At 37.0% G+C, this 72089-nt stretch overlaps 1 protein-coding gene across 2 annotated transcripts; it reads right to left on the bottom strand.

The window, feature by feature from the left end:
* Positions 1-24034: 24034 nt before the first annotated feature.
* LOC131153231 (cysteine-rich receptor-like protein kinase 44) lies at positions 24035-47077 on the bottom strand. 2 transcript variants are annotated; one of them, XM_058105403.1, is made up of 8 exons: positions 46329-47067; positions 46170-46229; positions 27572-27700; positions 27219-27340; positions 26581-26791; positions 25022-25259; positions 24726-24876; positions 24035-24631 (listed from the first exon to the last, which is right to left on the bottom strand). In XM_058105403.1, exons 1-8 carry the CDS (start codon positions 47002-47004, stop codon positions 24287-24289), a joined length of 1932 nt encoding a protein of 643 aa, XP_057961386.1. In that variant the 5' UTR covers positions 47005-47067; the 3' UTR covers positions 24035-24286. The 2 variants fall into 2 exon arrangements, with proteins under 2 accessions (XP_057961386.1, XP_057961385.1); XM_058105402.1 differs by having other exon boundaries at positions 46170-47077.
* Positions 47078-72089: the final 25012 nt, after the last annotated feature.

Genomic DNA, 72089 nt, shown 5'->3' with positions numbered 1-72089 from the left:
GCACACTTTCAGAATTTCAATAGGCTTTGAGAGAGTATGAGAGCTGAATTGATTTTTTGGTTTCTAAAACAATGACCCTTGAAGGTATTTATAGAGGTAGAAAGACTTCTTGCTTGTTCCCCAAGTTTACTTGGAGTAGTTTCCAAGTTTTAAATTTATTTAAGCTTCAAAAAATTTAAATTTCAAAAAATATATCCGTTGAAAATTTGAAAACTATTGCGAGCCAGACGACTATGAAGTCTTGGCAGTCATCTGTGTATATATTATAACTATAAAATTCATAGGCAGAGAGGTGGCAATCGTCTGTCCCCAGATTGGCATTCGTCTGTCACCAGAATAATTTAGTTTTAAAACAACTCAATAGGGTGGCAGTCGTCTGTCCATATGGTGACAGTTGTCTGTCCATGACCAAATCAGTTTTTCAATATACACAGAAGGTTGGCAGTCGACTGGAAGAACACTCACAGACGGCTCACTGGTCACTAGCAGTCCTCTGTCTATTACTTGACAGTCGTCTGTCGGTCTTCTAATTTGTGATAAAAATGCTTTAAAAGCATGCCAGTCATCTAACACTAGATAGACAGTCGTCTGTCAGCTGACTTTTAGACTTTTTTGATTTTTCTCTCTTTTGTTTATTTAGCTTTGGAATTTTAATCTTGATTTAACTCTTGAAGACCATGGTCCAAGATTTTAAAGACTAAGATTTCTAAGTGTGTTTGCCTAATGAGCTTCAAAATAAAAAATTCATATATGAATACACTTAGAAGTACTTACAAAGACTTTGTCCAAAGCTGATTTGACACTTTCTTTGCTTCAAGTCCTTTCAATGCTGCTCTTTAATCTTTCAGACTTCTATGAGCTTTCATTATGGATTTTTGGTATTCAAATGTGACTTTCTTTGTTCCTTGATCCTTGTAAGCTTTCATGTCAGGGTATGTGTAATTTGAGCAAATCATCTTTGTCTGTAATCATATCACTTGAAAATTCATTAAATAACTTTACTTTGTTATCATCAAAACCAAGAGTTTGTAAGCCTAATTAGGCCAACAAGTTGACTTTCAAAATAGGCCAAGGTTGAGCTAACTGGCCGGCCCAATTTAAATTTTAAAACAAGGCCACTTTTGATTTTTAAAAGAAATGGGCTAGTCCAATTTCAGTTTTAAAATAGGGCCTCTTTTGATTAAAAGAACGGGTCAACCCAATTTCAGTTTTAAAACAAGGCCTTGTGGGTTTTTGAAAATAGAATGGGCCTTGGATCTTTTAAGACCGAGATTGGGCTTTGGTTGGGTTAAATAAGAACTGGGCAGACTCAGGATGGACTACAGGTTCAGGTCTGAGGGGTAAGTGGGTACATGTTTCTACTTCAAAATAGAAACTGGGTCCAGGGGGTTTTAGATTGGGTTCGGGTCTGAACCTGAATTTAGGTCTAGGTTTGGGTGTTCGAGCTTAGATTCAAAATATGAGAGAGAAGGATACCTGTATACAAGCACTCGATCTAGCATCAAAGTGAATTCAAAGAAACAGGAAGGAGACTTAGAAATTTTACCTCCTTCTTCCAACTCCTCCTTTCTTCTTTTCCAGACTCCGGGTGTGTTTTGGCTTGAGGTGCTAGCTTATCTCTCCTGCAACTTCTCTCGGTCTTCTCCTTTTGTTGGACTCCTCTCTGTTCTCTGCACGTTCTAATGTAGAGTTGGTTATGCAATTTGGGAAGAATTTCTTCTTTGTAACTTTCTCCCTCTTCCAATTCTCGTAGGGTTTCTGTATGCTCTTTCTCTCTCTAAATTTCAGGAAAGTAATTCTGTGCTCATTCCCCCTCACTTGCTACAGTGCTGGGACTCCCTATTTATAGGGAGTTTGGGTTGACCTTTGGTTCCAAATTCCTCAGCAATTCCCCACCAACGACCTGTGTTAGGGAATAATTCCCCGCATGTGCGATCCATTTTTCCTGATTTTGTGAATTTTTGGCTAATCAATTCTCATTCTTTTTTTCATGCGCAGGTGAAGTTCCAGGAGGCAATTTGGGACTTGCAAGCTTTTTGGGTGCTCCTTGGTGGTAGCCTGGGAGTGGAGGGTTCAGAATCAGCTTTTGCTTTTTGTATCTTTTATTTATTTGTTTTTATTTTTCCGTATTTTCCTTTCTTCTGCTAACAGGTTTTATTCTTTCCCCTTTGCACAGGTGCACTAGGTAATCCAGATGGTAGCACAAGACTTGCGGGCTTGGCATCTTCTTTGCTTTTTTGTTTTTTGTATTTTTATTTATTTTTTTCATTTTTCTATATTTGCATGCTAATGTATGTACCCCCGAGTGAACTTTCTTGCAACATTCGTTTGTACATTCTTTTGTATTTTAACATTTTATATTATCTTGCATGCTCCCTGCAACTTCCCTTTGGTATGTTTAAATTCTACATGTGCATTTGCATTTGCACACACATGCGCTCTGCGCGGAATAACTGATGTACACATTCCCAAGTCACAAATCTTAGCATTGACCAATTTTGACTAAAGAAATTGACCAAACCAACTGACCAATTTTGACCAAACAAATTGACGAATGTTGACCAAAGCAATTGACCAATTTTGACCAAATTCGACCAAACAAACACGGTCATCAGGATATAATTTTAATGTCTAATACAAGCTGGTTCTAAAATTAAGACCTCATTTCAGACAGTCTGAAGATTTTGAAAGCTACAATTTAAAGTTTGAAAATTCCCGGGCTCGTGAAAATGTCAAGGACTCGATCAACTCAGCAAATTAAAAATTAGACTTAGAGATTAGGACACTGACCTGTTGTGAAGATTCAAAAATTGTAGGACCATACTAACGTTGAACAAAGACTCTTAAAGTTGAAGGACCATAAGGCTTAGCCTGCAATGACTTCAGGAACCAGGAACTCCACTAAGGGAATTAAAAGGACTCGACTTTTCTTTTGAAAATCCTGGGTACTCAGGGTTTTAATTTTAGAATTTCAGGCTTGTTAGATCTCAAAGCTAAGTCCTATTTTGCTAGGTTTGCTTAGGGTAGCCTGGTTAAAATTGGGGTGTCGACAAAAGATATCACTAGATGGGAGAGTTGCAGGTGAATTGTGGGTAGGTTTTGTGGTCGACTACTTAGGTGTGAGTGGATGTCCATAGATGCACTATTCTAGTGATGGAGGATCTAGACTTAGTGTTATGTTTGGACATTATATCTTTCTAGGGTATAAGAAAGGTGGATGTAAGCTGGGTGATCTTGTGGCAAACAAAAAGGTGATCGAGGACATGACTTTTGGTGATAAAATCATGGGGCAGCGTACTCAGGTAAAGGAAGAGAAACAAGTGCCAGAAAATTGCGGCAGCAACGAACATGTAATTCAAATGGATATAGATACTCATGGCAGAAATGCGGAGAGTTCTATCTTGAGTCAATAGTATCACAGTATGAATGGACATGTAATGTGTAATAATCCAAGAAATTCTTCTAGGCCTCGTCGATGAAGACCCGTCTCGTCAATGAGAAGATACCGAAAGGATGTTCTGGGCGATTCTGAATTTTGTCGACGAAGGGGAGAGTTCGTTGACGAATTTCCTCTTGACCTCATTGATGAATTTCCTCTTGACCTCGTCGACGAGGTGATGTGGTTCGTCGACGAATTCCACAGTATAAATAATGTTAAACAAGGATTTTTATGCAGAAATTCAGCGGAATTCTCTCTCTCTTCTCTCTCTACGATTTCTCCTCCCTCTCTCCTCGATTTCAGCTCCGTCGACTGCCAGATCGACGATCTGAGGTCACCACGAGACTCCTAGGGAAGTTCTCTCTAAGTCTGTTAGAGCGGATCGTCGGTGGGACAAAGTTGGATTTCATCCCAGATTCAGGGTAAGGTCTTTTTGTCAAAATTTGGCTTTCCGGCAGTTATAGGAAATGTAGTACGCAAGGAAATAGTGATATTTTGTTATGAGATATATGATTTTCAGGGTGTTGAGTGGGGAACCCTGCGGGTGTAAGACCCGTCACAATAGGGGATTTTAGCAGGAATCAAGTAAGGGAAATATGCTATGCTAGGCAAACCTATTATGATTCAGTATAAATTATATGGTTTCAGCAAATTATTATTCAGATAATTTATGTAGTTTCAGAGCCTGATAATGTTGATATTTAACTGTGTGGCATGAGTTAGTATTAGCTCAGTATAAGGTTTCCATAATTTTCAGAATACCATGATTTTCAACATATAAGCGGAAATTTGTATTTTGCAGTATTTTCAGAATATTATGACATATCTATTTCAAAACCATAACATTCAGTTCATACAGTAAATCAGATATTTCAGTTATTTAGTTATTACAATTTACTCAGCAATTTATATGTTGTTATGGTTATTTTAGATGTTACAGAATCATGATAAAAACAGTATTTTAGAAATATCAATTACGTATATAGTATCCGACCGTGATGGATCATATACAGCAGCAAAACACAGTACCGTAGCTATATTCAGTTAAGAGTGCAACCCCTATTCAGATAATAAGTAGTATTCAGAAGTCAATTGTGCCTATGTTGTGGACAGGCTCCCCATCAGATGTGGTTTGAGGGGGCCGATCTAACTATCGGAGTTCAGTTGACTTACCCTGGTCGGCCAGCCAGGTTAGGTCCCGCCTTTGGGCCGCACAGCCCTGTCATGAGGGGTTAATTCATGACTTCAGTTATCCATCCAGGGAATTTTAACAGTTATTATTTATATATATTATGATCAGATTTATAGACGATGGTTATACTTATAAGTATTATCAGTATTATGAATAGAACATTCTGAATAATCATTTTATGTTAAGCTACATAAGCATGTTTTATATGATAACAAGTATTCAGGCTTTGCTCAGTTTTGTTATATATAGTATCTTGTTTTAGATCAGATTTTTCCAAGTATATGACTCACTTGCTACACCCTAGTAATAACATGTTTCTTCTTACTGAGCGTCGCCTCATCCCATTTAATTGATATTTTTCAGGTGATCCTGCTAAGCGAGCAGATCAAGCTCATAGGTAGAGGCGCTACAGTGCTACCCTGCCAGGTGGGTGAGCGTTTTTGGGAAGAGGGTATTTTTGTGTAGCCCTAGTTCAATTATTTATTTATATTTTTGGAGTATTTAGCACTCTGATATTGTATTGTATATGTATATGGTTGTGGATACTTGACTTCAGCTTCTCGCTGCTTAGGTTGATGTTTTATCCTATCAGGAGTTATCAGTGCAATTTAACTTAATATATATAAATATATAAAAAAAATTATTATTAAAAATTAGCAGGTTGTTACATAATGCAGGTGGAGCAACAAACTCAGGGCAGAGATGACATTGGTCATATTGCAGGGAGTTTCAATTCGGGAGGCCAGCAAGATCACGGTGGGCTTATGTGCATTATCAGACCACCACTCAAGTATGATTTTGGCATTTTGGAGTTTTATACATTCATTATTATCTTCTTAAGGTTCGTACTATATTTCAAGTTGCAATACATGACAAAAGGAAAAATAGGTGGATGAGTGCTATGGTGGAGGAAATGGAAGTATTGCATATGTACCATGTAATAACCCGAACTGAGAAAATAAAAAAAAAATAATAAAAGAAAAGGAAAATAAATAAAGGAAAAGGAAAATAAGAAAAAGGATGGAGATGGTTTGGTTCAGCACCAAACCGTTGACAGTTTCAGGCCCTCTCATAAAACTATCAACGGTTTAAACTACCAAAATTTTTTAAAAAAGGGGACACAGGGCAAATCATTGATGGTTACAGGAAATCGTCAACAGTTTTGCACGGGGACAACTTACCTATAAATAGATGTTAGGTCATTTTTTTAAAATTCACTCCTCACTCTCTTTAAGTTTCGAATCTCTCTCTCTCTCTCTCTCTCTCTCTCTCTCTCTCTCTCATTCCTCACGTGATTCTCTCTCACCTTTAAGCTCACCTGAAGCTGCTCTCGCTTCCCGAGAATCTTTCTCTCCTCTTTTGGGTTGCCAGATTGTTGACCTTATTGATCATGCCTGATTTTGGTAATGACAAATACTCCGGTATTTAATAAATATCTAGTTCATGTACAGGTCCATATTAGCAAATCATTAATGGCACGTGAAAACTCAAAGCTTGAAGACAAATTCATGCTCTCAATTGTAACATTTTTGTAGTGAGATTTGTTTGTAATAGTAATTAGGGTATTCGGTTTGTAATAAGCACACACATCACATGTATGGTTTATTTTGTGAGCTCAAACCAATCATAATGCAAAATGACCTTAGAGTGATCTTAGGGTTTTCCCTTCGGTCGACCGACACTGAAATTTTTTGATGTCTTCAAATTGGACCTCAAGTGACCCTAGGACACACACATTTACACATATATTTGTTAGACACTTTATTATGGTTTGTATGCTTCAAGATTGGACCGAAATGCACACATGGTGCACTTTCGGTCAACCGGCATAGTCAGTTTATTTTGGCCTGGTCGACCGAAACCTCCTTGGGTCAAAAGTTTGACCATTTGATCGACCGAACCAGGTAGTTCAAAAAGCCCTCGTCGACCGAAACCTCCCTAGGTCAAAAGTTTGACCATCTGGTCAACCGACCCTTTTTGTACTCCAATTACCTGATCGACCGAGGGTCCTCGGGAGAAATCCCAGCGGTTTGGAAGACCGAACCAGCCAATTCAAAATGGCCTGATCGACCGAACCTCAGAAAATTGAGAAATCGCCCTCTTCTGGTCGACCGACCACTCAGTTCAAAATTTCCTTGGTTGACCGAACCATATGAGACTTGGTCAACCGAAACATTTTTGGTCGACCGGACCTCTCGGGTTGCCATCATTTTTACCACGGGTTAAATATTTTTAAATAGGGTTAAAATGGTTTAAATATCATTAAACTTTTCTAATAATCCCCAATAGGTCCCCAGCGGTCAAAAATTTCGGTATGTTTATATATACTCCTTCATTTGGGATAATTAAGTATTGATTAGCAAAATGATTAAAAATTTTCTCTCTCAAGAAAAAATACACTCCTTTGATTTCTATTGCTCATATTTTCCTTACAAACACTCCAGCTTTCCTTCTCAAGTTCAAAATCATTTGTAAGTGCTTTGAGTGTGTATTCAAAAAGGTTTTGCTCTCATTGTTTGAAATGTTTTGAATCGATTTTTCTAATGAGAGCATAACCTAAGTATTCTTAGGAGACTTTTCTAATAAGCATATCCTAAGAAGACTTGTTAAACTTCTGAGTGTTGCATTCTCATTGCAATAACTTAGGAAGTTTGTATTTGTTTTTGGTTTACAAAAACATTTTCAAACGTACTAAAATATCTTGTGGTATTCATATTGATATATTTGTGAAAAGATATTTGTGTGTTATATTAATCTTTGTGGCAATATTTATTCAAGTATATATCATTTGTTGAATACAAAGATTATCTATTTTGTAATCCAAGCATATACATATTCATGTGATTGAGATATTCTACTGATTGATATTCTTAAGGCTTGTTTGGTATTCTGTGTGAACACATTTGATTGAAACATTTTGAAATATACAAATTGTTATTAATACTCTCACGTACGTATTACACTGATAGAAAATATATTTGAGAGTTAAACTATCTAGACCACACTGAGTTTACATTATTAAATCATCTGTGATATTTGTGATTGTACGCATTTGTGGTACAAATTTGCTTTACGTGAAAGCACCTCTATTGTACCTTTTGATTGTATATCTGAGAGATTTCAGGCGTGGCCTGAGGGGGCGGTAATCCAGCCTGGTAAGGATTGGTGTAAAGGTTGAGGTTAGCCCTGTGTTAATTTGACCTGGTTTGTATAGGTGTTGCTCCACCCATTTAAGTGAGCAAGTTATTGTGATAATCCTTATGCTGTTTAGTCAAGGCGGGGACGTAGGCAGTTGGCCGAACCTCGATAACATATCTGTGTGTTACCCTGTTCATTACTGCTTTCTGGTGCATGTTTAATTGATTAAACTACTTTAATTAACTTCTGATATTACTTGCACTAGATTGACTATAGGGTTGTGAACATATTGCTGTTAGGAGGAACACCTAGGGGATAGAAATTTAAAAATACCAATTCACCCCCCCTCTCGGGATCACGGTAAAGCTAACACAGATCAGTTTCGACGGCAAGTTCGTAAAGCTAGGGTTTTCATTTTTCCGCTTGTCTTAGGCAGAACTTCGAGGAACATGTAAGGGGAATAAATTATACCAACTTTTTATTAAATTAGAACCTGTTAATTTTGAGTATATAAACCTGTGTATATATGTATGATTTTCTGAATGGGTTAGGTATTTGAAAATAATGGTTTTGATTATAATTCATATTTGGGGAAAAACCAATGTGAGTGAGGTATATTAATTATTTACAGTATATAATAGTATGATTAACACTCAAACCATGTGACATGAGAATAACTCTTCATAATAAACTAGTTGTAATTACTGTGGTGAATGAATTGATATGTTTTGGATGAATTATTTTGTCTGGTTATTCGTATGCATCACAATATAACGTTGGTAGGCCTGAGGAGTTTGTTATATCGTCATTTATATAAATGGGGTAAAACATTGGCAGGCCTAAGGAGTTGGTTTTACTGATATACTATGAATAGGTCATTGGGAAATGAAGCAGTGAAGGTCAATTTGGTGAACTTGTGATTGATCCTGTGTGGATGTAACTGAAATGTGTGGTTTATGTTGAATGTGTGTGGGTATAGGTATGTGAATTTAAATGTATGAATATTTAGGGCGAAGTAAAACTCTCCGCCCGAGGGCTTATTGAGTAAGATGAGTGCCGTGATAAGTGTCAGTTGTAGCCTCACCCAAATTAAAAGGGCAAAGTTACAAACATTATCATAGCGAAGGGGTGTTACATGTATGAGCGTGTAATCTCCCCAATCCTCAAAAACTTTTTCTATAAATATTGGTTATGCATGTGAAAGTATAGTATTTATGTGTATTAGCAATTGTTGTTATTGATTAACAAACAAATATATTTTTGTGTACACAAACTCATCTGCCACACACTATTATAATTTATTCCATCTTTATCGAAAAGTGTTTCACCTTAGCGAATTATTAACTTTTCAGGTCCTTCAGGTGATCGAGGTTAACAAGCTCCAGGCTGGTTTTAGTTTTTGATATTGTTAGTAGTTGTAAGATATGAAATATATATATATATATATATATAGGTTATGTTTAGATTCCTGGTTATGTAATATAAAGTGAATGGATACACTTTTTGGTTGTGTAGAATAGAACTCTGGTATTTTAATGGATAATGTTTAATTACTTCTGTTGCGTGAATGGTATTTTTGGTATAAGAGATAGGTGAATAGATCACATAACACCTTAAGCCCCACTTGGCGGGTTCGGGGCGTTACATACCAGATGTGTGAGTTGGTGAGGCTTCCAGTATGGAAGAGGGTGATATGATGCAGTGGAGTGATGTATCTGTTGTGTGTGAATGACATGTTATTGGTTGGGAAGACTTTGACTGAGGTTTATTAGTTGTGAACTCTGTTGAAAGGTTTTGACATGAATGTGTTGGGTACGACCAAGAAGGGCCTTGGTTTGCTGATTCGCTTCGACAGAGCTACATGGAGATTGGTGTTATCTCATGATGGCTTTGTGGACGGAATCATAGGGAGACTTCGTTCACCGTCTCAAGTGGGTTCTATGGAGAATTGATATGGAATGTCTACTGCTCGGCACCTAAGGACAAGCTGTGATGTCTGGAATATGTCAAAGGTCCCTTATGATTGTGCAATGGGATGTTTCAACAGGCAACAGAGTGAACTGTCAGTTGTGAAATTTGTTGAAGACTATGCAGGGAGTTTTGGTGATATAAGGCTTGTAGCAGCTTTTTTGTTTACTATTGTGGGAAGGCCTTGTTGGAAGCCTAGGGTGAAATTTTTGGGTGTTGTATTTACAACTATATCGGGGTTGATGGTAGAAGCTGAAGTTGCCATCGGCAAGTTCAAGCGGCTTTGCTTGGACTTGGTGTTTATCTCCAGGTTTTAGATGGGAGATAGTCCCAACATAATGTCCCAAGTTCAAGGTGGAGTAGCAGGTTCATGTTTTTATATCTCCTAAGGGGCATATATTTGCTAAGGTGGAGTTTGTTTTGAATTATGTCTCACATTTTAAGGGAAAGCATGAAGGAAATCAGAGTGCAGCAATGCAGGAGAGGCAGGATTTCTATTCAGTCTAAAACCGTCGACGATTTCAAGTAAATCGTTAATTGTTTGGCTCTGAACAGCCTACACAAATTTTGAATTTTGAATATTTGGATGTTATTTTAGTTGGGTTTTGGGGGGAAACTCCGAGGATGCTTATATATACATAGAATACATTGTATATAGAGTGCCAAGGGTGCCAAGTGTGGGTAAGAGGGTTATTGAGAGGGTTTTTGTATTGTTCTTGTAATTTGGACAAAAAGATAGTGAATCCTTGCCGTTTGCTCCTGTGGATGTAGGCATTGCCAAACCACGTAATTTCTTGTATCTTTGTGATTGCTGTTGCTTTAATTTACTTGTTATGATTGTGGAATTGTTATGTATTCATCATTTAGATTGCTGTATTGTATGTTTGATCTTTTATAGAAATATATATATATATATATATATGCATATTTGAGGATTTTTACACAACAATATCTAACTTAATTTTACTTGGGTTATGACAAACGCTTGGCCATGCATACTTGTATATATATAACGCAAGAAGATCATATCCATGTATGTACTAAATCTAAATTTATTTTATGAAAAGTAAGGTAGTAAATTGGATCAATTAAAGAAGATCCATGTATATACATAACTAATTCTACTTCAGTTCAGACACTTAGCCATTATCTATAACTATATATATATATATATATATATATATATATATATATATATAGTTGAAATCTCGAATGATTTGGAAGGGATTTGGAGGAGATTGTGGTACAAGATTAAGGCTCTAATTAGATTCGATATTTAGGTTGATTGTATGAGTTGACTTTTTTATTTCCATATTTTATTCTTTGTGTACATGTTAAAGAGGGACACGAGTATGTAAAGAATACACAATTGAATATACAATTAATTTATTCTCTTTTTCTATCAGAGCTAGGGTTACTCTGAAACCCTAAGCAATCCATGGCTGCCCAAAAAGGAGACAGCCATGAGTCCAACCAGTCGGCAACCTAGGAAGAAGAGTTAGAGATAACCTCCTCCATGGGCTCGACCGACATATTCTAAAATTCCCCACTCCATCTTACTGTTGAAAAATTCAATGGTAAGAATTACAGAGAATGGGCATAGTCAATCAAGCTCATTATCGACGGTAAAGGAAATCTTGGCTTTCTTACTGGCGAGACTCGATGACCACCTCCTACCGATGCAGTGGCATCCCAGAAATAGCGGTTTGCGAACTCCTTGATAACGTCATGCTTAATAAACTTTATGAAGCCAGCCATTGGCAAAACATACCTATTTCTCTTGACGGCAAAGGATGTGTGGGATGCGGTGCGTGAGACATACTCCGATGCTGAAAATGCTTCTCAGATTTTTGAGTTGAAGACGCGACTATGGTAGAAGAAGCAAGGAAATCGGGAAGTCACAGAATACTACGCTGAGATGCTCTGACTTTGGCAAGAACTCGATCTCAGTTGCGAAGAGGAATGGGAAAGCAAGGGTGATAGTGTATGTTTCAAGAAGAAGATGGAGAATGAGAGAGTATTCGAGTTTCTGGCGGGGCCGAATCGAGAGCTTGACGATGTGAGGAGCAGGATTCTAGGTCATCGGCTGCTACCCTCCATCTGAGAAGTCTTCTCTAAGGTTCGACGAGAGGAAAGGAGGAATGTGATGTTGAAGGAGCAAAACCAGTCTAGGCCCGAGGCATCATCTCTTGTAACCCGTGGGCCTCATAATGGATTCGGCCCAAAACAATCTAGAAGGTCCTATTGTGAGCATTGCAAAAAAATTGGCCATACTAAAGACACCTCCTGGACCTTATATGGCAAGCCCATGGATTGGAAGCCTAGACAGCCGAATAACGCCCATGGTCATTAGGCCTCCACCGAAACCCAGGAAAAAAGCATACCTACAGAAGCCCATGGTCTGATGGCTTCTAGTGGGGGATTTAATTCCGACCAACTTGAGAAATTATATGAGCTATTTTCCAATTTTCAAGCCTTGGGTCAGTTCTCTAATACCATGTCATCTGGTTCTTTAGCCTACAAAGGTAAATTTTTGATAGCCCTTAGTTCCACTTCTCATTTTACACCTTGGATTATTGACTCTGGTGCATCTCACCGTATGACCGATGCTCATCATTTATTTTTAACATACTTACCTTGTGCCAATAATTTAAAATTCAAAATTACAGATGTGACTCTATCCTTTGTTGTTGGCAAAGGGAGTATTCGTATTTCTCAATCTATTACTCTTGAATCTGTCCTCCACACTCCTAATTTATCGTGCAATTTGTTGTCTATTAGTTAGTTGACCAAATAGTCTAATTGCTCAGCTAAATTCCCACTCTCTTATTGTGTCTTTTAGGACTTATCATCGGAGAAGACGATTGGCAGTGCTAAGGAATGTGACGGGCTCTACTACTTCGACAAAGCCAATGTGAATGGACCGTGTCCTCCTACTGTTTGTAATTCTGCATCTAGTCCTAGGAAAAGTGAACTTTTGTTATGGCACAAAAGGATGGGACATCCTAGTTTTCAGTATTTGCAGCTTTTTTCCTTCACTATGTTTGAATAAAACTGCCTTGGATTTTCAGTGTGAAGTGTGTGAACTTGCCAAACACCATCGTACTACTTTTCCTCGATCTTAGTATAAACCATCCATGCCATTTAGTCTGATTCATAGCAATCTATAGGGTCCTTCTTGTACTCCTAATAGGACCCATACAAAATGGTTTATTACTTTTATTGATGATCACACTCATCTGTGTTGGGTATATTTATTGACTGATAAAACTAAGGTTCGATCAGTCTTCATGAATTTTCACTCTATGATACAAACTCATATTCACACAAAAATCCAAATCATTCGTACTAGCAATGGTACTGAGTATTTCAATCAATCCTTGGGCACGTATCTTCAAGAGAATGATATTATACATCAAAGCTTTTGCATTAACACCCCTAAAAAAAATGGGGTTGCTGAATGGAAAAAATCGACATATCCTTGAAGTTGCTTGTGCCCTATTGTTCACATCTCACATGCCAACACAATTTTGGGGTGACTCAATTTTGACAGCCACATACCTCATTAACTGAATGCCTAGTAGAGTCCTATCCTTTGCAACTCCACTCCAAAAACTCCAAGAGACTTTTCCCAATTCTAGGCTTAACTCACAGCTTCTGCTTCTTGTCTTTGGGTTCATTGTATTTGTCCACATTCATGACCCAAGCGAAACAAATTGGATCCCAGAGCACTTAAATGTGTCTTTCTTGGTTACTCTCCTACATCGAAGGGTTACAAATGCTATGACCTGATCTCCTAGAAACTTTATGTTGGGTTGTATGTCACCTTCTTTGAACATACCCCCTGTTACTCACTTCAGAGGGAGTCCTTGAGTAAAGCTCAACCCTAAAACTTATACTACTTCGATATTGCTGTTTTCAAGATCACTCCATCTGCTTCTTCACCTAGTACAGAAGGAAACTTGAACTCAGGGGGAGATACGGAAATACAAACAAATAAGGAAACACTTGTCTACTTAAAGAAGCCAAAATCGAAGTCCAATGAGACACTCACTTCCAAAGCGCCAAAAGAGTCAGAGCTGGTGATAGTTCCAACTCCCTATGAGTCTGATTCCAATACCAACCAGGTAAAAGATGACTTACCCATTGCTCTTAGAAAACAACCTTGTTCATTTTCACTTCCATTGGGTCTTGGGCTTGACCATGTACTCTCCACCCTATCTCAAAATTTGTATCTTACAATGCTCTTTCTACCAAATTTCATGCTTTTATGTCTAACCTTGATAGAATAAAGATTCCTAGAAACATTCAAGAAGCCTTGGAGATTTCAGAGTGGAAAGAGGCAGTGATGGAAGAGATAAGGGCATGAGGAAAGAATGGATCTTGGGAGGTGATGACTTTGCCAAAAGGGAAGAAACCAGTGGGCTATAAGTGGGTGTTCACTGAAAAGTACAAGGTTGATGGCATAGTAAAATGATACAAAGCCCACCTTTTGGCAAAGGGGTTCACTCAGACATACGATATTGACTACAACGAGACGTATGCACCAGTAGTAAAACTAAACACTATACTAGTTCTCTTGTCCCTGGCAAAAATCCTAGACTTGCCACTCCATTAGTTTGACATCAAGAATGCTTTTCTGAATGGTGAGCTAGAAGAAGAAGTGTTCATGACGCTACCCCCATGATTTTGCAAAGAGGGAGAAGAAACTAGAGTGTGTAAATTGAAGAAATCCCTATATGGACTCAAGTAATCACCGAGGGCGTGGTTTGATAGATTTGCAAAATTAATAAAGAATCAAGGATATCGACAGGGGTAGTCAGATCACACTATGTTCTTCAAATAGTCCAATGAAGGAAGAAGGACCATCCTAATTGTGTACGTCGATGACATCATTCTCATTGGAGATGACATAGGAGAGGTGGAGAGATTGAAGAAGGTCTTAGCCACAGAGTTTTAGGTAAAAGACCTAGCTTAAATGCTATATTTCCTGGGAATGGAGGTTGCCAGATCAAGAAAGGGAATTAGTGTTTCCTAGAGAAAGTATGTACTTGACCTTTTGACTAAGACTGACATACTTGGTTTTAAACTAAGTGATACTCCTATTGAGGTAGGAAAAAGAACGGAAGACGTAGGAAAGCCTGTGGATAGAGAGTGAAAGTTGAGGTGTAGTCCCAAGAGGGGGGGAGGGGGTGAATTGGTTTATTAAAATTTCTTTTAATTCTTTTTAAAAATTCTTTGACCTTTTGTTGATTTATCAAATACACAGCAAGAACTTAATCACTTTAATCAATCCACAAACTAATCACAACACAACAACACAACAAGTGAACCGAAACTTAAACAAACATCCAACCAATCAAGAACTTAAAGTAATCAATCACAAATTATAATCTGCAGTACTTTAGCAATTTTCTGCTCAAGATTGTAGCCTTGTGAATATATGTAAGGCCTGTGGTTAATTGATTTGATTTCTCAATATGATGCTCAATATGAAATCCAACACTCTTTCCAAGACTTTGGCCATTTAAATAAACTTTCAGTTAATTAGTTTTGGGTGTTAACCAATCAACGTACTCCCTTACGGTTTTCACAATTTGTATTGATCAACTAACGTACTTCCTTTCCGTTTTCGCAAATTCCAAAATCAAATTAATATTTAATTTATTTAATATCCAATCCACATAGTGTATATGATCAAAAGTTAATTCAACGACACAGTTAATATATGATGAAAAGTAAAGAGAGTAAGGAAGGAGAGTGACACCACGGTCTTTACGAGGTTCGGCTTATCCCCAGCCTACGTCTTTGCCTTTGGCCAATACCACCAAAGGATTCCACTATACCATTCCTTTTTAGGCGGAACAAACCATTACAAGCAATACTCCACACTTAGACACTCTTTAAGTAGGCTAGAGCTACGCCTCTCCAAGTGATACCCCACACTCGGTCACTCCTTTAATAGGCTAGAGTAATGCCTCTCCAAGTGATACCTCACACTTGGTTCAACGATCCAATAGCCCTGAACTGTCAAGAAATAAGAAACAAGAAGAAGAGAACTTATGTACAAGATACACTCTCAAATAAAGTAGGTTAGTACAACAATCAGCATAATGTACTTCAATGTAAATTCAATATAAAGAAATTGAAGCTCAATGAAATTCTATCATCGGATTAATCTTCCTTTGATCGAAAGATTTAGACTTTAAAGCACAATTTTGTGTGAGATGATCAGCAAGAACTCAGTTGAGATACCAGCAAGATGCGTATAAGAAAGCTTTTGAGAATTGAGAGCACTTGGGAATATTAGATTGCTGAAAATATTTCTTAGTTGTTTAAAATCCTTGTCTTGGGGGCTATTTATAGAGTTAAAAAAGTTAATACCTTGCTCCTCAAGTTTACTTGGAGTGTTGGTCAAGTTTACAAAAAGATTGGAGCCCAAGAAACCAATTTTAAAAATTTTCTCGTTGCAATTTTTAAAATTCCCTCAAGTGGCAATTACTTGGCATGATTAGTCAGGTGTTTGTCTCAGTTATTTTTGAAAGTTAGAATACTGGCAATCGCCTATCAAAACACAGGCAGGCGCCTCATATGACAAGGCAGGTGCCTATTAGGCTACCATCAGGCGCCTAACACTTTTCTGTCTGCTAGTTCTTAAAAAACACAAAAATGGTCAGTCGCCTGGGAATGTTGGGCAGGCGCCTGGGCTTTCAAAAACATTTGTCTTTTAAGATTTGACTTTGAAAACTCTTTTCATTTGAAACCTTCATTATTTATAACTTTGGAAATCATATTTGAAGGTCTTTAAAAATGGTTTCTTAAGATTTTAATTTGTCCTTAAAGAGTTTCAATACTTTTTGTATTGAGGTTTACTTGAAGTACTTACATGAAAACTTCCTTAAGACTTTTGACATTCTAAGCACTTAAGTCTTCATGCTTGTCTTTCTTTAGCTCCATCTCGTCTTCAAGCTTCAACATACTTTAAACTTTTAACAAGTCCTCTTTAACATCCATGCTCTTGTTATCTTCAAGCTTTATTAAATCGTCTTTGAATCCATGCCTTGACTCTTTAAGCTTCATTTGATCATATTTCTTTGGAGTATATGCTTTTATTTAATATTTGTGAGCACTTGACCTTGTATTCTCTTTCTTGAGCCCTGTCACATCATCACTTAACCAAATATGTTAAATTCCTCTTATTTGTTATCATTAAAAATAAGATTTTAAGTCTTATAAGACCAACAGAGAAAGATGTCAGAGACTTGTAGGTAGATTGATCTACCTCTCTCACACTAGAATTGACATTGCTTTCGCTGTAAGTGTGGTTAGTTAGCACATGCACTCACCAAAGGAGAGTCTCCTAGAAGCAGTATGTAAGATTCCCAGATATATAAAAGGCTCTCTAGGGTGAGGACTATTCTTCAAGAAATGTGACAGTAAGAAGGTAAAGATCTACAAAGATGTGGATTGGGCAGGATCAGCAGAAGATAGAAGGTCTACTATCGGCTACTGCACCTATGTTTGGGGAAATCTAGTAACATGGAGGAGTAAGAAGCAGAGTGTGGTAGCCAGAAGCATCGCCGAGGTTGAATTTAGAGCTATTGCACAAGGAATGTGTGAAGGGCTATGGTTACAAAAACTTTTGGAAGAACTACGCATCACGTAGAGCTCCCCATCATACTTTATCATGGCAACAAAACTGCCATTAGTATTTCTCATAATCCTGTTCAGCACGATAGGACTAAACATATAGAAGAGGACAAGCATTTTATAAAGGAGAAAATTGAGAAGGGGACAATTTGCATGACCTATATCCTTACAAGAGAACAATTAGCAGATATTTTCACTAAGGGATTACAGAAATCTAGCTTTGAAGAGTTTATTTGCAAGTTGGACATGATCAATATCTATGACCCAACTTATCATGTCCAACTTGAGGGGGAGTGTAGAAATCCCAAATGATTTGGAAGGGATTTGGAGGAGATTGTGGTAGAAGATTAAGGCTCTAATTAGATCCAATATTTAGGCTGATTGTATGGGTTGACTTTTATATTTCCATATTTTATTCTCTGTGTACATGTTAAATAGTGATACGAGTATGTAAAGGATACACAATTGAATATACAATTAATTTATTCTCTTTTTCTTTATATATATATATATATATATATATATATATATATATATGCACAAGACTATTTTTAATTAGTGACATCTCAGTCATCTCTAGGCATGTTAGGATCACTTCATTATTGTTATTTAATATATTATTTAAGACTAGTAAAAAATTTAAAATGGCTTTAGTTCTTAAAAGAAACAAGCCTTGTAGTTCTCACTAGCCGACTTTTTATAGGCATGGGCAGCACAATGAAAAATTATTTGAAAAAAAGCGAGGAGGTTTTATGTTACTTTAACATTAAAGTAATGTATTGTTGATCTAGATTAATAGCCATTGTGATTTGTGATTCATTGGTTAATATGCTTGTCATGTTTCGATTTATTGTATGTAAGGCTTTGAAAAAGTTTTTGAGTTAATGATAGCCAATTATAAAATTATTATTCACTTTATTAACATATTAATCAACGACTTAGACTGAATTAATACTATATAAATAGAGGTAATTATTTAAATTATTTCTAAATTGCACATTCAATTCCAACTGCTAACTTGATAAACAGGGCGGATGCCCAATTCCCACTTCCCTGTATGAATTGAATTTGAGGCCCTTAACCCCAAATTTACATTTTTCATCTCTTTGGTCACTAACGCTTTCATCCTCACACAATCAATCAAGAGCATAGCTCTATAATGAAGCACTGATTACTTAAAATTGCTCACATAACAAAAAAATATAAGCTAAAAGGTACATGACATGGATACACAGGAGAGTAATTAAGTAATACTAAATCCACGTTATCCAATCTTATTACTATCGTAAAACAAAAATTGTTTCTAGGATTAAAAAGATTAATGAATGAAAAAAATTGTCTTGTAAGTGGTTAATATTATGATTGATTTTTCACTTAAGAGTTTGATAAGAGTCCAAAACCCAAGTTTCCATATATATATATATATATATATATATATATATATATGAGAGAGAGAGAGAGAGAGAGAGAGAGAGTTTTGTTTTCCCACTAAAGTCCAACTTTTCCCACTAAAGTCCAACTTTTCATGTTAAAAAAATTTAAAAATAATGATGATTTCTTCTTGGTGGTCATGAATTTTTAGTTGTTTGGAACCTATAAGATTTTGAAGCAAAAATTAATTCATTAAGTTGATCAATTTGAGGTGAATTGATCGCTTACAATGTCTGGGAGCATGGATTTCAGGTTTTGAATTCGGGTTCGTGTGAATTTGAAGCGAAATTTAATATAATTTTGTTTTATATTTTATCCAAACCCATATAAATTCAAACCCAAGATCTCTGTGGAAGGTAGGGTTAATGTATTCATTTTCCTAATCAAAGCCAATCTTTGTCAATGTGACATTGATGAATTGTGTACTACTCTACAATAAGCAAAATTTTCATATATTTGTAATGCTGTGCCAAACCCAAAACATGTGTTAAATTTGGAGAAAAGTTAATTTTTCTCTATTGATTCACACATAATAAAAGGATAATAAGGGTATATATACATAAGAGAATTGAAAAAAATGGAAAGTTTATATTGCTCTAAATGGAAAGTGTATATTTCTTTAATACTCTCCCTCAAGCTGGAACATGAAGATCTGTAATGCCCAACTTGCATGATAAGTCTTGAAAATGTTCATGATCCAAAGCTTTGGTGAAGATATCAGCAAGCTGACTGTGAGTAGGAATATGCTTAGTGAAGAAGAGGCCAGCCTGTAACTTTCCACGAACAACATGACAATCGATTTCTATATGTTTGGTACGTTCGTGGAAAACAGGATTCTGTGCAATTTGAAAAGCCGCTTGGTTGTCACAATATAAGAACATAGACAGGGAATGTGGTACACTAAGATCATTTAAAAGCGTTTTGAGCCATGTAAGTTCATAGGTAGTGGAAGCAAGTGCCCGACACTCAGCTTCAGTAGAGGAGCAAGAGACTGTAGTTTGTTTCTTAGTGGCCAGGAAATTGGACTAGTACTGAACTGAATGAAAAACCCAGTGGTGGAGCGGCGAGTGAGGGGACAACTAGCCCAATCCGAATCAGAATAAGCTGAGACTTGAAGAGTGTTGGCAATAAGAAAAAATAAGCCTTGTCCTAGAGATGCCTTAATGTATCGAAGAACACGTACAACAACATCATAATGTGGTTGTCTAGGCTGGTGCATAAATTGACTAAGAATATTGATTGGAAATACAATGTCGAGACAAGTGATGGTGAGATATATCAAATGTTCAACGAGTCGCCGAAACGAGCTTGGATCGGAGAGAAGATCACCACTAGTATTATTGAACTTCAAATTTTGTTCCATGGGAAAGAGTGGGCAGGACAAGCACCCAGATGACCGTTATCAGTGAGGATGTCAAGAGCATATTTGCGTTGGTTAAGAAAGATGCCAGTGGAAGAGTGAGCTACTTTGAGGCCAAGGAAATATTTCAATTTGCCAAAATCCTTGAGTTTGAATTTCTAAGCGAGCATGACTTTGAAAGTGCTAATATCAAAGAGATCATTACTTGTCATGAGAATGTCATCAACATAAACAAATATGAGAGTAAAAGATTGATCCCGAGAGCGGGTGAAAAGAGAGTGATCGGCCTGAGATTGGGTGAAGCCCTCAGCAAGTAAAACAAAAGATAATCTAGAGAACCAATTGCGAGAAGCTTGCTTGAGGCCATAAAGGGATTTCTGAAGGTGACAAACAGGAGTCTCCCCCTATTTGTAATAACCCAGTGGAGGGATCATATAAACCTCCTCATCGAGGTCACTATGAAGAAAAACGTTGTTGACGTCTAATTGAAGGAGATGCCAATTCCGAGCTACAGCCACTGTAAGAACACACCTAACAATAACGAGTTTAGCAACAAGAGCAAAAGTATCATGATAATCCAATCCTTCTACCTGAGTGTAGCCCTTGGCCACTAAGAGAGCTTTGTGTCGCTCTATGGATCCATTGGCCCAAAGTTTTGTTTTGAATACCCATTTACAACCAATTGGTTTTTTTCCAGGTGGAAGGTGTTGAAGAACCCATGTATTAATGAATTTAAGGCTTGGATTTTAGAAGCCATGACATCATGCCAATGCTAGTGTAGCACATCCTGAGAATATGAGGTGGGTTCAGGATGTTGGGAAATAACAGAAAGAAAAGCCAAATGTTGATTAGAGAAACGATGATAAGATAAAAAAGAGGAGAGACAATAAACCATACCTGAGGGACATCTTGAAACTTGTGAAGCCATGGAGGACTGTGATAAAGTAGGGCAGATATAATCAGCCAAGTAAGAGGGATGTGTGACAGCTCGTTTGGGCCGTGAAGAGGTGGGTGGAGGGGGTGGTGGGGAAGGGGGTGAGGGTGAGGGAGACGGTGAGGAGACCAAGTGAGAAGGAGGGAGAGATGGGAGGCTAGGGTTTGGTGTGGTTGGTGGAGTAGGTAAAGTGTAGGAAGGATGTATATCAAGAATGGGAAGGGGAAGGAATGGAGTAGATATAAGAGTTGGACATATAAGATGATAGGGAAAAACATTCTCTTCAAAAGTGACATCATGGGAGATAATTTTTTTTTTTTTTTTTCAAAATCGTAGACACGATAAGCCTTATGATGAGCAGGATAACTTAAGAAAACACATCGAAGAGCACGGAGAGAGAATTTATCACGTTGTTGGCAAGTAGTTTAGACATAGCACAAGCACCCAAACACTCGCAAGTGTGTATATAATGGTGGTTTCTGAAAAAGTTCATAAGGGGACTTATGATTGAGGTTGGGTGAAGGGGTGCGGCTAATTAAATAAGTGATTGTGAGAATGCATTCACCCCAAAAAGAGATGAGAAGATTAGCTTGAAAACGTAAGCACCAAGCCACATTAAGAAGATGACGATATTTATGCTCGGTAACACCATTTTGTTGAGGTGTATCCACATATGTTCGCTCATGAAAAATGCCTTGATCATGGAAAAAAGTTTGGAGTGGAGTGGATATAAATTCTCTACCATTATCAGTGCGCATGTGCTTAACAGTGCAATTGAATTGATTTTTAACCATAGTGCAAAAATTTGTTAGGCAAGAGAAAGTATCAGATTTCATGCGCATAAGATAAACCCATGTAGCACGGGAGTAGTCATCCACGATTGTTAAAAAATAATGTGCACTAGAAAGTGAAACCATAGGATAACCACCCCATATATCACAATAAATTTGATTAAAACAAAATATGCTCTTATTTGTATTTAAAGAAAAAGGTAAATGAGTGTACTTTGCTCTAGCACAAACATGACAAGGCAAATGAGAAGAAGAAATATTTAAGATTTTCAGAATACATTAAATAGAAGGGTGACCAAGACGTTGATGCCAAAGAGTAGTGTCAGAAACACGTTAAGAGCGGAAAACTGAGGTGGAGGGAGGTTTATAGAGGTAAAGCTCATCCCTTACTTCACATGTTTCAATTAGCCTCTTTGTTGATAGGTCCTGAAAGACACAAAAAGTGAGAAAAAATATAGCAACACAATTGAGATCATTGGTAAGTTTGCTGATGGATAATAAATTAAATTTAAATGAAGGCACATAAAGAACATTAGAGAGAGAAATTAGGAGAAAACCGCATAGTACCTGTATGAGTTACAGGAACAATGTCACCATTTGGAAGCTTAATGGGGCATGACCGATTGAGAAGCTAAATATTATCAAGAAAAGACAAATCGGAAGTCATGTGATCGGAGGCACCTAAATCAACAATCCATTCAATGTTAGAAGAAGAAGCAGATTGACGAGAGACAAGGTTACCAGCAAAATTGGCAGAGTTGGTGTTCAAGGGCGATAAAAGATCCAATTGATGGTATTGTTCATTGGTGAGACTAGGGATAGCGATCTCAGAAGAGGTTGAAGAATCTGTGACTATATTTGCAGCCATTGAAGAATTAGATGTGTCCATAACGTCATAGTAGTGTAGATGAATCAAACCGCTAAATTGGGTCAAAGCTGATATTTGCAACGACCAAAAATATAAACCTTTAATTTGATAATCTTCAAGTTTAATCAGAGAAGCCGAAGATGCCGTCAGAGTGTTGAGACCACTAAGGCGAGTTGAAACTGAGACAAGGAATACTGCCGATGACTGAGAAAACTAACTAGATGCCGGGGAAGACAACCGAAGTTGAAACGAGAGAGAGCCAAGAGAGAACTGCGTGCTAGCGAGTCACCGGAAAAGCATGAAGCTGCTGAGATGATGCCGAAGATTGAGAACGGAGAACCATTGAGAAGCTGAGGAATATAAAAAGAAAAATGACGAGGGAATAATGTTTTTCCCATGTCTGAGAAATGGTAGGACTGAGTATTCGAGAGAGACCCAAGAGATGCTGTCGGAACTGGGAATAGAGAGGGACTAAGAGAGAGACCGCCGGAGCTGCTATAGAAGACACACCAGCCAAGAAGAGAAAGTCAAAGAGGACTGCTACTTGCCCCCTCTTGAGAAACTATCGGAGGACTGAGACACGAACCGAGAATACTGGAGAAGACACCAAAAAGAGACAGGCAGCCGAGAGAGACTGAGAGCCTAAGAGAGGTAGTTTGCCAGTGACGAGTGACGAGGACGAGTCGACGACAATGAGAGAAGCAGAGAGATTAATTAGCCATGGATGAGCGAAGACGGATGAGGTGGAGCAAAGAACTGAGAGGCTGAGACGTTGTCGGGAGCTGCTGCTGCACTTCGCCGGAGAAGACGTTGTCGAGTGGTGACAGCCATCGGGAAGCAGGGTCGTCCACTGCTATCTGTTGTAGAGAGACGGAAGAACCAAGATGACGATGAAGATCTGAGAGACTAAGATGTCGTCGAGAGCTGCTGCAGCTGCTATTCGCCAGAGAAGACGTCGTCAGGTGGTGACGGCTGTCGGGAAGCAGGGTCGTTCGCTGCTGTCTGCTGTAGAGAGACGAAAAGCTTGAGCAAACAAGCAGGAGACTGCAGCAAGGAAGGGCGGTGGGAGGCTAATGCATGGGAGGCTAATGCAGGCGTTCAGAAACGAGCGAGAGGCTACGACGAAGATTAGGGAAAAGAAAGAAAAAATTAGGTTTTGAACCTGGCTCTGATACCATGTTAAATTTGGAGAAAAGTTAATTTTTCTCTATTTGATTCACACATAATACAAGGATTACAAGGGTTTATATATACATGAGAGAATTGAAAGAAATGAAAAGTATATATTGCTCTAAATGGAAAGTGAATATTTCTCTAATAACATGTACTAAGTTCCATAATTTCATATTAGCTACAAATCAAAGTTTTCTGAGTCTGCTGCAACTATGGTAATGGTAATGGTGGTTTAAAGTGATGAAAATTGAAAACCCACCATTATATAGAGTGTTCTTGCTTGAAATTTAACTTGTTTTAGACAATGATTAATCCTAAAAGGAACTCTAATGCACTCAAATCTTAGCGAGGGTATGGCTCAGTAATTGAAGCCTCATTCACTGAAATACGTTTTGATGGATTTGTGGACTGATCAGAATCTGTAAACCTTGAATTCTGGCCTACCAAGGGCACTTCTGCTCCCACTCTATTATGCAGTAAGAATGCAGGTTTAGAAGGTGCTGGCAAACTCGTAGAGTGAGAATTGAGCATAAGGACAACAGAGGCCATGGTGGGTCTGCGGGCTGCATTCTCTTGTACACACAGTAACCCAATATGAATGCACCTCAGTACTTCACTCGTTGAGCCTTTAGGCATAGCTTTGTCCTCTATGTTTGAAAATGTCCCTTCTCTCCAATTTTTCCATACCTGAAAGAAGCCGAGGAATCCATTAAACAAAACAACTTTTTCCAACCCGTTTCTTAAGGAAATTGAAAATAAACCTGTAAACTTTCATACTTACATAGTTTAACATGTGCTCCACATGCTCAGAATTGTGAAAAGAACTGTTGTTCTTGCCACTTATAATCTCTAGAATTAAGACACCGAAACTGAAAACATCGGTCTTCATAGAGAATTGTCCGTATTTCAGATATTCTGGAGGCATATAACCACTGCATAGTGCCATTAATTAGAATGGTTTTGTTTTTTGAATCAATTGAGCACATGAAGATCTGATTAAAGACACATGGTTGCAGATATTTGTGTCTACAACTATGAGAAGAAGGATATATGATAGGTGCTAGTACTTGTACTTACAATGTCCCAGCAATTCTTTTAGTATTGCCTTTACTTACACCAACCAAAAACAGCCTTGCCATGCCAAAATCTGCAATTTTAGGGTTCATCCCTCCATCTAATAGCACATTGCCTGCTTTGAGATCATGGTGAATTATCCTGAGAGGAGAATCTTCATGAAGATAAAGAATTCCTTGAGCAATGCCACATATGATTGTGTAGCGTCTTTCCCAGTTCAACTGCCTACATTTGGCTGGATCTGCATATTTGTTCAGATAAATGATTTAACTTTGAACTCTTAATGAAGTGAATCATACTTTTGAGAACAATGGTTTTGCATTTTATGTGAAAAAAGTGTATTGGACCAACTGTGGTTGTGCTTATTTCTGGGCTGGGCTGGAGCTGTTTGTCTCTACGCAAGGTGTTTGATATTGCCGCTTAAAGTTGCATTTTTAAGTCTAGGTCTCTAGCGTTTTGAAGAAGTTCGAGATGGCTGGTTGGTGGTTATTATTAGTCTTCTTTAGCAAGATAAAAATCCCCCTGCTTTGGTTTGTTCAGAAATTGCTTCTGGCCTTTTTTTTGAAGGACCCATCCCGCCTCACAAGCAGAAAAGAAGTCGTAACTTGCGTATGTGTTAGTGTTTAACAATTGAACCAAAAAATTTAAGTTACGTCTACCTGTTCCCCCCTACACCAATGCGGATGCCTTTTCATGTGATTTCCCATTTATTGCACTAACTTGACTTTACCTTGTTGAGGTGTTTCTCCATTCCACTGCATACTTTAGTTCGCCTACCCCTTTCCTTCTCCCCATTTTGATAACATCCCAATCTAGCCTAGAGGTTGCTCGTTGCCGCATATTACATTACTGCCTAACACTGCCCCGATAGAAACGATACCAGTTTACTTGCCACTTCTTTGATTTCAGAGTCTCCTAGTCTTCTCAGTTTCCTGCTGGCCCTTTCATGAGCCAAAAATCTACTCAAAGGGATCCAGCTGTGATACCAACTGTGATGACCCATCCAGCCACAAAAACATTGAAATGAGTTGTAAATGGCTTACATGTATCCAACAATCAATTAAAATTTAAGCTCAAGTTATTTTAACTAACTCAAATTCAACCTTCCATATTCATGTCTAATTCAGTCTCACACATGCTTCACTATTTATTATCTTGACCATTCACCCTGTTAATTAAAGTGCTTCTCTCTTTGATTTACTGAGGTATCTAATTTTTCTTTGTTGCCAGACCACTAGTTTCCTTCCCCTTATTCCGATCATGTCTTAGATTAAGTACCACTACTCACTCACCTAGTAACCTGCCGAGGGTTCTAGAGCACTTCTCCGGTTCTAGGATCTCAAATTTTGTCTTTTTTGTGGGCCTCATGTTGTGCTTAATGTGTAGAGTGAGAAATTTAGGGATCTGAAAGACGGGGTTATTGTTTTTTTTCTGACGTGTTCGTGGGATGTAGGGCATGTTGATGCTGTTGCTTCTCATTCTTTAGTTGTTTTTCTGTACCATGATTTTTTCTTTGATCCAAATAGTAGTAATAACAATAAAGATGAGAAACAAAGCAATACCAAAAATAAAGTGATCAAGGCTTCCATTGGGCATGTACTCGTAAATAAGAAGCCTCTCTCTTCCTTCAAAGCAAAAACCTAGGAGCCTTACGAGATTCCTATGCTGTAGCCTAGCCAGTAGCACAACCTCATTCTTGAATTCTTGTTCACCTCGCGCAGAATGCTGAGCAAGCCTTTTAACAGCAATATCTTGTCCATTTGAAAGCTTGCCCTGGAAATCAATTTTCATTATAAAGTAAGAAAAGATATTTCATGCTAATTCTTTATGTTCCATCATGCACACACACACACACTTCCACACATGCCTTGCAGACAAATGCTCTGAATATGATAAAATTTAGAAGATCAATGCGGCATTTAGTTGTTCCGTAGAAGTTGAAAATGTGAAGATTTTGTTTAGACAATGCAGAATGAATCCATTTTTCATAATGGGGCATTTATATAAGTTTTACATTCTCCGTGGTTAGTTAATATAAAAGAATTATAAGTTTTTATTGATTAAATTTATGTTAGGTTTCTTTTTGGTCATTGTAGATGATGATTATCTTCACTTTGTCCAGATGGACTAATTTCATCTCTGCATGATCATAAATTGCCCATCTTTGTATTTTTAATAGTGGAAGAGAATGTTAGATTACCTTGTAGACTGAACCAAATCCACCTTGTCCAAGCTTATTAGCATCAGAAAAGTCATTTGTTGCAGTTCTTACTGTGCATAAGCTGAATTTCAAGGAATCCGAACTCTCCACTGCATCCTCATCTGTACAAAACTAAATACACGTCAAAGAGAATATGAATGAAGCTGAGTTCCAGAAGCAGTATTTCCATCAGAAGGAAAACCTCCTTAGGAAATTTGCTCCAACCTCCAAAACTGCATGGCTTCACCTCAACATATTGATAGTATAGGATGAGTTTACATGGATGCAGGAAGCCCATCCAATGAACAAATCTAAGTTTTTTACAACCTTCTTGTTTATTGCATTCAACTTACCTTCAACATTCTCCTTCGGCTTCCTCATTTGAAAAAGGGCAAAAGCTATTGAAGCTAGTGCAATAAGTCCAGATGCGATTGCTGTAGAAACAATAATAACGACAGTTCGAGATATGCTGCTTCCTTTGCCTGCATCAGCCAAAATGATTTCAAAGTACCATATGTTGAATCTGACTGAAGCTAAGGTCCATTGCCAAATGGTTTTTGGCCAATGGCTTAGTTTTATTCACTGGCTCCCTTAGGTGGACTTTCCTACTTGGATCGTTACATAGTATCAACGGAATTTCTAAATTTTGATTGGAATACCATACTCGCACTAATTGGTTATCATTTCTTTGGCTTTGTTTATCGCGTCAAAAGAATTTCCATTTTATTTTCTTTCTTTCTCAAATGTTACTAAGAAAGGAAATTTATTCAAATATAGTGAAAACTTAATAAAAATAAAAGGTTAATGTCATGCAAAATAAAAATATTTTTGATTGATTTACTGTGTATTTTAGTTCTTTCTGGTCTGTTTTAATAACCAAACTAGACAAGTTTGATACTTAATATTACTGTTTCTTTTCCTTTGTGTTTTCTAAGTTTCAAAGGACTAGCTCATCACACGTAAACAAGACCGGTGGGTAACATGACAACATCAAACTCACAAGCTAGTATAAGTTCAGATAGTAGAGCAAGCTTCCCAAGCAAGGACAGCAGGAAATGAGAAAGATGCATCTAAAGCAGTTTAGGAAGAGCCTTAGAGATTAGTCTTGTTGATTGTGTTGTGCTGGGCACCCCACTTGTGCCAAACACCAATATTACAACTAATGCTATTGAATATATAAGAAACTAAAGTAATGTAGAAACTAATAATAATAACAGTAAAAAAAACAAGTCAAGAAATTAACGAGGTTCGGTATTACCTACGTTCTCGGGCGCCGACGATCAATCCACTACTTCTTGACAAAGTACAACTTTGAGGTGTGTTTAACAAATGGAGAGTTGAGCTCTTTGTATAACTTAAACCTCAAGTCCAAAAAACACTTCCCACCAATGTGGGATAAACAAAGAAAAAAAATTCAAAATAACTTTTTATACCAATGTAAAACTATCCTTCCAATGTGGGACAAAAAACAACATATATCTACCTTGACGATAAATTCAACAAATTTTTCAGTGACCAACATTTTCTGGAGTTCCACATCATCAGCGCCTTCCAAAAATATTCAAACTTGTAGGATATTGATCAAGTCTAAACAATGTTTGAACTTGATTGTTGTCACAATCTTGGTCAGCATATCTGCGAGATTTTCAACTGTAGCAATCTTCTGAAGAAGTATCTTACCTCCATCAATAATATTCCGCATAAAATGAAACCGAACATCGATGTGCTTCGTTCGTGCATGATAGACTTGGTTTTTTGCCAAATGAATAGCACTCTGGCTATTACAAAACACAACAATGTGCTTCTGAACAACTCCGAAATTTTCAAGTAAACCCTGCAACCAAATAGTTTCCTTAACAGCCTTTGAAGCTGTCATATACTCTACTTCTGTTGTAGACAAGGCAATGGTAGGCTGTAAGGTAGACCTCCAACTCACTGGACTATTAGCAAATGTAAAAACATATCTAGTAGTTGATTGGCGTTTATTCAGATCACCTGTAAAATCAGAATCCACATATCCAACAACCCGTTGTTCAATAGTATTATTTTTCTCAAATACTATACCAACATCAATTGTATTCATAATATATCTCAAAATCCATTTCACAGCTTGCTAACGTCCTTTACCCAGATTATGCATATATCTGCTCACCATACTAACAGTTTGTGAAATATCAGGTCTAGTACAAACCATTGCATACATCAGACTACCAACAATACTTGTATAAGGAACTTGTGACATATACTTACGTTCCTCGTCAGATTTAGGAGAAAAAGCTGCACTAAGTTTGAAATAAGAAGCAAAAGGAGTGCTTACTGGTTTTGACTGCGCAGACATGCCAAAACTCTGTACTACCTTCTTCAAATACTGTTTTTGAGACAAACTAACTCTTCCGCTCATTCTGTCTCCGCAAATTTCCATGCCAAGTATCTTCTTTGCTCCACCAAGATCTTTCATCTCAAACTCTTGATTTAACTGACTTTTCAACTTGTAGATTTCTTCCCTGTTCTTTGAAGCTATCAACATATCATCAACATACAAGAGTAAATATATAAAAGATTCATTTTGTAGTCTGCGAAAATAAACACAATGATCATGTTTATTTCTGATGTACTTCTGACCCATTATAAACTGATGAAATCATTTGTACCACCGTCTTGGAGACTGTTTTAAACCATACAATAATTTACCCAGTTTACATACCCAATTTTCTTTTCTAGCAACCTAAAATCCATCTGGCTAAGTCATATAGACTTCCTCTTCCAAATCACCATGTAAAAATGCAGTTTTTACATCGAGCTGAACTAGTTCAAGATCAAATTGTGCCACCAAAATCAACAAAATTCGAATGGAAGAATGTTTAACAACTAGAGAAAATACCTCATCATAATCAATGCCTTCCTTCTGTGCGTAACCCTTATCTACCAATCTGGCTTTGAAGCGAGCATTATTAGCATCTGGAAATCCTTCTTTCTTTACATAAACCCATTTGCAACCAATTACTTTCTTACCCTTGGGTAGCTGGGCTAGCTCCCAAGTTTGATTCTGATGAAGAGACTGCATTTCTTCATCCATCGCTCTTTTCCACTTGTCTGATTTAGAGTTCCTCATTGCTTCTTTGAAAGTGTAAGGAACTTATCCTCCACAACTGGAAGTGCATAGGCCACCATATCAGTATACCGAGCAGGTTTTCGAATTTCTCGTCTTGGCCTTTGAGAAACAATTGATTCTTATTGCTGCGAAGATTCTCAAATTAAAATCTCCTCTTCTTGTACACTATTCCTCATGGTAACTGGAGAGTTACCTTGTGTAGTCTCATTTTTCACTGGGTTTCCCAAAATTGTCTCAACCTCCATTTGTTGTTGAGTACCACTAGTCTTTTCTTCAATTGGTGACTCCTTGCGTATTGTTTTCTTCATCATCGCAAGTTCATCAAAAGTCACATCCCTGCTTAAAATCATTTTTTTCGTCTCAAGACACCAAAGACGGTATCCTTTGACTCCTGCACTTATCCCCAAGAATATTACTTTCTTGACTCGTGGATCAAACTTAGATTCATTAACATGATAATAAACCATAGTACCAAATACATGTAAAGAATTATAATCACTAGCAGACTTTCCAGACCATACCTCATAGGGTGTTTTTCCCTTTATTGCAGATGATGGTACAGTTGATGAGATGACACACATATCTAACAGTTTCAACCCAAAACCTTTTGTCTAACCCAGCATTAGACAACATACATTAAACTTTCTCCAGCAAAGTCCGATTCATGTGCTCTACCACCCCATTCTGCTGTGGTGTATCTCTAACTATGAAGTATCGGGCAATACCTTCATCCTGACAAACCTTTATAAATGGGTCACTTTTGTATTCATCACCATTATCTATTCTAAACCATTTAATCTTTCTGCTAGTTTGAGTTTCAACTAATTTTTTCCACTTAAGGAAAATATCACACACTTCATTTTTATGCTTCAAACTCTTCTGAAAAAATCATCAAAAAAAGTGACAAAATAATGCATACCACCCAATGAAGCCGTTTTGTGGGCCCCCATACATTTGTATGGATATAGTCTAAAATAACTTCAGTTTGGTGGATTGCAGTGCCAAATTTCACTCTAGTCTGTTTTTCCAAAATACAATGCTCACAAAATTCAAGTTTGCACACCTTTGCACCCTTCAACAAACCTCACTTAGCTAATTGTTGCAAAATTTTTTCTCCTGCATGTGCTAATCGCATATGCCATAACCTAGTTGTATCTGAACCTGCATCTTTCTCAGAAAGAACAGCTACTGAGCCAATAACTGTACTACCTTGTAAATAATACAAGTTATTTTTCCTTATTCCTTTCATCACCACCAATGCACCTGATTTAATCTTTAAGGTTCCATCTTTCAATGTGATAGTGAACCTTTTAGATTCCAAGACACCCAATGAAATCAAGTTTTTCTTTAGGTTTGAAACATACCTAACGTTAGTCAATGTTTTAGTAGTTCCATCTTGATACTTCAACTGTATTGATCCTATTCCAGTTGTTTTATAGGTATTGTTATTTCCCATAAAAACAACCCTCTCATCAAATTCTTCAAAATTATAAAACTATTCCCTATTGGGACACATGTGATAGGAACAGCCAGAATCCAAAACCCACTCACCCAAATAATGTGACGAAGATGTTCCAACAAGAAAAAAATCTGACTTACTTCCATCATCATTGGCAATATTGACATTAGAATGTGCTTTACCCTTATTCTTCTGCTATAATTTAGGGCAATTTTTCTTCCAATGCCCTCTCTCACGACAAAAAGTGCATTCATCTTTAGCAGGTCTCCCATGAGATTTACTCCTCCCATGAGATTTACTCCTCTTTCCTAGCTTACGACTCTGAGAACGTCCCCTTATTGTTAGTACTTCTACTGTTTCCTTATGTACTCTCTGATCCTTCTTTCTGCATTCAAAGCTAATCAATGCAGTACAAACAACATTAAAAGTAACTTTATCTTTCCCATATAATAAAGTGGTGGACAGATGTTCATAATCATCAGGGAGAGAGTTCAGTAACAATATGACTTTATCCTCATCTTTCACCTTTTCATCCAAATTTAACAAATCGGCCAAAAATTTATTGAAAGCATTTATGTGGTCATTAATCAAAATTCCTGGTTGATATTGGAAGCAAAACAATTTCATTTTCAAATAGAGCCGATTTTCCATATTATTGGTCATAAATGTATCTTCCAATGTCTTCCACAATTTCTTTGCTGATGTCTCCCTCATAACACAATATTTCTGATTTTTAATGAGACATATACGATGGTACCACATGCCTGACAATTGATCTTTTCCCAATCTCTGTCATCCATATCTACTGGTTTATCATCCAAAGCAATAACCAATTCTTGCTGATATAGGATGTCCATCACCTCACATTGTCACATGCCAAAATTATTGGTACCATCAAATTTCTTCACCTCAAACCGAGCATTAGCTATTGTCTTTGACGATGATTTCGAAGCCGAAGGGGTTGGAGTTTGTGTGGATAGAGTTTCTTTTACCATTGCACTAGTTTCTGCCATTTTCTATATATTCAATAGCAACCAACAAAGCAAAAGATCTAGGATGAATAGTACGTACCAACTCTGTCTACTCTATTTTATCTTATGAAATTTCACTTTGACCAGGCTGATCTCCAAGGAGCGACTGAGCCACAATGGTCTATGAGCACTCGCTTAGACAAGGTCTTTCTTAGGCATCAAACGTGAAATCAAGGATCCTAACAGAGGAATACCTCCGTGTCCACACTATTCAACCTAACTATGATACCAATTGTAGTGTCAAACACCCCACTTGTGCCAAACACCAACACTACAACTAACGCTATTGAATATATAAGAAACTAAAGCAATGTAGAAACTAGTAATAAAAACAGTAAAAAGAACAAGACAAGAAATTAATGAGGTTCGGTATAGAATTACTTACGTCCTTGGGCGCCGACGATCAATCCACTACTTCTTGACAAAGTACAACTTTGAGGTGTGTTTAACGAATGGAGAGTTGAGCTATTTATGTAGCTTTAACTTCAAGTCCAAAAAACACTTCTCGCCAATGTGGGATAAATAAAGAAAAAAATTTAAAACAACTTTTTATACCAATGTAAACTATTCTACCAATGTGGGACAAAAAACAACAGATTGAATATAACAACTAGTTCCACATGTCATCGAAAATGAAGGTCACTTGTCTTCATGAATTCATTATTATTGGAACTGATATTTCGAGCCTATGATGATTTTTGAAAACCTCTCCAGTGTTCATGTCATCTGGATTGAATGTGTGTTGTTGGCTGACTCTGTTGAGGGTGAGCCTCGACGAGTGCCACGCGCCTCATTAACTGGGTTCAAATTGGCGGTCTGTGACAGTTGGTATCAAAGCATGGTTTGTGTGAGCCCGGTAGGTGTGAACATCCTGAGTTGTAAAATGAGAATTTAAAATTTTGCATAATAAAAAATTGTGGAAGCATGTAAGACAAGGGACGACTAAAGAGAAAGGCATGCCAATTGAGAGGAGGCAGCCAAAGAGAAAGTTGATTTTGAAAATAGAATTGTGGAACTTAAGTCATTCCATGTATAAGAATCCCTGTTATGGAGTAGTTGAAAGCCTCGAGAACAGGTTGAAATACATGGAGGGCATGATGCCATCTCCTATCTCGTGAAGGAGAAAGACAAACAAAGCTTGTGGTATTCGAAAGGAGGATTGAGCAGTCCGAAACTTATTGAGGGCGTGATGCCATCTATTATCCCAAAGGGTAGTGCTGATAGAACTTGAGGCCTCCCTAAGGGAAGCATACCAATAGAGCTTGAGGTTTGCCCGAGAATATTGAGCAATTGGAAGCCTTGAGTAGGCCGAAACACATCGTGTGTGTGATGTCATCCACCATCCTAAGGGGTAGTGCCAATAGAGATTGAGCCCTCCCTACAAGAAGTAGACCAATAGAGCTTGAGGTCTATCGAAGAGTATTGAGTTGTTGCCTTGAGTAGGTTGAATTACATTGCCAGCGTGATGCCAATCATGATCCCAAAGGGGTAGTGCCAATAAAGCTTGAGGTCTCCCTATGGGAAACAGACCAATAGAGCGTGAGGTCTGTTAGAGAATATTGTTCTATCAGAAGCCTTGAATAGGCTGAAAGACCGAGGTGAGATGCAATCAAGAATCCCATGGGTTTGTGCCAATAGAGCTTGAGGCCGCCCTATGGGAGTTAGTTGAGATCATTCTTATGTTGCGCATACAAAGAATGCAAAAGAGTCTATGACAATTTGTTGGGTAAGTGGGCAGAGGACTTCCAGTAAGACTATAAAGAGAAGGTAATGGTTCACACCAAAACACCCATGAAAGTAGGTAGGGTGTTATGCAAAATTGCAAAAGAGAAGGCAATGTGAATGCTGCACGCTCTCTAAGTCAACATGGCAGAGAAGGAGTAATGGTTCACACCAAGCGCCTAGGAAAGTAGATAGGGTGTCACACCAAGTGCTAAATGGTTGGCAAGGTAGATGATGCATGCTTATGTTGGTATGGCAGAGAAAGGATAATGGTTCCCGCCAAGTACTTAGGAAAGTAGGTAGGGTGACACGCCAAATGCATGCAAAGGGGTAGGCAGGGAGAACGCTGCACGTTCTGACCAAGTTATGATAGATAATTGCAAGCCTATGATGACTTGAACGATGCTACAATGAGAGTTTCGGTAGATTTCAATACCCAAAAGACAATCAACTGGAATAGATGAGTCATGTCCTATCGAAGCCTTTACAAAGTCAATAGTTTTAGGTACCTTACAGAGTAAATGAGTTGTATTTGTTAGCCTTAGTGGCTAAGGGTCCTCTTTCCAGCTTTTTTTTTTTTTTATGGCAACAACCCATTAGTGGTTCTTAAGTGTGCTAACACCTTTCTTCAGTCCAGTTCAAGTACACAGGACAGTTCCAAAGCGAGCATAAAGGGTTAAACATGCATCATACTGGCAAAGAGGAAATGACAATCAATAAAGCCCAACATATGACACATCCGGAACTCAACCACTCAACCGAAGCACTTATGGATCTTACACTGCGTACACAAGCTTTGGATTGTGTGTGTGTTTGTAGGAAAGATTAATTTTTGTAACTCCTTCGTGTATGGTACCATTCAAAAGTAACCAACAAGAGATGGACAAATTGCATATGCATTTAGTTCATGATAGGGTAAAACATTGAAACTGAGACCGCACATGCATACTGAGTTACCGTAGACTGCACAAGATGTATAAATGTTTTCAAAACATATTTTATCAAAACAAGACATCTTGTAAGATGGTAAAATTATTTCTAGCAAGTATGAACCTTGACTCAGTCGAAAAACACCCTTGGACTTGTTAGAATTCCATTTAAGGTTTCCTTTAATACACTAAATCAGGGTAGCTCATCGATGAGCCGATGAATACACACGAGAGAGTCGTCGACGTACACAGGGGAATCTTCTACGAGGAAATACAGAGAAGACCTTAAATTCAGAACAAGCTGTCTCGTTGACGAACACAGGGTCTCAACAACGAGGCCAAGCATGGGACCCGTAGACGAGTGTCGGCCTGCAGGCGACATTAAATGAATAGTAACGACTATTTTTTCAAAATTGTCTTTACTCCATTAATGCCAACGGCTCTCCAGCGAGCTGCTCGGTCCTTTGCCAATAAATGTGAGTCTTGTGAATTCATTCTAGAGTAGTCAAGCAATTTGGTTGTTGAGAACAATTATTGTGCATTCATACTAGGGTTTCACTTTGTGCTCTCTTGCCCTCTTGCTTTTTACTCTTATTTACACACCATTTGCAAAGAGGGAATAGTGTGAGGTTTATATTGGGATATTCAACTCAAAAAGGAAGCATTCTACATTGTATCTACTTGCTTTCAAATTCATTATATTGGAAGGTTCTTTGTGAGCCATTATAAGGTGACTCTAAGTGAGCACCATTATTAAAGCTCTTTGTGAGCAACTGGTTTGTAAAGGCTTCTCCGTTGGGAAGGAGGGTTACATAGTGGATTTGGGGAATCCTTGAGTTGGTCTCAAGGCGTGGACGTAGGCTTGGTGCCGAACCACGTTAACATCGCTGCGTTAAGCTTCTCTTATCCCTTCTCTCTTGTGTTGCACACTTTTTACTATTTGCTTTATATATATATATATATATATATATATATATATATATATATATATATAGTGTGATGTAATATCCTTACTCTTGCCAAGAAAGCTTTGTGATTGAAGAAAAAGTTGTATATCCGTGAAAGACGTCTATTCACCCCCCCTTTAGACGCATATTCGGACCAACAAGTGGTATTAGAGCGCCAATTGCTAGACGTTCGGAGTAATTTCTAGGCGCAAAGATCAAATGACGAATATGTTTGCCCAAGGTCAATCCGTGGACCGTCCTCCCAAGTTCTGCGGAATTAACTATCCAGCATGGAAAGATCGGATGTCAATCTTCATCCAAGCTTATGACTACCGAATGTGGAATGTCATCACCAAAGGAGACTACATTTTCAAGAATGAGGAAGGTGATGACATACCGATTGGGAAACTTCTCAAGGCTGATGCAAAGCTAGCACAACTAAATTCCAAGACAAAAAACTTTCTTTATTGTGTTGTAAACGATGAAGAATACAACCGAATCTGTGGATGCAACACGACGAAGGAGATGTGGGAGAAGCTTCAGGTACCGTATGAAGGAACAACTCAGGTAAAAAAATCAAAAATTTATATGTTAGTTTAAGAATACGAAATGTTTAAAATGGAAGAGGGTGAGTCAATTACTGCTATGTTTACTCGCTTTACACATATTACGAATGAATTGAAAGCCCTTCGTAGGGAATATTCTATGGAAGATAATGTGCAGAAAGTCCTTCGCTCTCTACCAAAATCTTGGCATGCAAAGTCCACTGCAATTGAGGAGGCAAAGGACCTATCAAAGATAACTCTCGACAAGCTAATTGGGTCTCTTATGACCTATGAGATCAAAAAGAAAAACACTACCACAGAAGTTGAGGCACTGAAAAAGGCAACCGGAATTGCCCTAAAAGTTGGAAAATAAAAGGAGCTCGTGGAAGAAGAAGAAAATGACGACGATGATGAAGTTGCTCTTCTCACAAGAAGATTCAAAAATTTCTTGATGAACAAACGAGGAGGCAAACAAAAGGAAAAAGGAAAATCAAGCATAAGGTGCTATAACTGCAAAAAGATTGGGCACCGTATGATTGACTGCCTACTCTTCAAAAACAAAGGCAACAATTAGTAAGGAGACAAAAATAAGTTTAAAGCCATGAACGCAATCGGATGGGATGAGCTAGATAGAACCTCAACTAATGAAGAAATCGAAGAAGTTGCAAACTTCTGCTTTATGGCGGATGAACACAATGAGGTAAATTCTAATGATGAATACCTTCCATCATATGAAGAATTAAAAGAAAACTGTAGGAAACTTTATATTGAATTGATAGCTACTATAAAGAAAAAAACAAGCTTTTAGAAGAAACTCATGCAAGATGTAAGCAAAAGCAAATTTGCTCATGTGATACTTTAAAAGAGGAAAATGCATCTCTCAATTTTGAAAATGAAAAACTTATTAAGAGGTGTAAAAATGACAAGGAGTCTTTTCAAAAAGAGGTTGGAAATATGAAAAACCAAATTTTGGAAATTCTTTAAGAAAGCAAAAATTTGAAAAAGAAGGTTGAAGATCAAAATAACATAATTTGAAAATTTACAAATGGAAAAGAGAATTTTGATAAGCTACCTAGAGTCCAAAGATTTGGAGTTTTCAAAGAAGGATTAGGGTATGGCTTATCATCATCCGAATCAATCAGTTTGCCAACCTTTTTGCTAAAAGAAGCTCTTTGTCAAAGAAAATCCCTACACCTAAACCAAACCCCTTACAATGCCAATAAATTTTGCTTATATTGCAAAAAAAAGGGTCATGTACGCTTTACTTGCCCCTTCAGAGGAAACAGAGGAAAAGCGATGAAGTTTAAATGAGTGATTAAGAACACTAATCCTGTAGGACTGAAAACAATATGGGTACCCAAACAAATCACTTAGTGCTGTGTGCAGGTATGATTGAAAACCAACTTCACAAGAAACAAATGGTTCCTTAATAGTGGCTGCTCAAGACACATGACGGGAGATGCAAGGAAATTCATCTCACTCACATACAAGAAGGAAGGATTGGTAACATTTGGAGACAATGCCAAAGGAAGAATCATCGGCAAAGGTAAAATAGGTAATTCATCCTTGACTATTGAAAATGTTGCTCTTGTAGATACACTTAAACATAACCTATTGAGTATTAGTCAGTTATGTGATAAAGAGTTAAATATTATATTCCAATCCATCCAATGCTTGATAAATGATTTGAATGGAAATACCATAATAGTAGGCAAATGTGAATCTAACATCTACACAATTGAGTTTGATAACATTAAAACTTGTGCTGTTAGGTGTTTGGCTACAACAAATGAAAATTATTGGTTATGGCATAGGAGACTAGGCCATGCTAGCATGGATTTATTGCATAGGCTATCATCTAAGGAACTAGTGAATGACTTACCAAAGGATAATTATGTAAAAGATAAAGTATGTGATGCATGCCAATATGGAAAACAAGCTAAATCATCTTTCAAAACCAAGAAAATGAGATCCACCACAAGACCATTAGAATTGATCCATCTTGATTTTTTTGGAAGAAATGATATTGCAAGTATTAGTGGAAAACTGAATGCTTTTGTGATAGTTTATGATTTCTCTAGGTTTTCATGGGTAATTTTTCTTGCAAACAAAAGTGATACTTGCAATGCCTTCATTTATTTTTGTGGAAAAATTCAAAATGAAAAAGGGATGTCTATTGTTCACATTAGGAGTGATAGGGAAGAGAATTTAGAAACAAAGAATTAGAAGACTTTTGTAACGAAAATGGCTATTCACACAACTTCTCCACACTAAAAACTCCATAACAAAATGGAGTAGTTGAAAGAAAGAACCGAACACTCCAAGAAATGGCTAGGACAATGCTTAATGAACATAATCTTCCAAAATATTTTTAGGCCGAAGCCGTTAGTATTGCCTGCTATGTTAGTAATCGTGGCATCATTAGATCCAAAATAGGCAAAACCCCATACAAAATATGGAAGGGTTGAAAACCAAATATCTCACACTTTAAGGTCTTTGGATGCAAATGTTTCATATTAAATGATAGAGATCAACTAACAAAATTTGATTCAAAATCTGATGAAGGAATCTTTATAGGGTATGCAATAAACAGCAAAGCTTATAGGGTGTTTAATAAAAGAACCCAAAATGTTCAAGAATCAACACACGTTGTTTTTGATGAAACTGACCCTTAAACACTCAAAACAACTATTGATATGGAAGAAGATGATCAATCCACCTTTATTAGAATTAAAAAGGAACTTGAGCAACTTAAGATAAATAATGATCAAGATAAAGAATGTCAAGACATAAAAAATGATCATCAAGAATCATCACCTTAAGAAAAGTCTAGGGAACCAGAAGAAGAAAATTACGAACTCCTTAGAGCTTGGAAATTTGTTAGGTTTCACCCAACTGATCTCATCATAGGTAGTCCATCCCAAGGAGTTAGCACTAGATCTCGCTTAAGGAGTGGATGCAATCATATAGTTTTCGTGTCCCATTTAGAACCAAAGAACTTTGAGGAAGCTGAAAATGATGAAAAGTGGATCAATCTCAAGCAAGAAGAACTAGACCAATTCGAAGGAAACAAAGTATGGGATTTAGTTCCTAAACCCAAAAACACTACAATAATAGGCACAAAATGGGTGTTTAGGAATAAGAAAGATGAATAGGGCAATATTGTAAGAAATAAAAATAGATTAGTGGCACAAGGGTATAACCAACAAAAGGGTATTGACTATGATGAAACTTATGCCCCTGTGGCAAGACTAGAAGCCAATAGGATGTTACTAGCCTTTGCCTGTTACAAAGACTTCAAACTATTTCAAATGGACGTAAAAAGTGCCTTTCTAAATGGATATATAAATGAAGAAGTCTATGTCAAGCAACCTCCAGGATTTGAGAGTCACACACATCCTGAATATGTATACAAACTCTCAAAAGCCCTTTACGGACTTAAGCAAGCACCAAGAGCTTAGTAAGAACGTTTAAGAAAATTTCTCTTAGAATATGGTTTCACAAGAGGAAAATTTGACACTACATTGTTCTTAAAACATAAAGAAAAGGATATGCTAGTCTTATAAATTTACGTAGATGATATCATTTTTGGTGCTACAAATGAGAATTCGTGTAAAGAATTTGCCCAAACCATGCAGAATACATTTGAAATGAGTATGATGGGTGAATTAACCTTCTTCCTAGGGTTGCAAATAAAACAAATGAAACATGTAATTTTTATTAATCAAGCAAAATATGTCAAGGACATGTTTAAGAAATTTGGTCTTGAAATGGGAAAATCTAAAGCAACCACTATGAGCACCACAATGAAACTTGACACTGATGAAAAAGGGAAGAATGTTGACCAAAAGCTTTACCGAGGGATGATTGGAAGTTTGTTGTATCTTACTTCTAGCAGACCTGATATCATGTTCAGTGTCTATTTATGTGCTAGATTCCAATCATGTTCCAAAGAGTCACATCTTCAAGCCGTCAAGAGAATTTTTAGGTACCTAGCAAGCACACATGACTTAGGAATCTTTTACCCTAAGAATGCTCCCTTTGATCTCACCTGCTACTTGGATGCCGACTATGGAGGGTGCAAAATCGATAGAAAAAGCACTAGTGGAACATGTCACTTCCTAGGACATTCGCTTGTCTCATGGTTTTGCAAAAAGCAAACTTCTGTTGCTCTCTCAACCACCGAGGCTGAATACATTGCAGCCGATAGCTGCTGTGCTCAAGCCTTATACATGAAGCAACAACTTGAGGATTTCAAAGTTTTGATTAAGGGTACTCCAATTCATTGTGATAATACTAGCACCATCAATATATTAAAAAACCCGCGCCTACACTTTAGGACCAAAAAGATCGAGACATGGCACCATTTTATTCGAGATCATGTTCAAAAAGGGGACATTGAATTAGTATACATAAATACAGAAAATCAACTAGCTGATATTTTAACAAAACCCTTAAATGAAGAAAGGTTCAATAAAATTCGACATGAATTAGGAATGTGCACTCCAATGAACCTATCGTAACATTCAGAGGGATATCTCGTTCCTAATTTGTTTTTGAAAGAATGAGTGAAAACTTTACTCGAATTTATGGCCGAACTTAACTCAAAAACTGAGGATTCTCTACACTTGTACGACACATCAGCATGTCCTCGTTGACGACGACATTCTACTCGTAGACGAGACATCACATGTCCTCGTCAATGACCACTCTACTCGTAGACGAGACCTTAGCATGTCCTCGTTGACGTCCAATTTACACTCATTGACGAGCGTCGGAAGGGCACTTTAAGAGTTAGAATGTTAACTATTCATCTATCATGCCCTAACCCTCGCCCTCACAATTTCTGCCTTCCTCTCACCCTCCAATTTCTTCTCGACCTCCTCCGTCTCTCCTTCTCCATTATCCCTCCTTCGTGCATCTCTTCCTCCACCTCCACCTTCACCTCCTCCTTCTGAAGCCTTGGTGGGTCCACCTTGAACACGTGCACCTCCGGCATCTCCCTCCACAGCTCTCCCGGCATGCCAACCCTCCACTCCTCCCCTCACTTCATGGCTCCACAATCAAAGAAGAGGGCCCTTATTGCCTCTCAGCCGGAGCAAGGAGAAGGCTCCTCAAATCCCTCTGCTGAGTAGTCACGTAAAGCTACAGCCGAAGCGGACCGCCGCTTTGTGTCATCGGAAGCCACCTACCGGTTCCACACCGACATATCCAAGAGACCTATTATTCATGGTAAATCGTTTCCCTTGAGTTTAATGAAGCAAACTTCCCCACCATACTCCCAAAAATTAAGACTTTTGGGTGGGACACATTGTTCTCTCTGCGTAAGCTAGTCTATCCCGTCCTTGTTCATGAATTTTATGCCAACTTCGTCCCATTAGCCTGAGGCTGCAACGCTTTTTCCACTATCCGAGGCAAGCTCATTCGCCTAACAGGTCAATTATTTTCCGATATCTTGTTCAGCAATTTTTATCTCGTACAAGGTCTCCCCAAAGCCATGTGGCCCACACATTATGCTTGGTTCCATCCCCACGAGGCTTTAAAGCTAGTCAAGGGTAATCCTCAGATTTCCAAAGTAGCCAAACCAAAATGTAAGGATCTCACGATCGAATTTCGAGTCCTTCACCACATGATCACATACAACCTCTCGCCTCGAACAGGTGGGCGTGATTGGGTCACCGTGGGTGACATTTTTTCTATTTTTAGCTTCTGGCATGGACGGGGGATTTATTTTTTGTCTATCATTATTTAGAATATGGAGGATTGTGTCAAACGGCAAGGAGGATGCTTGCCCTATGGTTGACTTCTTACTCGCATTCTTGAGCACTTTGGTTTAGTTGGCGCTGGCTTGCCCTCTATGGTCCCCTCTTGGGATGATGTTTATTCTGAAATAACTCTCCATCACATGCGCTTTGAAAAACACGAGGAAACGAACGGTTAGGTCAAAGCCAGAGCACTAGGGAGGGCCCCAGTCGATGAAGTTGAAGCCGCTATGGGTGAGGCTGCGGCACTTGAGGCACCACTAGTTGATCCCATTATCGAGCGTCTTGATAATCTCTAGTTTGCCATGGCACAATCTGATTAGCGCAATTGTGCCCGCTTTGACTCGATCGATGCATCCCTGGCACTCCAAGAAATTCAAAACAATGCTTGTTTTTCCGCCTTTGATGCCAGATTCGACTCTCTCGATAACTCCCTAGCCGCTCTCCTCCCCAAGCTCGATCGTCCACCCGAATAGCTTTAGGGTTGACACCCCCTATTTTTTGATAATGGCAAAGGGGGAGAAAATGACATATGTTGATAATCTAAGTTGATAGGTTGACATTTCTAATGTAGGTTGACACTTTCTAATGATTCCTTTTGTGGTGAAGATATTAATGACCTTGCATCACTTTTGTTGTTTTGATGCAAATTGAGGTACATCTACTATGTTTCCTAACACTATAATCACTTTGAACTCATGAATGGACTGATGTTATAACTGGAATGCTTGTTTGTACTAAGACACTTGTGTTGAATGGAAAACACTGAGTTGGTTGTGTTGAATGGTAATATTGAACTACTTGTGTAATATATTAGATTGATGCAGGTTTAAAAACATGGAAAACTGCTTAAGTTATAGATGGCATACTACCAAAATTTTCATTTGAACCTTATTTCCAAAACTAAGATGATTATCACATAATGCACACATTAAGGGGGAGGAATTGTTAAAAGTTTTAACAAATGTGCATAGTTTAAGGGGGAGCATTTTCTAAGAAAATTATATTATCAAAAAGAACACAATGGATTGCGATCATCAAAAAGGGGGAGAATGTTAGCCCTAGTGGCTAAGGGTCCGCTTTCCAGCTTGTTTTGATGACAACAACCCATTAGTGGTTCTTAAGTGTGCTAACACCTTTCTCCAGTCCAATTTAGATACGCAGGACAGTTCCAAAGTGTGCATAAAGGGTCAAACATGCATCATACCAGCAAAGAGGAAATGACAATCAGTATGACACATCCGGAACTTAACCACTCAACCGAAGCACTTATGGATCTTACACTGCGTACACAAGCTTTGGGTTGAGTGTGTGCTTGTAGGAAAGATTGATTTTTGTAACTCCTTTGTGTATGGTACTGTTCAAAAGTAACCAGCAAGAGATGGACAAACTGCATATTCATTCAGTTCATGATGGGGTAAAACAATGACACTGAGACCGCACATGTATACTGAGTCACTGTAGACTGCACAAGTTGTTTAAATGTTTTCAAAACATATTTTATCAAAACAAGACATCTTGTGAGATGATAAAATTATTTCTAGCAAGTATGAACCTTGACTCAGTCGAAAAATACTCTTGGACTCGTTAGAATTCCATTTAGGGTCTCCTTTAATACACTAAAACAGGGTAGCTCTTCGACCAGCACAAGGCCCCATTGACGAATAGACACAAGAGACTCGTCAACGTACACAGGGTAATCATTAACGAGGAAATACCAAGAATACCTTAAATTCAGAACAAGTTGTCTCATCGACGAACACAGGGTCTTGACGATGAGGCCAAGCATGGGACCTGTCGATGAGTAGTGACCTCGTCGATGAGTGTCGGGCTACAAGAAGCATTAAATGAACAGTAACGACTATTTTTTGAAACTTGTCTTTACTCCATTAATGCCAACGGCTCTCCAGTGAACTGCTCGGTCCTTTGCCAATAAATGTGAGTCTTGTGAATTCATTCTAGAGTAGTTAAGCAATTTGGTTGTTGAGACCAATTATTGTGCATTCATACTAGGGTTTCACTTTGTGCTCTCTTGCCCTTTTGCTATTTACTCTTGTTTACACACCATTTACAAAGAAGGAATAATGTGAGGTTTATATTGGGATATTCAGATCAAAAGGGAGCATTTTGCATTGTATCTACTTGCTTTCAAATTCATTGTATTGAAAGGTTTTTTGTGAGCTATTATAAGGTGACTCTAGGTGAGCACCATTGTTGAAACTCTTTGTGAGCAGATGGTTTGTAAAGGCTTCTCTGCCGAGAAGGAGGATTACATAATGGATTTGGGGAATCCTTAAGTTGGTCTCAAGGAGTGGACGTAGGCTCGGTGCTACCACGTTAACATCGCTGCATTAAACTTCTCTTATCCCTTCTCTCGTGTGTTGCTCACTTTTTGCTATTTTCTTTATATATATACTGTGATATAATACTCTTACTCTTGCCAAGAAAACTTTGTGATTGTAGAAAAAGTTGTATATCCACGAAAGACGTCTATTCACCCCCCTCTAGACGCATATCCGGACCAACAGTATTCCTTTTCACCTCTTTGCAAGTTAGTAGTTGTACCTATTTCACACAATCGATGAATCTTATCCTTTTTTAGTTCTTTACTAGTCAGTTGTAGTAGTTACTTCGCACAGTGGGTTGAGTTGTATTCCTTTTCAGTTCTTTACAAGTCAATGGTTGTATTTCTTTCATACCGTGGATGAGTCACGTAGAGTATAACCTGGTAGACATGTAGTCAATGACGAAAATCACAAACAGTAAGAGTATGAAGTCTTCTTACAAATACATCGACGATATCATCGATAGAGTGGGTGGGGGAGAATGTTAGGGGTTGACAGTGTGACCTCCGTTAAATGGAGAGGAGAGATGTTTTCACTTGCCCTCACTAGGGATTTTTATACTGGATGTTGAATAATTCGGATGATAACTTGTGTGGTTGTCTTGTTGATTAAATATAACAACTAGTTCCACATGTTATTGAGTATGAAGGCTGTTTGTCTTCATGAATTCATTATTGTTGGGACTGATATTTCATCTCTATGATGGCTTTTAAAAACCTCTCGAGTGTTCATGTCAACTAGATTGAATGTGTGTTGTTGGTTGACTCTGTCGAGGGCGAGCCTCGACGAGTACCATGCGGCCCTTTAATTGGGTTAAAATTAGCGGTTTGTGACACAGTGCCTAATATAGTCATATTTTTCATTAGAGCCAATTTCAACGCATCTTGTTGGGTCCGCATTCCTACCTAGGCTAAAGGTGGGCTAATCTTCATGAATCAAAAGTTGGATTTAATCTTAATTTAGCAAGAAAACACATAAAAGCTGAGATTACTTAACAATAGATTTTCAAAAAAGAGTTTTTTTGTCCGTAACACAATAAATTTTTAAAAAAGGTAAAAGTTTGTCAAACAAAGAAAAGAAGAAATCATTTTGGGCGTACCATTGGTAGTAACTGTGCTGTTCGTTGATGGCGGCGGCGGAAGAAATCTGGCGGGAGGCGCTGGAGGAGAGGGCGGCGGAGTAATGCTGCTGTCAGTAGAATTATAGAAAGGGTACAGATCAAATCTAAACACACAACTTGGTTGGAGAACAACCCCACCTATGTTACTCCGGCAACATCCTCTGTAATAAATCACCGCCTGCCGCAGACAATCGCTGCAATCCATCTGTAATAAATCCGGAGTGCACTGCATCAGCGCATAAATCCTCTCAAAAAAATCTGAGACCTTCGCCTCCCCAGTTGCGAATTTCAGCTCTTTTGAACCCATCGAGGCCCCAATCACTAAACTATCCGTCAAATTATCCCAAATCTCATGAAACTTATCTTCCGATCCAGTCGGGATATTCCCCACATTGTAAAACGCGCGAGTGGGAGTCGTCGCTACCGATCCAAAAATTTTACCGTCCGAGCCGCGCACGACGCATAGAGGACCCTCCCCTGACCATGTGATTGCTTCCTTCTGGTTGGTACAATTGTTTATGATGATTTGGCTCGCGACGTTGACGCAATTCCTACAGTCTTCGGAGGAAATGTCTCCTCTGCAGAGCGCCAGAGCGTAGGTCTTGTCGGGGTCTTGGCCGGCGTCGGCGCTGTAAAAGCCGCCGGCATTGGCGACGTTGTGGGAGAGAGAAGAGAGGAGGAGGTTGCGGTTCTTGCCGTAGGTGCTGTTGGTGGTGAAGTTGCCCGTGGTGTAGCATATCAACTGGGCGGTGGCCAGACTGATAAGCCATAGAAGCGAAACATGAAATAGAACAAATGAAGTGAAAGAACTCATTGCAGATTGGGTAAGAAGTTTCAGTTCATGTAATCATGTTTATGTCTGAATCTGACCCAAATAGTTAAAGGTCTCGTATCACAAATTCCCAACCCTTTTTGCCTTTGAAGTTTGGTCGAGTCCACGGCCAGTGTGAACTGCTTCCTCTCTTCCGCGTTTCTTGGTTGACACAGACACAGAGTGGACTTTTACGCAAAATATTAATTGTTCATGGGAATAGTTGGGCGAAAGAGACGAAACGCGAAATTGGAAGGTGAATTTCCATTGCGTGCCAAATGCTCTGGTCAATTTGCATTAAAAAAAAAAAAAAAAAAAAAACTCTCTACATATGGTTAATGGATTCTTCACGTGGGGAAATTATAACAGAAGCGGTCCGGCCACGTGTACCTGCGCCTACCTTTTAAAATATGGTTAATGGATTCTTTCCCCTCTCTCTGTTCTTTGCCCAAGATCTAGAAAATTGGAGAAGATGAAAATTTGGGTGCCATCGTGTGTGAAAATACCAAGAAGTAAAAGGATGTGGGTGAAAATACCCTTCACCTCGTTTCATCCCCTTCTCCATCATTCCACAGTTCCATTCATTTTTTGAAGAAATTAATTAAACAAAAGCAGAAATGGAGACACGCAGAAAATTTTTGAATTTGTCATTTTTGTACTAAAAAGTGTTATATAGTATTTTTGCCTACCCCTACCCCAACTTAAAACTTCAGTGTTCTCGGTGAAGGGTAAAAAGAAAGAATGTGGAATGCATGGGAGAGGAAAAACAATGCATGATGTAGTGAAGTCGAACAATGTACTAGCAAAAAACACAAAATCCAGAAATAACATGCAATAATATAGTGTAGCACAAAAGATGATTCCAAAAATACCATGTAAAATTGCAAAATGACATTACACAGTATGTGACGTCATTACAAGCATTGGGAATGCTAAATAAAATGCAATAATATACTGTAGCACAAAAGATGATTCCAAAAATATCATGTAAAATTGCAAAATGACATTACATAGTATGTGACGTCATTACAAGCATTGGGAATGCCACAAAATTCATGGTGAAAGAATAGAAAAGAAAGGAATAGAATGTAACGCCCTGAACCTGAGAGTGGGGTTCAGGGTGTTATGTGTTCTATGCACAGATATTTGATACCATAAAAATCATCAAGTAGTAGAAATAATTAAACATCTTCATATAATATACTAGGGCACTATATTTCATAACCCAAAATGAATTTTCATTCGTCCATATTACATCACTAGAGAAACATAAAAACATAAATAGTAATAGGTCAGTATCTTACAGACACACACACAAAACTAACTATCAAACCCTGCCCCGGAGTTCGCTCACGATCGCTTGAAGGTCTTGAAAAATGAGTTGTATATTGGGAGTGAGACAATTCTCAGTAAGACGAAATGAATTATTATCAGTGTGCGGAAACATGGGTTTTAGTATACAAAAAATATAATCATTTAATAATCAACCATGATTGAAAGACACTTATAAAACTGCACTTACACATACATTATCAACCAAGCCATTAAAAACTGCAAACATGTTCACCATAAAACTTCTTAAGTATCACGCATTCAATTCCCATTCACGCACTCACACCCATAAATGAAAATGCACATTTACTTCACTTCCCAATACTTTCTTACTTTTCGGGATTCCCTACCCATTGTTCCCACTTCATACTTCACACAGTTAGAACTCACACGACCTGTTCAGAGTAAATCGGTAAAATGAACTCATCATCCCATTGCCAATGTTTTACCCCCTTTATATAAATAACCATATAACGACCTCCACATATCATTGTCAACGTTATATTACGATTAATATCAAGTATAATATAACGACCTCCTCATATCACTACCAACATTATATCGCAATTTACATGAACAACAATACAATACCATAATATATCAGTTAAATGCACCACTACAATCACAACTAGTTTATTTATGAAAAGTTAATCTCATGCCACACGAGCTAAGTATTAATCATACTGAAATAAACCATATATATATATATATATATATATATATCATTATGTACTAGATTACATTATTCCTGAAAATAAGGATATGACCATCTCCACAGTTTGTAAAACCAAAGAACTTATATTTAAAAGAAAATTGAGACGGTCAATCCTACTCACTTTGATCCTTTGTAAAATATGTAATACGATTCAAAACTAAGATTTTCAACCGATCAAAATGTTCAAAAAATCCGTTACTTTAATCCTACAGTCTTATACTTTAATTTAATCGGTCGATTTTAGAAATACAATTGCTAACCTAAACTTAGGCTTAAATTCTCCTTTTCAAACGGTTGGATTTTGAAACATAAGCTGAAATCATATACTTATATACTTGTTCTCCATTTAAATTGGTAAAATCTACAAAAGAACTAACATAATTTATTCCCCTTACCTGTTTCCTTGAAAATGGCCCGAAACGAACGAAAAAACTAAAACCCTAGCTTTCTGAACCTGTTGAAGAATGGAGACTGATAAGCCAAGAGAAGAGAGACACAATCGGAGAGCACGAGAGACCTTGAGGTGAGCGAGAGAGAGAGAGAGAGAGAGACGTGAGAGAGAGAAAGAGAGAGAAAACCAAAACCCTAGTTCTTGAGAGAGAGAAGAATGAAATTTTCTAAGAAAAATTACCTAGGTTCTACTTATAGAGGTACTGTCCCACACGAAACCGTCAACGGAAAACTTGAGCTGGAATTCCCAAGAGCCATTCTAGAGGAAACTGTCAACAGTTTCGTTTGGGGTTCCGCAAACCGTCAATGGTTTTGTCCTGCCCTTGTCTGATTCCTTCATTTTCTTTTCCTTTCTCTTTCTTTTATTTATTCATCCCATTTTCTTGGTCAGGTCACTGCAATCTCCCCTCCTTAAAAGAATTTCGTCCTTGAAATTCACTAATTAATCATTTTACATAACTCTAAAATTTTCTAATCATCCTCATACCACAAACTTCAATATACTCCACAGATATGCATAAATGCGTTACTTAGAATCACATCATGCATAGGCTCATGGATACCAATATAACTATTATATCTTTCATAACTCATAGATATCAATATAAATAGCAGTATGTTTATCCATGCGATTCATTAATAGCATGCATGGTCAGGAATTAATCTCATATTAAAATTCATGTTTATGCTCAATAATCTCATGCTCAAATTTTCAATATAGTGAACCATAAATTATCAATATAAGCCAAGTCGAGTCAAGTCATACACATGTAACATATAACATATTGTCATGCCCCGAACCCAGAAATGGGACCCAGGGGTGAAAATTGTAACCTAACCTGTCCATGTATCATATAAATCATCACAGATACAGTATACTGGATGAGGGTCCGACCCTGTGGGATTCCCAAGCACCCTAAACACATCCAATCATAATCATATACGCAGCGGAAAAAGTCATTCAATATCAACATATGCAGTACCATACTAGAGTCTATACAAGAGCAGAACATGGCTCTAACAAAACGTACAAACTGGGTGCCCAAATACAACTCAAAATGGCAACCCAACAAAACTACAGTCTTAGCACTTACCCAAGCGCTAACGCAATACACCGGCCACTACCCTCCCTACACCAGGACGCTAGTTCTGGTTACTCAAAGGACATGTAAAAATGTACGTAGAGTAGGGGTGAGACACCTCTCAATAAGGAAGAACGTAGGTTATATCGGTGTGTGGCATTTGAGTGTTATCATGACACAACATACAAGCAGTTGAATGCAATCCAGTATTAATTTACACAGTGCACACACGCACGCACACGACGGCCATTTATACGCAGCCCCGTAACAATACACACACATGATCAATAACCTGGTGTCATCACACTCATAAGCCCGAAGCCGGTTTGGCATTCCGGCGTTGGCTCGTAGCCAACCCGCGAAGCACGGTGCCACCGGCACATGGCTAGTCCTCGATTCCCATGGCATCGTACTGGCACTAACTGGTGGATCCACACCCTTCAGTCTGATCTACCGGAATAGGCTCATACCCTCGGATATAGAGCCGGCCACTCTTGCCAACGTGACTAGCGATACACACGCCCTCGGATATAGAGTCGGCCACTCTTAATACCCAGAACAATTTCGGAACCGTGTTCATATTAGCACTTTAACATATCACACACACATGCATGCTCATATAACCAAACAAACCACACTCATTTGGTAATCTAAATCATGGTTTTCCAAAAAAATACAGTTTAAACAAAGTCAAGGCACGGTCATCCCAATATCACAGTATAAATCACACATATACTCGATTTTCAACAAAACCCAGGATTCAGCCCATCGCCCCCTTTTTCCCAAAACTGTAATAATGAAAAACCCATAGTTTTCCCCGTTAAATCCCCCCAAATGAGTAGCCAAAACACACACAGGACCGTGGACCACAGTTCCACCAAGTCCGATATAAAAAATAACCAATATAATCATAGTTCCCTTTAACTTAACCCCATAAGCAAATCCCAAACTCCAAGGTCCCTAAACAGCGAACCGATTTCAAAACCTACAAATCATAGTACAGAATATACTCATAAGACTGATACCTATAAAACTACCAGATCGGAATTAAAAACTGAGCCTTACCTTGATTTTACGCCGAAACCTGAAAATCTCTAAAACGAGATTCCGATCCGTAGAAGTTGTAGAGAATCCTTCCACGATCCTCGTGGTAGCTTCCGTTTTTCAATTCCTTCAACGATCGGCGAAGAATTCTAGAGAGAAGGAGAGAGTAGAGAGAGTTTAGAGAGAGAAAGAGAGATAGGATTGAGTTTACTTAATGAAGAAGTAATAGAAATTTCCTTTTATAGCCCTTGACCCGAAAATTTCCAATTTTGCCCCTCTTAATATTTAAACCCATTTTTCATATTTTGGGTTTTTACAATCTCCCGTCACAAAAATTTCGTCCTCAAAATTTGCCATCTCTTATTCCCAGATTCATACATACAATCAAATACATAGACACAACTCAAGAGCGAACTGGCGATCATCACAGCGCAATCCCATCATACACATACACATAGACACAACTCAAGAGCGAAGTAGCGATCATCACAGCACAGTCCCATCATACACATAGACCTAGACACAACACAAGAGAGCGAACTGGCGATCATCACAGTACAGTCCCATTATACACATACACATACACATACATACACTCATTTATGGCGGAGGAATACTGTGGTTACATATACAACAATCTCAGGAGTTCACAATACTCACACTCCCGACGACTAACCACCTATCCCAACCCATAGTAGGATCATGTACAAGTGCTCAATATAACTGTGGAAATTCAAATTTTATATGTCCCTTTTTCTTACATTGATAACATATGGTATTAGTGTAGGCATTAGAAGATGTGCTAGCATAATCTTTGGATTCTTTTGAAAAATAACCCATGTAAAGATTTTTTTTCTTTTTATTTTCATCCCTATTAAATCCAATACCTTCTTTGTTTAAAGTCATCCTTTGTGAGCCTATCATTTTGTCAAAGTTTGCCTTTCCTTTTGTGAAATTATTAATGATCTTTTCTTTATCTTCAATATGATTTTTGAGATCTTTTATCTCTATCTCTTTCTTGTTGTCAACCTTCTTTAGTGATTTCTCTAATTCTTGAGATAATTTTCTTATTTTATCTTCTAATTCAGAAATATGTATGTCTTTCTTATATTCTATAAAGGATAGGGATCAAAGGTCTTCTATCATCTTTTCATATTTGCTTTCTAATTCTTTAATTTTCAAGTTTTTTTCTTTTTCAGCATGATTTTATATTCTAACTCCTTTGTCATAGCTTCATTCTTACTTTCTATTTTCTTGATTCTTGAATCCTTTTCTCTTTCAGTAGTTCTAAGGGATTCTAACTCTTTCATTATACCTTCATTCTTATTTTTCAATGAAGTATTTTGTTTAGTTACTTTGATTAGCATCTTATGGACTTTGAATAAATCATATTGTAATTCATCATAAGATGACATACACTGATCATTGGATTCATTTGATGAATCATTACAAGAATTATTTAAGGATTTGGATGATGAGCCTTCCTCATCGTCCCATGCCATAAAATAAGTATAAGCAACCTCATGGTCACTTGATTCATATTCCGAACTATTTTTACTCATATCAATCCTATTATCCCTAACATCTATAGTGCCTTTGTAAGTGACTACTAGCTTGTCTCATATTTCCTTAACCGATTTGCAAGTAATTACTCTATTAAATTCATTAGCATCTATTCATGACACTAGAATTTACTTACAACATCTTATAGTCTATATCGGTCATATCTTTTTTCTCTTTAGAAATTTGTTTTCCATCTACTATCTTAGTGGGAATTAGGTCTCCATCCATAACTACTTCCCAAGCTTTCCAATCCATGTGTTGGAGATATATTTGCATTCTCTTTTTCTAAAAAGTGTAGTTGTGTCCACAAAAGATAGGTGACCTAATTGAAAATTGTCCCTCTCCAAAGGGAGTTATGCCTAAGTTTGCCATTAGGATCTTTTTATAGCTACTAATTAAGATTTTCTATAACCCCGCTTTGATACCAATTGAAAAGTAAGGTGTAGTCCCAAGAGGGGGGTGAATTGGGTTTGAAAATTTTTCTTTTAAATATTTTTAGGAATTCTTAACTTATTGTTGATTCTTCAAACTTTCAGCAAAAACTTATTTCTTTATTTAATTCATAACCACACAAACATTCAATCATTCAAGTAATCAATCAAACAAACCAATCAACCACAATTTGAAAGCAAACAACCAAACCAAGATTAAAATATACAGCACTTTGGGTAATGTAAGAACTTAAGATGGTTGTTTGTTTATAGAAGCCCTGTAGTGAATGCTAATTTATGCTTGCTGATATAAAGCCCTGCATTAATGGATTTACTTCTTCAATATGATGTGCAATATAAAATCCAACACTTTTTCCAAAAGCCTAGACTTTAAATAAATTTTTAGTTAAAGAGTCTTGGGGGTGTTGACCAAATAACATACTCCCTTTCGGTTTCCGCAAGACCAAAAACAATTTATACTTCAGTTTACTTAATTTCCAAACTTCGTAGTATAAATGATTAAGAATTTAAATCATCCACGCAATTTATATGTGCTGAAAATAAAGAGTAAGGGAAAGAGAGAGTGAGATCGGGATTTTTACGAGGTTCAGCTTATACCCAGCCTACGTCCTCGCCTTTGGCAAACCACCAAAGGATTCACTAAAATTAGTGCTTTCACCAGGCAGAACAACACCGATTACAACACTCCTTGGTTAAGGCTAGAGCCCACCTTCTCCAAACAATGTACCCTCGTTTGGTCACTCCTTCAATTAGCCTAGGACCCACCTCTCTAAGCAATATCCCTTTGCTTAGCCAATGATCCAAACAACCTTGAACCATCAATATCTACAAGATACAAATCAAATAGACGTACAAAGAATGCTCACACAAAGAGTTGATTAGTACAACAATTCAGCACTATAATATACTTCAAATTAAATAACAATATGGAATTTAACTTGAAGCTCAAGGAAGTATATCACCGATTAATTCTTTAAATGATTGAAAGATTTAGAATTTGTAGCACAAGATTGGTGAGTGAGAATCAGCAAGACCTCAGCAAACTTCGTAGACAAGATGAGAGTGAAAGAGCCTTTGAGTGTTGAAAGCAATTGGGAGAATTTTTTGAATTCTTGGTTCTTGGTTTATTAATTCAATGATCTTTGAGGGTTATTTATAGACTTGAAAAAGTATGTAACTTGATCCCCAAGTGACTTGGAGTATTCCCTAAGTTTTCACAAAGTTTGAGCCCCAAGCAACCTTATTTAAAAAATTGGTCCGTTATGAAAATTCAAAATCTGCCACATGACATTTGACTGTCCCTTTTTGGCAGTCGGCTGTCTAGTTAAATTAAAGCAACAACAAGGTGGCAGTTGCCTGATGGAACACAGAAAGGCGTCTCAAAGTGCACAAACAAGCGTCTATACAAACATGGATAGGCGCTTGTCAAGTTGTTAGCTTTGAGCACCCTTCAGTATTTTGGTCATAACGTTTTCTGTGTAACTCTACATTTGACGAGCTTGGTGTCAAAAGAAAGCTAAGAGAAAATCCTACAACTTTTTTGTTGGACACATTTTAAAATAAGGAGCTTTTGATATAGAAAAATGCATTTTAATGCAGATATATAAAAAATGATAGCAATTGGGAAATCCTCTTTTTGGTGCTTTTCATTCCAAAAATGATTCTAACCTTTTTGAAATAATTTTTGACCTTATAAAAATATTTTCCAAGTATGTTAAAAGGTATTCAGGTGCAAAAAATTAACCTAAGAGTTTCATGCATCCATATTGAAATTATTTGAAGTCTTTACATGAAATTTCCTATAAACTCTTTCAAATTTTCAATTCTTGAATTCCTTGAGATCTTTATGCTTGCTTCATCTTTCTTTGAGTTTTCATCAAGTTTACTTTAATTCTCATGCTCTCATGATCTTCAAGTTTTATCTTTGAATCCATTTTTGAATCCATGCTTTAAGTTTCATTTTGATCATCCTTCTTTGAAATATAAGCTTTCATGAATCCTTTTGAACACTTGACCTTGCATTCATCATTGAATCTTGAAATGACAACACTTAACCAAATATGTTAAGTTCTAATTGTTTGTTAGCATCAAAATAAGATGTTAAGCCTTGTAAGGCGAACACACATAATTAACTCACTCAATGCATTAGGAAAAACTTACACCACTTATGAAATGATTAGAAAAATTCTTAAAGGGCTGCCAACTAAAAGGGAACCAAAAGCCACTACAATAACCGAAGGAAAAAATTTGAAAAACACCTCTTTAGATGAACTTATAGGTTCTCTCCTCACATATGAAATATCAATGAATGAAAGGAATGGAAAAACTAAAGCCTAAGAATCTATAGCTTACGCTGGCAAAACATATTCATAGCTCGGCTTGTACGCCGGCAAATCATATTCATAACATTATCATGTTCCCAAAAAAATGGTAATTCATCATAAAATCTACTCATGCCACACAAAATGGGTATTTTATATATATATATACATATATTTTCCTGAAATCAAATGCTATACAATTTTACTTATAAATTTCATAAAACAACTAGTTTAGTTTATCCCCTTACCTAATTCCTGAAGAGCCCCTAATAAAACAATCCTGCACCCACAGGGTTTCCCATTCAACACCCTGAAAATGATATTTCCTAGAACTAAACTTCAATATTTCTACATGTACTACACTTTCTACAACTGTCAGGAAGTCAAACATTGAGTAGAAAGCCTTCCCTTGGATCTAAGATGGATTTCGAACTAACCCCACCCATGATCCACTTCGGCAGATATGCAGAAAACTTCCCCAGGAGTGTCGTGGTGGCTTCAAATCGTCGAAGTAGCAAGAGATCGGCCCGATATCTTAGAGAGAAGTAAGGAGAACCAAAGGGAGGAAGAGTGAGAAGTTCTGCAACAAAAATCAGCCAAGAAATGGCATTTAGGGCTATTTATACTATGACCTTCATTGACGAGCCACGTCATCTCGTCGATGAGGTCAAGAAGAAAATTCGTCGATAAAATATTCCCTCGTCGACAAAATTCAGAGATGCCCAAAACATCCTCTCGGTATTTTCTCATCGATGAAATGCTTCTTTGTCGACGAGCCCCTTATGCTCTTTCGTCGACGAACCCCCTGAATTCATCGACGAGGCCCTACTTTCCTTTTCTTTTTCCCCTTTCTTTTATTATTTAAATATTATAATTTCTCCGGGTCACCACATTCTCCCCTCCTTATAAAATTTCGTTCTCGAAATTTGCCATTCATATGATTCATCATCCCTTAAAAGCAAAACAATCTACTTATTTTATTGCTTACCCTCACTTATGGTGAAGGAATGCCGTGGTCACATTCCAAGTCTTGGGAGATTACTTATATAAAAGAAAATTCTCCCAAAACTAAAGTGTTACTTCCTAATTAACTATTACATGTACCTGCAAAAAAAATATTACCTAATTATTTACATTTTACCCTGGTTAAACTTCTTGGAATAGTTGTGGATACTTTTGTTTTATCTGTTCCTCGGACTCCCAAAAAGCCTCTTCTATCGCATGATTTCTCCACAAAACTTTTACCAGAGGAATCTTTTTATTATGTAATTCCTGCACTTTCCTATCTAGAATCTATACTGGCACCTCCTTATACACTAGTAAATCACTGAACTCTAATTCACCATAACTGATAATACGAGAAGGGTCTGTGACATATTTCCTCGACATAGATACGTGGAATACGTCGTGAATTCTAGATAACACAGGTGGCAAAACTAGCTTATAGGCCACTGGCCACACTTTATCTAAAATCTCAAATGGACCGATAAACTTAGGGCTAAGTTTACCCTTCTGTTACGACATTAGTAGAGTCATCTTCATTCTTATTTTTGAGACTTTTGCATTGCCTCCTGAAGTGACCCATTTTCCCACAGTTCCAGCATTGTCCTTTTTGTCCAGATCTCGATTTACTTATGTTCCTATTAGAATATATGGATTTTGATCTGCCCCAATTTGAATTTCTATCATTACCTCTGCCTCTTGTTTGAAGGTTTAAGGCAGAACCAGATCCTGAGGTTTCACTGGTGTTGGCCTGACTAGGCTTTTCAATCAGTTTTGGTGATAACAAACAAAGGACATTTTAATTTGGAATGTTTAAAGTTTTGATGTTTCAGGAAAACAAGGATCAAGTGTGGACCATCAAGATAGATAAACTAACAAGTGATCCAAAGAAAAGCTTAAACTAGCTCCTTATTGATCAAAGCATGGGAAGATAAAGCTAACTCAAGCAAACATCAAAGGGATTTCAAAGCAAAAAGAAAGTGGATGATCTCGAGCTTAGCATATAAGGTTTTAGTTAAACCAATGTAAGTACTTCAAGGTCTAAAAATCCATTGAAATATTTTTTGAAGCTCTTTAGGGGATTAGGTGGACTTAGAGACCTATTTAAAAACCCCAGAATAAGTTTTATAAAGAATAAAAGAAAGAGAGCAAACCATTTTTTATTATTGAAAAAGAAAACTTAGAAAAGAATCTGTTGAGATGACTGAAGTTTTGATCAGATGCCTGAAGTAACAATTTCAGATGACTAAACTTCATGCTCAGATGACTGAAGAATTACTTCAGACGTCTGAATATTTTCTGGGGAGAAACAGAAACTAGCAGAAGTAATTCAGATGATTGAACCCTGACCTTGGTCGTCTGAACTCGACTCTTCAGTCATCTGAACCCTATCTTCGGTCGTCTGACCCTGTGTCTAGTTCATATTTTAATTGGCTCAGGAACTTCAAATGACTCAACTCGAGTGTTCAGCCATCTGAACACTGTTAAGGGGCAAAAATTTTCGAAAGTTAATATTTTAAATATTAGTTGCTTGGGCTCCAATATTTCTAAAAACTTGGGAAATTCTCCAAGGAAACTTTAGAAATAAGGAAACTTGTATGAATGCCTATAAATTCATGGTTTTCTAAATCAAAATTACACCAAGATTTGAAAAATCTCTCACAAGCTCTCTTGCTCTTAAAGTCTCAACTTGCTCATCTTTTGTGAACTAAAAGTTCTGTTGTTCTAAGATTGTTAATCATCAATCTTTGAAGTTATACTACTGATTTCTCGTCTGGAGAAAAGAGAGTTTGGTGAAATCCATTCCTAAGCTTCAAAAGTGTATTTCATTCTTGATATTTATCTTTTGAAGTACACAGATTTGATTTGTACTCACTTGCTCTTTGTGTGAGCGTGCTTTGTACACAATCTTCTTATTGCTTCTCTTGTAGATTTTGGACGATTTCAGGTTGTTGGATCGTTGACCAAACAAAGGTATATTGTTTGGAGAAGGCGAGCTCTAGCCTAAACAAAGGAGTGATTGTAATCGGAGTTGTTCTGCTCGGTAAAGAAACATCGATAGTGGAATCCTTCGGTATTTTGCCAAGGGCGAGGACGTAGGTTGTGTTGAAGCCGAACTTTGTAAAATCTTTGTGTCTTTCTTTCTTCCTTACTCATTGTTTTCTGCTTAATATATTTGTGTGTATACTAAAGTGCAGGGTGCAGGGCTTGCAATTAAAATCAAAGAAAGACTCTTGATATTTAAGAAGTATGTTTTGATTAACTGTTTGCGGAAACTCAAAAGGGAGTACATTGGTTAATTTGCGGAAATCTTAATCAAGAGAAGTGCATAAAAAATTTCATCAAAAGAAGGTTGCAAACATCTATAGGGCAACTGATAAAAGTTCTTAAACTCTTGCATATTTGTTTAAATTGTTTACTTTGGTTGATTGACTTGTGAATTTAAATATCAGTATTTTTTAGTGTGGTTATTAGTTGATTGCTTTGTTTTCTTGTTGTCATACTAACACAAGTAAGTTGTAAAAAGGGAATAAAATTTTTAAAACCCAATTCACCCCCCTCTTGGGAAGTTATTCCTAATTTCAATTGGTATCCGAGCCTCGTTATAGAAATTCCTAACAAGAAACTATAAAAAGATCAAATGGCAAACATAGGAGTAGCACGCTTCGGTGAAGGCCAATCCTTAACCGGTACACCAATCTTTTGTGGGCAGAATTATACCTTTTGGAAAAAGAGAATGCAAATATATCTCCAACACATGGATTGGAAAACATGGGAAGTAGTTATGGATGGAAACCTCATTCCCACTAAGATAGTTTATGTAAAACATATTCGAAAAGAAAAGAAGGATATGACAGATTTAGATTATAAAATGCTTCAAATCAATTCAAGCGCTATAAATGCGTTATACTATGCATTAGATGCTAATGAGTTTAATAGGGTCATGGCTAGCAAAACGGCTAAGGAGATTTGGGACAAATTAGAAGTAACATATGAAGGAACAATTGATGTTAGAGACAATAGGATAGACATGTTAACAAGCGAATATGAAGCATTCAAGATGAATTCTGATGAAATAATATCAAGTATGTACACCAGATTTACCCACATAATAAATTCCTTAAGTGCCTTAGGGAAAACTTATACTACCTACGAAATGATCAAAAAACTTTTAAGAGACCTTCCCTCTATATGGGAACCAAAGGCTACAGCTATCACAGAAGGTAGAAACCTTAAGACCACCTCTTTAGATGAACTCATAGGTTCACTTCTTACCTATGAAATGACCTTAAAAGAAAGGAATCTTGAACCAAAGCATAAAAGATCCATTACTCTAAAAGCTTCTAGCCACAGCTCTAGTGAAGAGGAAAGTGAAACAAGTGACTTAAATCAAGATGAATTAGCATTCATCACTAAGAGACTAGGTAAGTTCTATTGAAAGAATAAAAGATTTCCTATAAAGTTCAATAAAAAGAAACCTAAAAAAGGAGGGACGAGTAGGAAAGAAAATAATTGTAAGAATGAACCTCCATTATGCTATCACTACAAGAAACCAGAGCATATCAAACTGGACTGTCCGCTGCTCAAGAAAGACAAGAAGGAAAAGAAGGAAGCCATGAAGGCCAGGTGGGATTACTCAACCTCTAACGAGACAGAAAACGAATCAAGTGGACAAGAGATGGCAAATATATACTCCATGGCGAATGAAGAAGAGGTAAATTCTTACTACTCTTCAACAGAATCTTACAATGAGTCTTGCGATGAGTCGTGTGATAGTATGCCGTCCTACAAGGAATTACAAGCTGAGTTGTTTTTCTATATTAAAGATTCATAAAATTTTCCAAGAGAAATATAACTTTGAAAGATCAAAGTAAAGAACTATTTAAGCAACTTGAATCATTTAAAACCATTGAAAAAGAAAAGGACTCTTGTATTAAAAAGTTAGAAGAGGAAATAAATAGAGTAACTCAAAAGTTAGGCAAAACTCATGAAGATGATTTGAATAAAAAGGATTTAGAAGTAAATCAACCTAAGAAATCAGTAAAGGATAAGGAGAAAATTGTATATAACTTTACTAAAGGAAAAGAAAATTTTGAAAAGATGATAGGACAACAAAGGCTACATGGAAATAAAGAAGGGATATGTTATAATGATAAAGCTAGTAAAAAGAATAAAAAATTATACATGGGATACTTCGTCAAAGAAGCCAAGCACTATGCTAGCACCTCTTCTAGCAAAAAACATGAACACACCACTTGCTATATGTGCAAGACTAAAGGTCACGTAATGTTCAATTGCCCACTAAAAAGAAAGTATGTTAAAGTTCAAGGAGAATGGAAAGTCAATAATGGAACTAACAACAAAACAAAGAAAATTAAAAGAATTTGGGTTCCAAAGACTAACACAATGAATCCTCCATTGTAGGTATGCTTTAGGTCAACACTATCAACGGATAAGTGGTACTTGGACAGTGGGTGTTCAAGGCACATGAACGGCGATAAGACCAAGTTTACCTCTCTAAGACAAAAGGATGGGGGATATGTCACCTTCGGAGACAATGCCAAAGGTAAAATTATCGACATTGGAAAAATAGGTAAATAACCTTCTCTCACTATTGACAATGTGCTATTAGTAGAAGGATTAAAACACAACCTTTTAATTATTAGCCAATTAAGTGACAAAGGGTTTGAAATAACCTTAAGAAAGAAAAGTGTGTTATCCAAAATCCTAAGAACAATGAAACTTTGTTTATAGCTCATAGGATAAATAATTTCTATTGCATAAACCTTGAAAATTTGGTAAATCAAAATGTAACTTGTTTGACAGCAATGAATGAAATAAGTTGGCTATGACATTGGAAACTAGGACATGCTAGCATGGACCTATTATCCAAATTATCTAAGAAACATCTTGTAAAAGGACTACCAAACACTAAATTCATAAAAGACAAGATGTGTGATGCATGCCAAAAGGGAAAACAAGTCAAAACAAGTTTCAAAAAGAAAAAAATACATGTCTACTAAAAGGCCTCTAGAACTTTTGCACCTAGACCTATTTGGTCCGACTAGAACCTTAAGCCTAGGAGGTAAATAGTATGCATTTGTTATAGTAGATGACTACTCACAATTTACTTGGGTAATATTCTTAACAAACAAAGATGAAGCTTGTGACATGTTAATCACCTTATGCAAGAAATTACAAAATGAAAAGGGGTATAATATAACAAATTTCAGAAGTGATCAAGGTAAGGAGTTTAAAAATAAAGAAGTTGAAAATTTCTGTAATGAACTTGGAATAAATCATAATTTTTCAGCACCTAGGACTCTACAACAAAATGGAGTTGTATAGAACCTTACAAGAAATGGCAAGAACAACAATAAATGAAAATAGCCTACCTAAATACTTTTGGGCAGAAGCTGTGAATACATCGTGTTATATTGTAAATAGGGTATCTATAAGATCAAGTATAGACAAAACACCATATGAACTATGGAAAGGTAGAAAACCTAATATTTCCTACTTTCATGTATTCAGATGCAAATGTTTTATCCTTAATATCAAAGATGATTTAGGAAAATTTGATCCAAAATATGATGAAGGCATCTTCGTAGGCTATTCTACAAATAGTAAAGCTTATAGGGTTTATAATAAAAGAACTCTAATAATTATTGAATCAATACACATAACGTTTGATGAATCAACTAATTATGACAATAAAGTTAAGATTGATGAAAAAGAAGATATTTCACAAAGAAAAGAAGAACTTGAAATAAAAGAAGAAAACAATAGTGAAGCCTCAAATGAAAACATAATAGAAAATCTAGAACTACCTAAAGAATGGAAATATGCTAAAAGTCACCCAAAAGAACAAATTATTGGTGAAACATCAAAAGGTATAACTACTAGAGCCTCATTGAAAAATATTTGAAACCATTGTGCCTTTTTATTTCAAGATGAACCCAAAAATATTGAAGAAGCCTTAAAAGATAATTCTTGGATTATAGCTATATAGGAGGAACTAAATCAATTTGAAAGGAGTCAAGTGTGGGAACTTATACCTAAACCCAAAGATAAATCAATCATAGGAACTAAATGAGTGTTTAGAAATAAAAAGGATGAAAATGGAGTAGTTGTAAGAAATAAAGTTAGGTTAGTAGCACAAGGTTATAATCAAGAAGAAGAAATTGATTATGATGAAACCTTTGCTCTTGTAGCAAGAATGGAAGTAATTAGGATGCTCCTAACCTGTGCAGCCCATAAGGATTTTAAGTTATACCAAATGGATGTAAAGAGTGCATTCTTAAATGGAATATAAATGAAGAAGTGTATGTTAAACAACCTCCAGGTTTTGAAAATTCAAAAAATCCAAATCATGTATTTAAGTTAACAAAAGTTTTGTATGGTTTGAAACAAGCTCCTAGGGCTTGGTATGAAAGACTAAGTAAATTCTTGCTCAAAAATGAATTTTAAAGAGGAATGGTAGATAGTACCTTGTTTATCAAAACCAAAAACAAAGAAATGCTAATTGTTCAAATATATGTGGATGATATTATATTCGGAGCTACAAATGAAGAACTATGTAAAGACTTTGCCACATGTATGCAAAAAGAATTTGAGACGAGTATGATGGGGGAGCTAAATTATTTTCTAGGATTACAAATTAAACAAGCTAAAAATGGAACACTTATAAATCAAACTAAATACATTAAAGATATGCTTAAAAAGTTTGATATGGAACAAAGTAAACCCATAGGAACCCTTATGTGTACATCTACAAGTCTTGATAAAGATGAAAAAGGAAAACAAGTAGACATAACACACTATAAAGGAATAATTGGTAGTTTACTATATCTAACTACAAGTAGACCCGATATTATGTTTAGTGTATATGTGTGTGCCAGGTTTCAATCAGCACCTAAGGAATCTCATCTAACAGCCATTAAGAGAATACTTAGGTACTTGCTAGGAACACTTGATATAGGTTTATGGTATCCAAAGGACACTGATTTTAATATGATAAGCTATTCCGATGCTGATTATGTTGGATGTAAGATTAATAGAAAGAGTACGAGTGACACATGTCACTTCTTAGGACAATCCTTAGTATCATGGTTCTCAAAGAAACAAAACTTCATAGCCTTATCAACCGCCGAAGCTGAGTATGTAGCAGCCGAAAGTTGTTGCGCACAAATTTTATACAGGAAACAACAATTAAAAGACTTCAATCTAGATTATAAGACAGTACCAATAAACTGTGATAACACAAGTGCAATAAATATATCCAAAAATCCAATTTCACACTCGAGAACTAAACATATAGATATAAGACATCATTTTTTGAGAGATCATGTTTAAAAAGAGGACATAATTCTTGAATTCATAAATACAAATGACCAATGGGCAGAAATTCTTACAAAACCCCTAAGTGAAGAAAGATTTATACTCATTAGGAAAGAACTTGGGTTAATTGACAATAGAGAAGTATAGTAGACAAAAAATTACAAAACTTTCTGATTTTCGGTCGTCTAAATTGAACACCTCAAACTACTCAACACTGTAGCAAACAGGTTCAGATGACTGAACCTGGAACTTCAGATGTCTAGGAGGCTACTGACTCTTTAAATTCCAAATCCAAAAATTTTCAAATGACTGAAGATAATCCTTAGTCATCTGAAGTCGCGGGGTTTAAATATAACTTTTAGCTTAAAACCCTAATTTCAGCCTTCTGAAGTTCATTGCTCTACTCCTCTGAACACTATTTCTCTCCATATCTCCTTATATTCACCCAAAAATCTCTCCATCCGAAGCTTGCTTCTCTCTTCTCAGGATCATTCCATGAAACCTAGGGCATCTGCAATCAGGTATCTTCATCAAACATGCCTCGTGTTAAGCACGCTGCCAACCGAGGTTCTTCATCTGGGAGAGATGCACAAAATCTTGACAAATGGCTTGTTGCTCCCCAAGCTAAGCTTCGTTACCGTATGACCCTTGGCACCATAGACCCCATTCTAGGTAAAGTATTGGATGTCTCATTCTTCAATACTGAATTCCCAAATATCCTTCCTTTATTCCAAAATATAGGATGGTTTGATTTTGTTACTTAGCAACCAAAAGGAATTTTTCCTCATCTTATCAAGATATTTTATGCCAATATGAATAATGAAAATGGGATTGTTTCTTCGAAAGTGAAAGGGAAGAAAATCTTGTTGAATTCTAAAATCTTGTCTCCTGTTTTCAAAATTACTCTAGGTGAATTTAATTGTCCCATGTTTGCTCAATCCTGGATTTTAGAACAAGGGTTTACCCCTGAAAACTTCCTTCCATTGATCATGGAAAACAAACCTATATATTTTGGGCATCCTCCTTTGTACAAAAAACTAAGTTTAAAAGCCCAAATTTTACACAGAATTGTTGCAAACAACATCCTACCCAAACAAGGCTCTTTTGATCATCTTTTCTATATTGAGTGCTTTGTTCTCTGGTGTCTTCTCAAAGGGAAGAAACTAGACTTGGCCAGTTTAATCATCCGATGGATGTGAGCCAAACTAGAATCCTCACGAGTTGTCCTTCCCTATGGAGGTGTCCTTACTCTTTTTTTTTTTCCTCACCTTTATGTCTTAAATAGTTATGAATTCTTCATAAAAAGAACTCGCTATGATTTTTTTAATGAGACCTCCCTAAAGCAAATGGGGTATGAAAAAGGTAGCTCGGGATGGTATTTGAAATCAAGTAGGATTCAACACGCATCTACAGCCTCAACCTCAGTTGCAGCCTCAGCCTCAACCTCAGTAGTAGCACATTCTTCTTCCACATAGGATCTAGGATCATCTCATGATGCACCTTCATGGTTCTTAATATTCCAAAGGGACTTCTCAAGTTTCTCATCTGAAGTGTGCACTGGGCTTCAAAATATTAAAGAAAAAGTTACATCCCTTGATCAGCGCATGACTCACATAGAGAAGTATCAGGCTCGATCTTCTAAGGGAGGTGATGCCATGGATATTTGCTTCGCCCCTCAAAGTGAAGATGAAGGTTCTAATGAAGAAACTGAGGAAAATGAAGAAGGTTCTAAAGAAGAAGGCAACTAGGAAGAAGAAGTAAATACTGAAGAAGAAGGAGGACAAGACAAAGAAGAAGAAGGATAAGGAGACGACTCCGAAGAAGAAGGATAGGACCATTAGGAAATAACTTACATAGATTACTATGAAACTTTTTGAATGTACTTAAGATGTTTTCAATATTGGTACTATGAATCTTTTTGAATGTAACTCGGATGTTTGAAGCATTGGTACTTTGACTCTTTTTTTTGTAATATCTCTTGCTGCAAATTTTTGCTTGTCACACCTTGTTATGTAAACATTTCCTCAATGGTTATAAAACTACCTTTTCTATTACTTTTCATGTGTTCTTTTTGAATAATGACAAAGGGGGAGAAAGTGTGTTATTAGCAAAGATACGAAGCATATATATACACAGACATGTCAAATATATAATGAAATATGAGAAATATAAATTAACAAATAATATATGGACCATACTTGCTTGGAAAAAATGCCATGGTTCCTGTTTAGTTAATCTGTATATGGACTATTAACTTGCTTGGATAAAATGCCATGGTTCCTGTTTAGTTAATCTGTATTAGATGCTTATAGTAAGGGGGAGTATTTTTAAAAAGAAACCTTTATCTTTGCTCCTTGTTTGTCATCATCAAAAAGGGGGAGATTGTTGGCCTGACTAGGCTTTTCAATCAGTTTTGGTGATAACAAACAAAGGACATTTTAACTTGGAATGTTTAAAGTTTTGATGTTTTAGGAAAACAAGAATCAAGTGTGGACCATCAAGATAGATAAACTAACAAATGATCCAAAGAAAAGATTAAATTAGCTCATTACTGATCAAAGCATGGGAAGATAAAACTAGCTCAAGCAAACATCAAAGGGATTTCAAAGCAAAAAGAAAGTGGATGATCTCGTGCTTAGCATATAAGGTTTTAGGAAAACCAATGTAAGTACTTCAAGGTCTAAATATCTATTCAAATATTTTTTTTGAAGCTCTTTAGGGGATTATGTGGACTTAGAGACCTATTTAAAAACCCCGGAATAAGTTTTATAAAGAATAAAAGAAAAAGAGCAAACCATTTTTTATTATTGAAAAAGAAAACGTAGAAAAGAATCTATTTAGATGACTGAAGTTCTGATCAGATGCCTGAAGTAACAACTTCAGATGACTGAACTTCATGTTCAGATGACTAAAAAATTACTTCATACGTCTGAAGAATAAGCTCAGATGTTTGAAGATTTTCTGGTGAGAAACAGAAATTGGCAGAAGCAGTTCAGATAACTGAACCCTAACTTCTGTCGTCTAAACCCGACTCTTCGGTCATCTATACCCTATCTTCGGTTGTCTAACCCTGTGTCTAGTTCATATTTTAACTGGTTCAGGAACTTCAAATGACTGAACTCGAGTGTTCAGCCATCTGAACACAGTTAACGGGCAAAAATTTTCAAAAGTTAATATTTTAAATATTAGTTGCTTAGGCTCCAATATTTCTAAAAACTTGGGAAATACTCCAAGGAAACTATAGAAACAAGGAAACTTGCATGAATGCCTATAAATACATGGTTTTCTAAATCAAAATTACACCAAGATTTGAAAAATCTCTCACAAGCTCTCTTGCTCTCAAAGTCTCAACTTGCTCATTTTTTGCGAACTAAAAGTGTTGTTGTTCTGAGATTGTTAATCATCAATCCTTGAATTTATACTGCTAATTTCTCATCTGGAGAAAAAGGGAGTTTGGTGAAATCAATTCCTAAGCTTCAAAAGTGTATTTCATTCTTGATATTTATCTTTGAAGTACACAGATTTGATTTGTACTCACTTGCTCTTTGTGTGAGCGTGCTTTGTACACAATCTTCTTATTGCTTCTCTTGTAGATTTTGGACGATTTTAGGTTGTTGGATCGTTGACCAAACGAAGGTATATTGTTTGGAGAAGGCGGGCTCTAACCTTAACAAAGGAGTGATTGTAATTGGAGTTGTTCTGCCTGATAAAGGAACATCGATAGTGGAACCGTTCGATATTTTGCCAAGGGTGAGGACGTAGGCTGTGTTGAAGCCGAACTTTGTAAAATCTTTGTGTCTTTCTTTCTTCCTTACTCATTGTTTTCTGCACAATATATTTGTGTGTATACTAAAGTGCAGGGTGCAGGGCTTGCAATTAAAATCAAAGGAAGACTCTTGATATTTAGAAAGTATGTTTTGATTAACTATTAGCGAAAACCCAAAAGGGAGTACGTTGGTTAATTTGCGGAAATCTTAATCAAGAGAAGTGCATAAAAAATTTCATCAAAAGAAGGTTGTAAACTTGTACAAGGCAACTGATAAAAGTTCTTAAACTCTTGCATATTTGTTTAAATTGTTTACTTTGGTTGATTGACTTGTGAATTTAAATATTAGTATTTTGTAGTGTGGTTATTAGTTGATTGCTTTGTTTTCTTGTTGTCATACTAACACAAGTAAGTTGTAAAAAGGGAATAAAATTTTAAAACCCAATTCAGCCCCCTCTTGGGAAGCTATTCCTAATTTCAATTAGTATCGGAACCTCGTTATAGAAATTCCTAAGAAGAAACTATAAAAAGATCAAATGACAAACATAAGAGTAGCACCCTTCGGTGAAGGCCAATCCTCAACCTGTCCACCAATCTTTTGTGGACACAATTATACCTTTTGGAAAAAGAGAATGCAAATATATCTTCAACACATGGATTGGAAAGCATGAGAAGTAGTTATGGATGAAAACCTCATTCCCACTAAGATAGTTGATGAAAAACATATTCCAAATGAAAAGAAGGATATGACCGATTCAGATTAAAAAATGCTTCAAATCAATTCAAGTACTATAAATGTGTTATACTGTGCATTAGATGCTAATGAGTTTAATAGGGTCATGGCCTGCAAAATGGCTAAGGAGATTTGGGACAAATTAGAAGTAACATATGAAGGAACAATTGATGTTAGAGACAATAGGATAGACATGTTAACAAGCGAATATGAAACATTCAAGATGAATTCTGATGAAACAATATCAAGTATGTATACCTGATTTATCCACATAATAAATTCCTTAAGTGCCTTAGGGAAAACTTATACTACTTACGAAATGATCAGAAAAATTCTAAGAGGCCTTCCCTCGATATGGGAACCAAAGGCTGTAACTATCACAGAAGGTAGAAACCTTAAGATCACCTCTTTAGATGAACTCATAGGTTCACTTCTTACCTATGAAATGGTGTTAAAAGAAAGGAATCTTGAACCAAAACATAAAAGATCTATTGCTCTAAAAGCATGTAGCCACAACTCTAGTGAAGAGGAAAGTGAAACAAGTGACTTAGATCAAGATGAATTTGCATTCATCACTAAGAGACTAGGTAAGTTCTATAGAAAGATTAAAATATTTCCTATAAAGTTCAATAAAAAGAAACCTGAAAAAGGGGAGACAAGTAGGAAAGAAAATAAAAGTAAGAATGAACCCCCAATATGCTATCACTGCAAGAAACCAGGGCATATCAAACCGAACTATCCGTTGCTCAAGAAAGACAAGAAGAAAAAGAAGGAAGCCATGAAGGCCACGTGGGAAGACTCAAGCTCCAGCGAGACAGAAAACAAATCAAGTGGACAAGAGATGGCAAATATATACTTCATGGCGAATGAAGAAGAGGTAAATTCTTACTACTCATCAATAGAATCTTATAATGATTCTTGTGATGAGTTGTGTGATAGTATGCCATCCTACAAGGAATTACAAGCTGAGTTGTTTTCTCTGCATTAAAGATTCATAAAAATTTCCAAGAGAAATATAACTTTGAAAGATCAAAATAAAGAACTATTAAAGCAACTTGAATCATTCAAAACCATTGAAAAGAAAAGGACTCTTGTATTAAAAAGTTAGAAGAGGAAATAAATAGAGTAACTCAAAAGTTAGGCAAAACTCATGAAGATGATTTGAATAAAAAGAATTTAGAAGTAAATCAACTTAAGAAATTAGTAGAGGATAAGGAGAAAATTATATATAACTTTACTAAAGGAAAAGAAAATTTTAAAAAGATGACAGGGCAATGAAGGCTACATGGAAATAAAGAAAGGATATGTTATAATGGTAAATCTAATAAAAAGAATAAAAAATTATACATGTGATACTTCGTCAAGGAAGCCAAGCACTATGCTAGCACCTCTTCAAACAACAAACATGAACACACCACTTGCTATATGTGCAAGACTAAAGGTCACGTAATGTTCAATTGCCCACTAAAAAGAAAGTATGTTAAAGTTCAAGGAGAATGGAAAGTCAATAATGGAACTAACAACAAAACAAAGAAAGTTAAAAGAATTTGGGTTCCAAATACTAACACAATGAATCCTCCATTGTAGGTATGTTTTAGGACAACACCGTCAACGGATAAGTGGTACTTGAACAGCCGGTGTTCAAGGCACATGACCGGCGATAAGACCAAGTTTACCTCTCTAAGACAAAAGGATGGGGGATATGTCACCTTCGGCGACAATGCCAAAGGTAAAATTATTGGCATTGGAAAAATAGGTAAGCTATTCCTAATTTGGGAATAAAATTTTTAAAATCCAATTCATCCCCCTCTTGGGAAGCTATTCCTAATTTCAGCCAACATCCTTTCTGCGAATCTCCTTAGCCAAAACTAAATCTCATATGTCATTATACTTTAGTTTTTCTTTTCCCGTGGAGTTACTTATAGCCATCCTCATGACCTCCCAACTGTTTGGCAATGAAGCCAAAACGATCGGTGCACATATCTCATTATCGAAATTAATTTCTACAGAAGACAATTGATTTGTGATTGTGTTAAAATCGTTCAGATGTTGTGCAACCGATGCATTCTTAGCCATCTTTAAATTAAATAGTTTCTTCATCAGGTGTACCTTGTTATTTGCAGATGGATTTTCATACATACCTGACATAGATTTCATCAGATCTGTTGTGGTCTTCTCCTTTACATCATTATGTGCAACAGACCTAGACAAAGTAAATATGATAACTCGAAGTACCTGTCTATCAAGGAGAGTCCATTCCTCATCCTTCATGGTCGCAGGTTTTTCTCCTAGAAATAGCAGATGCAACTTCTTCCCATAGAGATAATCCTCGATTTGCATCCTCCAAAATCCAAAGTATGTGCCATCGAACTTTTCTATCCCAGGCACCTTTCCTGCTTCCTTTGCCATTGCTCCCACTCAAGCCTAACGGTAGACTCTAATACCAGTTCTTGGGGGAATAAGCACACATGCGGAACCTATGAGAAAACAAGATAGAGACAAGCATATGCCAAAGAAAAATAAACACACGCACGCACAAGACAATATTTACGTGGTTTGGCAACTTTGCCTACATCCACGAAGTTGCAGGGATTTCACTATTATCAGGGAAGAATACAGAGTGTAGCAATTGTAGTTTCTCTCACTCTCAACAAAGAAGAAACAACATGCACACACCCTAAGCACCAAAGAGAATACCTTTGGATCGTGTACACAAGAGTCTCACTCTCTCCACGCTACTACAACACTCTATGTTGCTCTACGCACATAAAAGAACCTTAGAAATATATATCTTAGGGATTACAAGATCATAACTTTCAAAATAGGAAAGTTCTGCCAAAATCTCGCACAGAAGATCGTCGTCGTCGACTAGTCACACCCCTGTTCCCCATGGTCGCGACCTAGTCGAGCCTCGCGAGAAATTAGGAATCTTGAAGTTTAGCATCCTCGACCTAGTCGCACCATTAAGTCTTGCTGGTCGAGATGATGGTCTAGCCTCTCGAGATTTCGTCCTTCAAGAAATTTTAGGATCTCGACTTGGTCACTCTTCAGGGTCTTCATGGTCGAGCACTTGGGCGAGACTCTCAGTTTTTCTGGTCAGGCCTGGGCCGATGAATTAAACATAACTAGGCTCCACAAAGCCCAACAAATCCATGTATATACATAACTAATTCCACTTTAGTTCAGACACTTAGCCATTATCTATAATATATATATATATATATATATATATATATATATATATATATATGCATGAGATTATTTTTAATCAATGACATCTCAGTCAT

This window comes from Malania oleifera, chromosome 4 (genome assembly GCF_029873635.1).
Source record: "Malania oleifera isolate guangnan ecotype guangnan chromosome 4, ASM2987363v1, whole genome shotgun sequence".
In the NCBI taxonomy this organism is placed as follows: Eukaryota; Viridiplantae; Streptophyta; class Magnoliopsida; order Santalales; family Ximeniaceae; genus Malania; species Malania oleifera.
Note: the sequence above shows the minus strand (reverse complement) of the source record. Positions and strands in the feature narration are given on the sequence as shown.

What these genes read in the sequence shown, in the direction of transcription:
- LOC131153231 (XM_058105402.1), bottom strand. Translation starts at nt 47,004, where the DNA reads ATGAGTTCTTTCACTTCATTTGTTCTATTTCATGTTTCGCTTCTATGG. An exon ending in CAGCACAGTTACTACCAATG is followed by an intron (nt 27,701 to 46,169) that starts GTACGCCCAAAA and finishes TGGCTGATGCAG; the next exon opens with GCAAAGGAAGCAGCATATCT. An exon ending in CCTTGATCACTTTATTTTTG is followed by an intron (nt 25,260 to 26,580) that starts GTATTGCTTTGT and finishes ACAAATATGCAG; the next exon opens with ATCCAGCCAAATGTAGGCAG.